Source organism: Acartia tonsa, chromosome 2 (genome assembly GCF_053477335.1).
Source record: "Acartia tonsa isolate MP-2025a chromosome 2, ASM5347733v1, whole genome shotgun sequence".
NCBI classification, from domain to species: domain Eukaryota; kingdom Metazoa; phylum Arthropoda; class Copepoda; order Calanoida; family Acartiidae; genus Acartia; species Acartia tonsa.
The window spans coordinates 58,915,751-58,987,839 of record NC_137261.1 but is presented as its reverse complement, the minus strand read 5'-3'; the positions used below and the strand labels follow the sequence as shown (position 1 = coordinate 58,987,839).

The 72,089-nt window shown below is 32.4% G+C and overlaps 1 protein-coding gene and 1 pseudogene across 5 annotated transcripts; one reads left to right on the top strand and one right to left on the bottom strand.

Moving 5' to 3' along the window:
* Nucleotides 1–32,625: 32,625 nt before the first annotated feature.
* On the bottom strand, nucleotides 32,626–33,980 carry LOC145312230 (protein gooseberry-neuro pseudogene; annotated as a pseudogene). The gene has a single exon (XR_013876962.1). The product of XR_013876962.1 is annotated as a protein gooseberry-neuro pseudogene (transcript).
* Nucleotides 33,981–45,615: 11,635 nt separating this feature from the next.
* On the top strand, nucleotides 45,616–62,259 carry LOC145312881 (uncharacterized). 4 transcript variants are annotated; one of them, XM_080152104.1, is made up of 5 exons: nucleotides 45,616–45,683; nucleotides 47,886–47,912; nucleotides 58,957–59,024; nucleotides 59,637–59,728; nucleotides 61,485–62,259. In XM_080152104.1, exons 1-5 carry the CDS (start codon nucleotides 45,617–45,619, stop codon nucleotides 61,549–61,551), a joined length of 321 nt encoding a protein of 106 aa, XP_080008230.1. In that variant the 5' UTR covers nucleotide 45,616; the 3' UTR covers nucleotides 61,552–62,259. The 4 variants fall into 4 exon arrangements, with proteins under 4 accessions (XP_080008230.1, XP_080008232.1, XP_080008229.1 ...); XM_080152103.1 differs by lacking the exons at nucleotides 45,616–45,683; nucleotides 47,886–47,912 and adding exons at nucleotides 52,699–52,768; nucleotides 54,359–54,385; XM_080152106.1 differs by lacking the exon at nucleotides 47,886–47,912.
* The last annotated feature ends 9,830 nt before the right edge of the window (nucleotides 62,260–72,089 follow it).

The following is a 72,089-nucleotide window of genomic DNA, read 5'->3' as shown; positions in this document are numbered from 1 at the left end:
ACTTTGGCATTTAAAGTAATACTGTTGAACATACATATATGTCTCATACTAAATTTGCTCTTTTGGTTAAGGCAACAGGTTTCAGATGTCAAGGATGGTGGTTCAAGACACACCACTGAAACAATATTATTTTCAATATTATATACTTTGGCATTTTAAGTAATACTGTTGAACATACATATATGATGGTGGTTCAAAACACACCACTGAAACAATATTTTTTCAATATTATATACTTTGGCATTTAAAATAAGACTATTGAACACTCACTTATGGCTTATGCTAAGTTAGCTCTTTTGGTTAAGGCAACAGGTTTCAGATGTCAAGGATGGTGGTTTAAGACACACCACTGAAACAATATTTTTTTCAATATTATATACTTTGGCATTTAAAAGAAGACTGTAAAACACATATAAATCTTTCATACTGAAATAGCTTCTTTGGTTAAGGCGTCAAATTTCAGTTGTCAAGGAGGGTGGTTTAAGACCCACCACTGAAACAATGTTTTTTCAATATTATATACTTTGGCATTTAAAGTAAGACTATTGAACACTAACATATGTCTCTCGCTAAATTAGCTCTTTTGGTTAAGGCAACAGGTTTCAGATGTCAAGGATGGTGGTTCAAGACAACCTCTGAAACAATATTTTTTCAATATTATATACTTTTGCATTTTTAATAAGACTGTTGAACACTCACATATGTCTCATGCTAAATTAGCTCTTTTGGTTAAGGCAACAGGTTTCAGATGTCAAGGAAGGTGGTTCAAGACACACCACTGAAACAATATTATTTTCAATATTATATACTTTGGCATTTAAAATAAGACTGTTGAACATTGACTTATGTCTCATGCTAAATTAGCTCTTTTGGTTAAGGCAACAGGTTTCAGATGTCAAGGATGGTGGTTCAAGACACACCACTGAAACAATATTATTTTCAATATTATATACTTTGGCATTTAAAATAAGACTGTAGAACACTCACATATGTCATATGTTATATACATTGGAATTTAAAAGAAGACTGTAAAACATATATTAATGTTTCATGCTGAGATAGCTCTTTTGCTTAAGGCGTCAGATTTCAGATGTCAAGGATGGTGGTTCAAGACACACCACTGAAACAATATTATTTTCAATATTATATACTTTGGCATTTAAAATAAGACTGTTGAACACAAACATATGTCTCATGCTTAATTAGCTTTTTTGGTTAAGGCAACAGGTTTCAGATGTCAAGGATGGTGGTTCAAGACACACCACTGAAACAATATTGTTTTCAATATTATATACTTTGGCATTTAAAGAAATACTGTTGAACATACATATATGTCTCATACTAAATTTGCTCTTTTGGTTAAGGCAACAGGTTTCAAATGTCAAGGATGGTGGTTCAAGACACACCATTGAAAAAAAATTTATTTCAATATTATATACTTTGGCATTTAAAAGAAGACTGTAAAACACTCACATATGTCTCATGCTGAATTAGCTCTTTTGGTTAAGGCAACAGGTTTCAGATGCCAAGGATGGTGGTTCAAGACACACCACTGAAACAATATTTTTTTCAATCTTTTATATTTTGGCATTTACAGTAAGACTAAAACAATAAATCTACAAAACACGCATACCCCTGCAGAGATTTGGAGGTTTGGTGAGAAAATAATTTGTTTTACCACTGATATTTGGTTTAATGGATGCAAGATTGAGTCTCACCAAAAACAAATTTAAAAAATATTTTAATATTTTAAGTGACTGTATAATGTATAATGTAAATGATTAAAAATATTTTAAAATTTGTGTATTACTTATTATCTCAGACAGTGAAAATTAAATTTGGTGTTTGGGTAGTTTTGAACTGAAAACTCTCTGAATGGAACCTCAACTCTACCCCTGAGCTATGATGATAGACATGGAAGAACTTGAAATTTTAAAGTATACTATAAGAAATAAGTTTTTGTATACATCGTCTATTTTCACAACTAATAATTGGACTCCAATATAGCTCATTTATAGAATGTTGGTTTCCTTATCCGTATGTTGCGGGTTCGAGGCTCTCCGAGAGGGGCAGGGATTTTGTTGTTGTTAAAAATTAGGAGTTTCTGTGTAGTAAAAGTTGTCTCAAATATAGGTATTAAATAATCGGTCTGTTCTTTTCTTTTTTTCTCTATTCAAAACAAAACTTTTTTCAGACCATCTATCTATAATGTCTGCCGGCTTGTAAGAGAATTCTAGGCTGGCACTATCAACTACACAGGTAGAGCAGCCTATTCTCAATAATAACAATACTGTATTTAACCCCTACAATTATTGGAGGGAAAACTATGGCAGGTAGCTAGGAAAACAGTTTAGGCTTCAGATGGTTTATCTATTGCTAATCTTACTCTTTATTAGCTATCTCATCAAGCCATTCTCACTCCCACCTAAAGTATCCATATTTCAGAGATAAATGCTCCAAGCCAGCCACAGCGGTGACCTCGAGACTGGAATCTGAGAGAACAGGAAAAGTGGAATTGATTAACACACTGCACATTGGGGCAGATCAAACAAAAAGGGGATTTAATTATTTAGAGCCCGATTTTCTTGTATAAAATGTCAAATTAGGGGTTTTTTAGGTCAGGGAATGCATTTTTAAACTTATCAGAGCAATATGAGAATTTTTTAGTAGCGCAGCTACCCTATAACTAGCTTTTTGGGCCCTTTAATGTGTATCTATGTCAATTGTAGTCCGATTTTAGTGTTCAAAGTGTCATATTAGGGGTTTTGGGGTCAGGGAATTCATTTATAAACTTATTAGAGCAATATGAGAATTCTTCATTAGCGCAGCTACCATATATTTAGCTTTTAGAGCCATTTAAAGTGCATCTTTGTCAATTATAGTCCGATTTTATTGTTCAAGGTGTCAAGTTAGAGGTTTTTTGGGTCTAGGAATTCATTGATAAACTTATTAGAGTATTAAAAGATTATTTCAGTAGAGCAGCTGCCATATATTTAGCTTTTGGGACCCTTCAAAGTGCATCTTTGTCAATAGTAGACCGATTTTAGTGTTCAAAGTGTAAAATTATTAGCCTTATGATATTTTTTTAGGATTGCAGCTAGTGTATATCATATTTTTGTATTAAACTTATGAAAATAAATGAATTATGATTCAATAAAGCCCATACATCAAATAATTTAACCATAGGCAATTTCAAGCAATTAAGCAAAAGTTTAATATTGTATTAACATGTTCAGGACGAAAAAAATATTAGCATTAGAACATCAAATTTTAGTTATAAGAGCACATCTTTTCTTTGAAATACTCCAAACACTTTTCAGAGTAAAAACGTTTACATCTATAAGAAGTGCAGTATAAAAGGATAAAATTATCACCCCTAGAGGTCTCTTGGGGCACTTGAGGAGGGGAGAGTTGAAACCCAAAACCATTTTTTAATTTAGATTCTAAGAAAAGAGTAATTCTGGGGGGTAATTTTTTATAGGGACGAATTCTCATGGGAGGGTGGTGGTACCCTCCCCTCAAATAGTTATAAACCTTCCCAGGACCTATGCAAAGCTACCCTGATAAGGAGAATCCAATCGGTTCAGTGGTTAGTTAAATCCTTTGGTACAAGCAAACAAAGACAGATAGACATCAATCTACTTTGTATTATAGATAAGTAAGCACAACGAGTAATGTTATTCGTTAAAGTTCAATTAGTCTCTGAATAATACAAAATTTTATTTATGCAAGTACAAAAAAAGATGGGATAACAAATAACAATTATTGCCATCCTTCAAGCAAGTTTTTCACCTCATCTGGAAGGTCAGTATCTGGCTTTTTAGATCTTTCATATATACACAGTTCTGGGTCTGAAGCATTTAGTAGCCTCCTCATAAGGTCAAAATTTCCGTCAATTTGTGAAGTACGACGTATATTAAATTTTCTAAACTTTTTCACAACTTTATTTCTGGATTCCTGGGCCTCTTCAGAGTACATGCCTAATGGAAGGTTTAATTCCCTAGCAACTTGGTTTGAATGGAATAATAAGGCATGTACTCCTTGAGGCACATCATACCATGGAAATTCCTTTCTTATTAACTCAAATGTCTCTATACAGAAGTTCTTAAAGAACCACGTACATCTTAATTTTGGAACATTTATTTTCTCTTTAAAGCATAGAATAGTTAATATTATAGGTTTTTTTAGTTTATTTTTTGTGTAGATTCAATATTTGAAGCCAGATTTAATAGAGGATTTGTAGTTTTTGAGATATTTGACCTATTAAGAAGCCTCTTAATAAAAAAATATAAATACCAAGAAAGCCCCTAAAAATAATACCAAGAATATAGGCTTGATGTAAAAATTATAAAGTTAATGGTATCAATTAAAGAAATAATAGTTATAATTTGGTTTACTTTACAATAAGCTTTAGCTACCTGATATTGGGTTTAAACATCCTCAATATCAGAATTACAGTAAAATATAAGTCTAATAACAGTTCATCAGTACAAAACTTTTTGAAAAACAGCATAAGCCACCCCTTTTTTCTATAATCTCAAATATTCCTATTGATCTCCTCTCTTTCTCCTTCTACACCATATTTGAAAAAATGGCATACCTTGCCTTTGTCTAAGTATGGAAAGGATGTTGAAGATTAAAGTCACCCCAAGTATAATTTGAGGCCTCTTTCCTTTAAGGGTTCTCAGTATTGTTCATATAAATTCAACTTTTTTTCTACACTAGACCTAACAATCTGCCTCAAATTGTAAAATAAGCTCCTATTTTGTGAGTTTACATGCCTCGTAGATGCAATACAGACTTGAGTTGTGCCACTTTTCTATGTATGATGCATTGAAAGTCCTCAACATCCTTTCTATACTGAGACATACAGGGTGCGCCACATAAATCCGGACTTTTTCTTATTTTTAAACAAATGAACATAAAATTGTCAATTTTAAAGATTTTATTGAATTTTAAAAACTGGGGAGTAAACTAGGTATATGACTATTAGATTATTAAATAAAATCGCCACAAGCCTCAATCAACGCCTCTACCCGCCCCCTGAACCGCCCCCCGATCCTGGTCACCATGTCCCTGTCAAAGCTGGCGAAGTTCTCCTTGATAGTTGCAATGAGGGAGGTCTTTGTGGTATGGGCGCGTCTATTGGTTGGTGCTTTAGTGGCGCTCCAGGCCCAAAAGTCAATTAGTTGAAGATCGGGGCTGCTGGGAGGCCATATCTCCTTAGGGACATGAGTAACTGCAGGATCCAAATTCACCCATCTTTCAAGCTACCCTTCAACACGGCGGCTCTCATTTAGGCCACAATTAAGCTAGAACAACGTTTAATACCTGTTTGGAAATGGCATAAAGATTAAGCTAGGGTTATAATCGCAACACATAGTCTAAAACGAGTTTTGAGGTTACAAATGGGCCTTTCTAGTCGAGAACGGAGAAATTTTCACGAATTTTCACGATTTTTGACGTTTTTGACATCTCAAAATCTGCCACGTTTCACTTTAATGGAGTACTACGGCCAAGCCATTTCAGATAGAAAGCTCTAGTCTTTTTGACTGTCTTACTTATGTATCTAACAGTATCCCCAGTAAGTTGCATAACTCTACCTCACCTACAGATGGGCTGAGGTCAGATTTAGTGGGCCCTAGTCGAAGATCCAGGGTAAACTATCAGCGCCATTCGATTCTGCCATGTTAAACATAAGCACTGCCAGCTCAGAGAACACGGCCTCCATCGTCCAAAAATTTTTATGGGCAAAAAGGTAATTACCTAAGCTTTTTATAGTGTGGTCAAACGTCATAATTGGTCAAGTAGTTTTGGTGCTATGGCCGTTTGTAAAAAGTCCGGATTTATGTGGCGCACCCTGTAGGCAAGGTATGCCATTTTTTTGTATATGGTGTAGAAGGAGAAAGAGAGGAGATCAATAGGAATATTGGAGATTCAAGAAAAAAGGGGTGACTTATGCCATTTCTCAAAAAGTTTTGTACTGATTAACTGTTATTAGACTTATATTTTAGGGGCTTCTTAATAGGTCAAATATCTCAAAAACTACAAATCCTCTATTTAATCTGGCTTCAAATATCGAATCTACACAAAAAATAAACTAAAAAATAACTATAATATTAACTATTCTATGCTTTTAAGAGAAAATAAATGTTCCAAAATTAAGATGTACGTGATTCTTTGTCACAGTTAAGGGGCTGCTGGCAAGATATGGCAACCATGACTATTCTCAGTCTATGTATTACCTCAGCAGGGAACTCAGGGTGAAGGATTTTAGCAACTTCGTCAGCATGCTTCAAAAACCTTCTCCCTGTGTTCCCTGCATTGCTGTTGCCAGCGCCCCCATGTTTTGGTGTGTCAACTAAAATACCAAGTTTGGCACAAAGTTCATTTCTTATATGCTTCTTGGTCTTCTCTATGTTGATTTTGTCCTAAGAAGTGTAGGAGCCGAACTTTTTAAAATATTTTTTAAAAAAATAAATATTTCTATGATTTCAATATCTATCTATGGATTTGTTATTACCTTACTCCCACAGTAAAAAACTGAACACAGCCTTGGGATGTTTCATCTGATATGAGTGTGAACATTTGACTTTGAGATATTTCTTTGATTATTTGATCCAAAATCTTTGTGCCAAAGATATTTATAATTTCGTTTAGTGTTTGGTTTGATTGCATAGTAATAACACGTTTGGAACTGGTTTGAACAGATTGATTTAGCTTTCTTATTTTTATGTCCTTTTCTGAAAGAGTATCAAATATACTTCTAAAGTTGCCAGGTCTTTGTTTTTCTGATTTTTTGAGGTCTTTGCCTCGAAGTGCAATGCCCATTGTTCCACACAGTCTTACAGTTGTAATTGAAGTAGTAAGCAGTTTCTTGTTAAATGCAAACATACGTTCTTCTTCTTTTGAAGCTAGGGTTTTAAGTTTGGATTTCTCCCCACTGTCATCAAAGCTATTAACAAAATCTTTTGATAGATTGTGGGCATTATTATGATAGCTGGTTTGAATGTGGAAATTTATTCCTTTTTTGTCACTGTTGGTGATCCTTCTCCAGTTATTATAACCAGTTATCCAGCATGTTGTTTCATGGTTGTTTTCTGTTAGAGATCCAAAAAATGCACAGTCTAAACAGATTAGCAGTTTACTTTTTTTACTATAGTGCATATTTTTTGCTATTCCACCTAATTTTGTCACAATGTAACTTGCAGCTTAGATTTTGTCTGTCTATAATATTCCTGTACCTATTGTCCTGAGCTTCCATCAAATCCTGCCTTATATTCAAGCACATGAGTATCTGTTGGCTGAATCTTTTCTTTTATATTATCCTCAACTAGATGATCAAAAATTTTATTTGCAGTTTGGTCAAACAAGTCTTGTGCGTCTGTTTCAGCGCTATCAACATCAACATCAACTTTAAATTTGCAAGAACATCTTTTTTTTGCCTCTATGGACAATCTTCAGCTGAAGTTCAAGCTCCTCAGTAAGAGATATAAGTTTTCCGGAATTTTAATGTAGGGAGTAGATTTGAAATCTGCATCAAATTTTAAGGATTTTTTATAAAATTCGTTTTTTGTAAAATTCTTTATCTAAAAGCAAAAATACATTTTAAGTTAATTAATTTTGACCAATAGGATAGGTGGATTTTAAACTACCTGCGCTCTAATTGGTTGAATGATGTACGACATCCAATCAGAGCGCAGATTTTTTAAATCCACCAATCACAGATGCCAAAATTAATTAACTTAATTTGTATTTCCGCTTTTAGATAAAGAATTATACAAAAAACGAATTAGAAAAAATCCAACTAGATACACAAAATTAAAAATGTTTTATTTTTTTCATTTTAGTCTTTTACTATTTATGTCATTATTGTATGTTTTTATCTTGTGACCCCCCTAATAAAAATCTATTTCACCTTTTTGAAGATTACTTAAAATGGACAACACAATTGGTACATTAGCTATTGAAATATTAAGCTCAAGACAAAAAAGCTTAGTACTTTATATAGTTGGAAAAACAATCCTTATTACAGTTAGTTAGTTGAATCCATTTTTATAGAAGCAGAAATATAATCTATGATTAAGGTTTTGGCCCTCTAAAAAGCGCAATCTATGATTCCACTTTCCCCTCTCTTGGTTATGATATCATTAATGCCGATAAGATTTTTTGTAATCTACCATTCCAATTTTGCCTCTCTTGGTAATGATAACTTCAATGCCAATACAATTTTTGAAATGTACCATTCCATTTTTATGAGAGGTGAAATTGGAATGGTGGTATTCTGGTATAGAGTAAAATTAGGCCTTTTGATTTCATCTAAATTAATTCATTAAAAAGTTAATTCTTTACAATATATCAATGAATTAACATTATCATGTTTGTTTTTTATCACTTATTTAAAACACATAAAAATCGGCTGTAAAGGGTTAAATAATTTAAGATGACAACAAATGTTAATGCAATACAACAAATTTATTTTTGTCACATATACAAATATGATATAATATAGGATTATTCAAACTTATTTTTTAAAAATATTTTTAAAAAGTATGTATCTTTTATGTGTATGGTTTTAAGTCTTTTCATTTTGATTAAATGAAAATTATTTAACTACACTGGAAATAAGTCACTTTGTGAAAACACTCTTTTTTGAAATGTAAAGAATTGAAATGAAAGAATACTTCTTATTGGTTCAGACTTTAGAATTATATGTTTTATTGTATATGTTAGATTTTTCAATGAAATTAATTGTTTTAGAAAAAAAAATATTTCCATTGAACAGAGTTATGTTTTTTTTTATTGTATCAATATAAAGTGAATTATATAAATTGTTCTAAAAGCAACAATAATACCCTGAGTAAAAAAGACCTTTGGCTCTAGTTAAAATGACCTGAGCAACATTAAATATTAATTATTAAATCCCCCAAAAAAAGTTTATTTGGGACTTAATTCAAATTTGGGCTCTGCAGTCTGATTCTATAGGTTTTCTAGTATATTTTTGACACCCCATTTCAAAATAGGTTAAAACAGTTTAAATAAGGAAATCAATGTTTTTGAATACGCTGATATGGAAACATAAATGTCGCAATCCAGTTTCGCCTCTATTGAAAGCGAAATGGAACATTTCAAAAATTGTATCGGCTTTGATGATATCATCACCAAGAGAGGGGAAAGTGAAATGGTAGATTGCTTTTTTTAGAGGGCCAAAACCGTAATCATATTTTATATTTCTGCTTCTATAACAATGAATTCAACTCCCTAACTGCATTACGTACATCACTTAGTTTTCATGCTTAGTTATTATGTTGAAAGCATAGCTTGTAGGATGCCAAAATCATGATAACAGTTAAAAATATAATTTCTACACCTCATATATTATAATATTCATTATTAGTAGCTCAGGGATACAAAAGGAAAAGACAATGAACGATATATTTATGTACATCCCAAATGATTATACACAAAATAATCCCTTCTGTAGATCACAATAAGTGGTTGTAACCTTCGGACATTCAACTTAATGAACCAACCAATCAAAAATTCAAATAAAGTCTCCAAAGTTGTAAAACCGATGAATAAGAAACGTTATTATAAAACTTTTGTTAACAGCCCAATGTCCCCTCCCTTCCCAATACTACAACAACCAAAGATAAAGTCTGATATTTATATTGGGATAGGAATCTATAAAATATGGCTAAAATAACGATAGACGAACAAACTGCAGAATAAATGAGGTTCTTACTAGCAAGGTAAATTGACGACAAATTTTCCCCTGGCAACATATCAATCAAATGCTATATTTATTTACAAAGGGTCAAAGTTAGAGTATAATTATTTGATTAAGCAATGCTAAAACAGAATCAAATTAGCAGAAATATTTAGACAAATTTCCCAGCAACCTTGGTGGTATTTTGTTAAATTTTTAAGGCTAATAGACTATGATCTGTTAGATGACAGATTACTCGAAAAACATTGTTAATTGGTTAACTTCCATTACAACTAAATGTTACAATAGCTAAATATAAACCCAGATGATTTCATACACCTCTAAATGAAAGGATACCAAGGATAAATGGCCGATAAATTGATGTACACCCATAAGGATGATACACCAAATAACCCTTTCTGTAGATTATCATTATTTGTTGAATCATTTTAACACTTAACTTATTGAACCAACCAATAAAAATCCAATAAAAGTCCCTAAAGTTATTAACCCAACAAATAATAAGAAAACGTTATTATAGAACTTTGGGGACCATGTCCCCTTCCTCTATGATAGAATACACTGATTAGGCCTGATTTTGGCCAAACGCTAACAGATAAACAACCCTTTTGTTTGTACGACCTTTGTTCACAAGTGTTTGTTAAAATCATAAATGGTGAACAAAATGAGAAGCTTTTTATACTTCCTATAAAAAATGACGTCACACAAGCCTACCATTGGTAAATTAAAATGTATACTGGCCTGCCATTGGTATTTTAATCTGTATATTGGCCTTTCATACATCATTTGTATGACTATAAAAAGCTTCCGAATTAGCTTTATTGTTGTTTTTTTCTTGCTAACTCTGTGTAATTCTGAATAAACACCTTTTAGAATTATTATAATAAAGGATTGAAGTATGAAAATGGATTGAAAGGAAGTCATATGTTATAATTTCACTGCCCATTGGCGGGGTCGGGTTTTAAACAACATTTAAACAATTTTCACTTGTGAAATGGTGATAACTTGGCCGATTAAGCACGATGTTATAGGTGTTGAATCTCCATATTTCGTCTCTATAAAGTTAATGTTTGTTGAGCTTTATCTTCATGGATGTTGTCATCCTTGTTAAATAAAATATTTTAAAACCTGACCCATCTTGTAACAAGTTTTATTAAAACGGAAACGTTTCAATCATATATTTGGATCAACTGAAAATTTATTACCCATTTCTTCCCTAAATTCTGAAGTTGTACAACAGATAACCCAACTATTGCAAAAGCTATTTTCAGCTACTCCGGACAAAGGGAAAAGCGATATAATGTATAAACGATTTATACATTATACATTCAATATTTTAATTTTTCAGATTTTAATTTTTTTTGGGGAAAATTGAAGCTTTTTTTTTAGATATTAGTAAATATTGAGATTGGATGAGGGACTTTGTACACAATCGGAAACTAAGATTCAGCTGAACTGTATTTGATAAAACTATTATGAGTTTTAAGTATTGAAGCTTTTCTATGATAAATGTTTGTCTGTAATACTGTCAGGGATCTAAAGGATTAAGGCAATTGCCAATAAATTTATTTTCATCCCCAATGATGATACACAAAATTACCCCTTTTCTGTAGATTACAAATAGTGTTTAAAAGGTTTGTAGTTCGATAATGCCCAAAAAAATGTTAAGACAAAGAATATAAAAACTTTTTATAAAACTGTGGGGACTGGTGTAATAAATAGCCCTACAATTTATCTACAGTTCTTTAATAAAATGAATAGCCAGTTAGTGCTGCGATACTTATGAACAAAATTATCCTTTTCTAATTATATTTATTGTATATTGTTATTTGGACATTTATTATCATTGATGATTTCCTAATTTATATAAATTGAGGATAAGGTTATATAAATATTTGACAATATGCTCATTTGGTGAGGTCTATATCAAAATACTAGCGGGTACGCCCCTAGAGGTCTCTAGGGGTACTTGAGGTGGTGGAGGGTTAAATTCGACCCAACACCCATTTTTATTTTAGTTTCATAATTAAAGAAAAAACTTATGGGGGGTAGTACCCTCCCAAAAAGAGTTATAAACCTTTCAAAGGCCTATGCTTAGCTACGTTAAAAAGAAGAGCCATATCGGTTCAGTGGTTAGCAAGATTTTTCGGTATAGAAAGACACATATAGATCCTGTTACTTTTATATAAGGATTTCATGATGTTATTAGTCAGACCACAAGGTTTGTAAGCCGCTGAAAGCCGTCTATGTCAATGATTCGCAGTTGTAACTAGCCGCCGCCGTTGAGATGTATCCCAAAGATGCACATCTAATTGTTCACAATTATAAAATGAATTCATACTCATAGCATCTGCTTATAAACACAACGGTCTAAAATTGGATAAAATAAGGTAGGGAGAGGACATTGGGTTGTTTATTACAATAGTCCCCAAAGTTTATTATTAGTCGTTGGTTTAACAACCTTTGGGAAATTTTTAAATTTTGACCGGTTGGTTCATTGTGCTGAGTGTCCAAACGTTTCAACCACTAATTGTAATCTACAGAAGATAGTAATTAGAAGCTATGCTACTTACAATAAATAGTCCACTTATTAGTTTTTTTTGGAATATTGTGGTTTTGAGACATATGTACAATGACATACATACATACATTCTTAAATGCTAGCTTTACATTGGGTTTTAGAGTTCATCTTACTAAGTTTTGCTCAGTATCTAACCCATTGATGCCCTAAAATACAGTGTGATACTGGTATTATGGAAAGACTTTTGGAATAGTCTAGTTAATAGTAAGTAGAACTAATTATGATGGGTGTATTGGTATTTATGTGTTCGATCCGAATGGGGGTCTAACCAAAGAGTGAGGGGACATTAGGCTGTTTTTTATACTAGTCTTCTAAGTTTTAAAACAACATTTTCTTATTTGTTGACTCAACAACTTTGTGGACTTTATTTAATTTTGAATGGTTGGTTCATTAAGTTGAGAATAAAAACGATTCAAACAATAATTGAAATCTACATAAGGGGTAATTTTGTGTACCATCATTGGAGATGTACATCCATTTATCGTCCAATGTCTTATCCTTTTAGATCCCTGTGTTCAACCAAGTTTGCGGAGTTTTAATAAATACAGTTATGTTTTTTTCTATCCTATACTATAACCTATTTATAATGTATAAGGATGTCTATCTGTAAGTTAATCCGCTAAAATCTCGTAAACGGCTAGACTGGTCAATGTTGTTGTTGTTGTTTTAAAATTTATTTCAATGAAACAAATTAAACACATTTAATATTTGGTATAATTATCATGTTATGATAATACAATATTGTAAATTATAATATCTAACTAATGCGAAATAAGTGGACATTATTTTTACTGAGCATCAAATAATCAATAAATTTATCAATTAAGTTACTATTAATTCCAGTGTTATTGAGAATTTTAGAAGCAAATTGAGCAATAAACATTGTCTGAGCAAAACAATTAAAATCGCTGAATTTCAATATTTGTTCATCCTTGCTTATTTTTAATGATCTGTCTTTTGCTATAAGTGTTAAAATACTAATTTGAATATATTCATCATTTTGATATACAGGAAAATGTATATTGAACAGATAAAAGTTTTCTTTCAAAAAAATAAAAACTGGTTTACCATCATTGTAGTAATTATCAAGAAATAATGCGAGACAATGCATAAAATAACTAGGGAAGTAGCATTCCATAATTGAATGATCAGTGTCTGCTTTTACGTTACATTTCAACAAAATTAACTCTTCTGTTGATTATGAGTAGTGGTTGAAACGTTTTGACACTTTATGAACAAACCATTAAAAATTTAGTTGTTAAACCAAAGAATAAGGAGACATTTGATAAACTTTGGGGACTAGTGTAAAAAAAACAGTCCAATGTCCCCTCCTTCCCTGGCCCTGTGTAGTGATTTATAGTCATACATATTCAAAAAAAATCTAAAGATATCTTAGATTATATCTATCTATCTATGTATGTATATATCTATGTATGTATATATCTATCTATGTATCTATCTATATATCTATCTATCTATCTATCTATCTATCTATCTATCTATCTATCTAAGTGTCCCAAGGATGATATAGGTATTTTTCAGTTCATTAAAGAATCTGATAAGAAAAAGATGATGCGAAAAGATATTAGATAAAAAATTATAGATACATAGTTTTGTTTTTCATTTATAGAGAGTTATAAAGACCCTTTTTCAAGCTAGAGTGTATTTTTAACAAACAGACCGACATCCAAACATTTTTTCCAAGCTATAAAGCAGCTCCAAATTTGAGTATCAATAATTTTGTAATGGTTATTTATCGATCGTATTATAGACAGTTTTCCGCGGATAGAGAAATAAAATTATATGATTAAAACCAGTTTTGTTAACCCCGAGGGACCTAAGGACCGGGCTATCAATACTGGTATTAATTTTATGATTTTTATTTTAATATTCATGAAAAATTGTCTGTGATACTATGCTAATACATGATTTTTCAGTATAACTGAGAACCGGTTATAATGAAGCGGACATTAGTCGGTTTCCGATGCCATGTTGGAAAATAATTTTTTTAGTGAAAAAAATGTCTATTCTAAAACGTCTATTTGTTGGGTTGCGGTTAAAAGGTGATTGTAGTATAAGAAACAAGGATGACAACATCCATTACTATTTCAATTAAACTTATTTACTATAGCTTTTCTATAGTTAAGGTCAGCCCGTACGTCCGTCCGTCTATCTGTCCGTCAGGAACGGATAGCTTTTTTCGTTAATCTAGGCATGTAATAATTATCCTATCGATTTTAAACTTTGTATGGTGATTCCTGTAGTAGTTAGGTACGATTTAGAAAGCGTAGCAACTCTATAATCATTATCAGAATGTCCGTACGTCCATTTTAATTATGTTGATTTTTAACTTTTTTAACAACTAATTTTTATGGGATAAAATTATCCCATCGATCTGATTTTTGAAATCAAGTCCTAAAAACGTAAGTAAGTCCTTAAACATTATCCTGTATTTATGCAGTTTTTCAACAAATCTAATTACAATATTGATTAGACATTTATACATTTATGTTCAAATATTAATGTTTGTCTGTCAGTCCTACCGTTTCAGAGCTTCGCTTTTATGGATGTTGTCATCCTTGATTTATATCATTCTAACTACTAAAACTGATTTCCTGCCTTTAACGCTTGGTTGGGTTGTGCAAACTAACAGTGTCAAAAGTTATCCACAAATTACTTCAATCAACATAAGAGGAACATTGATTTATAATCCATTGTCTTACCCCTTTAAGATTCCTGATAAAATTTGTCTGTAGTTACAAATTTAATCAATTAAAAGCATATGAAGTATGATTTACAAAAATATGTAAATGCCTTATGTTTGATACTTTTAGAGTGACCACGCTCTAAATATGAAAAATGGTGTACAAATGTGTTTTTGAGTCTATATTTCACCTTTTTGTGTCAACCATTTGTGTCGCGGTAGTTTTGATCATCAACTATTTAAAAAACTGGCTCCTAAGAATTAATAAAGTATTATTGTCACAGTACAAATAAATGTTGGTTGCTCAACTGTAAAAAATAATCTAGGTACCAATTGTATCAAAGACATTAAAAAACTAAAAGTAATTAGGTTATGCCTTGGCTTACAAACAGACATTTAACTAGCACGCAAAACTATACAATCCGACAAAAGTCTTGCCATCAAGTGGATTATTGAATAATTTTCATAAAACATCTTCATAACAGCGTCATGTTAAAGACGTTAAATTTATAATTTTAGGTTTTAACAAGGAGTGAGGGGATTCTGCAAATTTAATACACATGTTCTCCCATTTGTTGGCTTACAAGCACGAAAGCTTTTATTGAATATTAGAGTAAAACACTAAAGGGAGAAAGGGTAAAATAACTGTATCTCCCCATCGCAACCACCTTGTGCAACCTTTCTATTGGGTCATTGAAAATCAACCAATGGTGTCGCTTATATTAACATAGCCAGGTAGCAGAAAATAATTTAGAAGCAGACGAAAATTGTTTTTTGAAAAAGTAAGGGAGGTAGTTGTCTGAATATACATCTATACTATAGATCTGCTTATTGAATCTTACACAAGTTGTACAAACAAGCAGTGTCCAAAATATTTTGTCAATAATTTGATCTGCGTTAGGGCTAGTTTTATCTATCATAAACCTTAGAGAGGGAGGGGACATGGAGCTGTTTCTTAAAAATAATGTTTTCTTATTCGTTGGCTTAACAACTATGGGTTCATGGGTGATTGGTTGGTATAATAAGTTGAATATCCAAAAGTTTCGACCACTTATTACAATCTACGGTAGGGGTAATTTTGTTTATTATCATTGGGGATTCACATCCATTTATCAGCCATTGTCTTATACCTTTAGATCAATGGGAAAATATATATTTTGTGTATTTTCTTTAGATACCTGGGTTTTATAAGGAGTGGGGACAAAACACCTAATTTAAAAATGCCTAACTAAAAACACCTAAGTTTAAAAATACCTAATGTTAAAAACACCTACGTTAAAAACACCTAATTTAAAAACACCTAATTTATAAAAATGTGACACTACTCTAACACTGACACTAGGAACCACATTTAAAATCATTTAAAAAACACCTTTACACAAAAAATGAGGTTTGATTTATAATCTTATAGTTTTCATGTAAAACCACAAATTTTATTTATGGGTTGAGATCGTATTAGTCAAAATCAATAGTTACAAAGAGATAGACATCCAGTAGGAGTAGATAGGTTTGGGTAAAGAGAGAGTAGTGGGGATAAAGGGGATTCGTTATTTAAGCCAGCTTCGAGTTTCATTTTATTAGAGTACATGATAATCTGGTGTAAGATCCAAGTAATAATATATTACATTATGGGCGCAAACTGAAAAAAGTAACAATTTTCAGACAACAATACATTTGATTACACGACATTGATCGAAACTCATCTCACTAGACAGCATTAATAATTTGTTTTTCAGAACTTGCTGTTACATAAAATTTGCTGTGTTGAAAAAACGCCCAAAATTTAAAACCTATATTTTATGTTCTTTGATTGCAAATGTTCTTTTTTCTCATATAAAGAATATCGTGAGCTTTTAAAAATGATAAAAGGATAAATTGATAATAAAATTAGCTTTGTCCTTTTATTATATGCTAGCGGCTTCACCCCTGCCTCTAGAGGTGATCAAAAAAAAATTATGGCGAAATTCGTAAAAGGACCAAGGAAATCTTTAGAAAAAAAAGGACCAAGGAAATCTTAAAGAAAAAAAAGGTCCAAGGAAATCTTAAAAAAAAAATGGGGGTGGAGATTTTTTTGTTTTTGGGGGTGTCCCACCCCCAAGAAAATAGCATAAAACCACCACAGGACCAGTAGGTATATTCCCTGAAGAATAGAATCCGATCGGTTCAGTGGTTACTGAGATCTTAAGCTTCATACGGACGCTGATGGACAGACATCATTCTACTTTGTATTATAGATATAAAACTAGCCGAATGTATATAGAATGTGCGTAGATATATCGACAGGGGAAAATTTGTTTTCAATTTAGCTTGCTTATATGGACCTCATTTACTGGTCTGTTATTTCATCCAGTACGAGGGGAGAGGGTGGGCAAAGGGAATGTTTAGCCAGCCACTTTATCAGAGTACATAAAAATCTGGTGCAACATCCAAGTAATTATATATCGATTACGAGCCGCTGCGCCCCTGGCCTCTAGGAAGAAGAGAAGTATTATTTTCACATAATATTTCCTGCCTCCAAGAAAATAGCTTAGAACCACGATGGACTGGAACCAATTAATGTATAAAACTACCTGGAGATCCTTTTTGTCTGCAATAGCTTTCTATTCTGTAAAAGGGACTTGGTTGTGTTTATATTTCTAACGCTATTGGCTGCTTGGGACAGGGTCTTATTTATAAGTTTTGATTTAAGGGGGAGTGTTGCTTTTTACCTTGACATCCCCCTTGGCTGCATTAGGGGGTGTATCAAGGGGTGTCAAAGGGGTTTAGAGGGGAGTAAACACCTATGGAGGTGTATTCATCCCCCCTTAATTTTTACCAGAGGGGTGGGTACATGCCTGTAAAAAAAAGAGTAAAAAAAGTTGTTTTGTCCGGAAAGCCATATTGTATCATGAATTGATTTAAAGTAATTGAATAATTCTCTTCGCCTAGTTGGTTACTACATTCTTTATAACTACATATAGTGCCCCTAGCCCCTAGCTTCTAGGGGCACGGCTAAATTATAGGGTCGGGTGATAGGGATTTTACCCCTAGATTTTGAAACCTCAAACTCTTATACATGTATTTATTCTACCGATAGTCAATTTAATGGGTTTATGCCGACTTTATGAATTTGGTCGTGGCTGACATGATAACGAGATTCCATTTTTGAAGATATATTTATTTGAGAATATTTACTTTTAGTTTGCTACAATTCCTTATAATTATAGTGGCTTTGTGTCCAGCCTATCCAATACTTCATACCTCTCTTTCATAAGTACTAGGTTTTATCCGTTTACGAGATCATACTAAACACAGATGTCCATATACATAGAATTTACATAAATGCAAGAGTTAAGAACTATTCCTTAATAAAAATATGAAAAATCATTTTTTGTACTATTATAAAAATTCTGAAGAAATAAATTCAATAAAACTTTTAATTTCCTATTCAAATATCCGTCTGTTTAGAGAACAACAAGGATGACAACATAAGTTTATGTATTATTTAATAATTTATTCCTTTAAGAACAAACTATACAAACGGTTTTTTAATGCAAACATCTCGTAATCAATGAGTAAATGGCACTCAGAATTCGAATTTCCATTTGAAATTTGCATGAGAAATCCTTGGTAGGTCTATTTTCCCTAAATCGAGCAAAAAGTTGGAAAAGTAACGGCTAACGGCTGGAGGCTCAGCTTTAACATGTATTTTACATTTTTAAGATGATTCTTTAATATCTAAGTTCAAAGTAAAAAAAAACAAGGATGACAACATCCAGAAGTAGCTCTTGAATGTAAAAGCAACAAAGCTTATAAGGAAATGTAGTGCATAACCGACAGACAGACTTAGTTAGTAATGATTATAATCGTTTAGAAATTTTTCTCTGATAAGAAAAAGTATATTTTAGAGCATTACCGATAGACCTACGGACAATTATGATGTACAGAGTAGACGTGTATTGGTGATATTTCCCCTCTGACGTTTCTCACAGAAAGATGGACAGTAGGACGGACATTTCCGACTCATACATAGTAGCATGATAAAGTATAGTTAAAGCTATACGTTCTCAAGGAAGAATGACAAGACGTACGCTTATATATTTTATAGAAAAGCCATGCTGCATGCTATAATAGTTTTTGGTAATACTTATGACAAATGTCAAACACAAAAATTCTGAATAAAATTATGTTTAATATGATGTCATAGTTTTAAGAAAAAATATTCATTTTTGGGAATCAATATATCCATAAGTAGAGCAGCAATAATGTTACTTCAATGATTTTTGTTGACTTTATGGCTTTAAATACATGGTCATTGCTAACCTACATTTTCCAGGGACCTAAAGTGATAAGACAATGGCCGATAAATTGATGCACATCCCCAATAAAGATACACAAAATTAACCTTTTCTTTTTTAGATTACAATTAGTGTTTGAAACTAAATGAACCAACTAATCAAAACTAAATAAAAGTCCCTAAAGATGCTGGGCCAACGAAATAGATAACATTATTATCAGACTTTGGGGACTAGTGTTATAAACAGCCCAGTGTCCCCTTCATCCCTGCTTATCCTGTGTGTACCGCTGAACCGATCGGGTTCTCCTTAATAGGGTAGCTTCTCATAGGTCCCGGGAAGGTTTATAACTATTTTGGGGTCTCCAAAGAGAAATTGCCCCTAGAAATAAATTACCCCTCCCCCCCAAAATTTTTTTTTTTAACTAGAATTAAAAATAAGGGGGGGAGGGGGGCACCCCTTTTTCTTTTAAAATCTAAAATTAGAAATTGGGTTTTAAATTCGACTCCCCCCTCCTCAAGTGCAATTTGGTAGCAGACAAAAAAGGACCTCATCTCTGGAACCAAGTAGTTGTCTGGGTCATACATCTATTCTTATACATTTAATATTGAACATAGTTTATATATCTATAAATACTAGTGGCTGATTCTCAAGCATTTTAATAGCTAGGTATTAAAGCGAAGAAAAGGCCTAAAACTATACTGGGATAAATTAAAAGCTTCTCCAAAATGAAGAAATTATTCGGTTCAATCTTAAGCTACATTATCTCATTCATTGACTTAAATACTTTGGGTACTTTTATTAAATATCAATCAATTGGTACGAACCTTCAGTTACCAAACTTTTCTACCAATAATTTAAATCTACTGAAGGGTGAAGTTTATTTATTTTAATTGGTGATATAGATCAGTCTATCGTCCATTGTCTCATCCTTTAGATAATTGGGTTTCACCTAAGATACATAATATTCAATATTGATGCAAAGTTTGAATCCTATAGGAAGATTCTATCATGAATAATAAATAGTAAAGGATGTGAAACAAAAATGCGGGGACCTCCCAGGAATTTATATTGTAAAAACTACAATGGAATGGTCCTATACAAATGATGCTAGGCAATTATAATATGGTATATTAACCCGGAATAATACACCAAAAGTTACCGCCTGCCCTCGCCCCCCTACCCCCTCTAAACTATAGGAAATATAAAAATTTCTCCCAATTCGAGTGCTTTACTGAATAAACCATTGATTTTGACAAATGAAACTTTTCTATGCTTTTTCAAAACAGTGTAATACAAACTTTAGCAAAATTATAATATTTACCAGTATAATAGTAAAAATATTTTTAATTCAAGCTGAATGAAAGGAATAAATATCAATTTTACCCTCAAAATTTATAACTAGTTTTTGCATTTGGTAGCATTTTTAATTTAGTATTTTTAGTAAGAGTTTGCTAAAAAAAGAAAATCTGCCATTTTGAAAGACAACCAATATTTTGAACAAGAAGGGGGTTATTAAGAGGAGGAGGGGCGGGTAACTGGGGCGAGCAGGATATTCCAGGGGGTTTAGGGGATAAACCAATGGATGATAAACAGAATAACCATGTCTGTAGAATAAAAGTATCGGTTGAAAAGTTTGGGCACTAGTAGTTTGAACCCAACTAATCATGATTAAATAAAGTTCCCAAAATATTATAGTGTACTGATAGCGTGCTAATATAACTTTAGGTACCAGTTTGATTTAATTAGGTTCCCTTCCTCCCTGATGACAAAATGAGAGAAATATTTTTGTTGTGTGAAAACATGATTGCTTTATGATTCTAGGGATTAAGGGGTTGGGTGGGTGGTATAATAATTGGGTGGATGGTAATAATATTAAGATATTTTATTTTAATCTTATAAAAAAAAGTAACAGGCTGTCTATGTGTCTAGCAAAAATCTCGCTAGTCGCTGAACCGATTTGGTTCTCCTTTACAGGAAAGTTTTATGTATGTTTTGAGGGAGGATTCCGCAACCATCCCAAGATATATTGCCCCTAGAAAAAAAGGCAGCCAAAATTTTTTCATACTAACATTTAAAAACTAAAATTAAAAGTGGAGGGTCGATATCCCCCTCCACCAAAGTGCCCCTAGAGGCCGCTGATAAACTGCTTTTTAAAACAGAGAGGAAGGAGACATTGGACTTTAAATTACACTGGTACCATAAATAAAAATGTTATTTCATTATTTGACTTTTATATTTTGGGACTTTTAATTGATTCTTAATTGTTTGTTGCAAACTAGAAGTGTTTCAACTTTTCTATCAATAATTTTCATTTACTAATATATCGTCTATTGTTTTATCCCTTAGGACCCCTGTGAAAGTTGGATTAATTTGTATATTACATATGTAATACACAAAAATATGATTTTAATTCTATAATCCCATAATTTTACCAAATATTAAGGTATTTTCGCTGGATATTTTTCCATTTCATTTTAATCCTATATAAAAACAAGGTCGATTACGTATAATATTAGCGAAGCTATTTAAAATTATAGGCAAAATATATTACCTACTACTATTAAGAGTGTTATTAACAAGAATGACATGGAAGGACAAACAAACATTAACTCTTGTAGAGTGTCAGAACTGAATAAGCAGATTCTTAATGAATAAGGCTAAACAAAATTGTAGGTAGATTTGTTGCAAAACTGCTCGAATTCATACTAATGTTTAAGGACATACTTATATTTTAAGGACTTACATTGTACCTTGTTGTAACAGTAATCAGTATTCCGAAAATAAAATGAATAGAATAATTTTAACATTCAAAATGTGTTCAAAAAAGTAAAAAAAAAATCGGCATGTTTTCAATTGACGTACGGACTTTCTTGTAACGATTATAAAGTTGCTGCGCTTTGTGAGTCGTACCTTTTTGTTATAGTCATCATCATGAAAAGATAACCGTTACAGACGGGCAGACCGACCGTAATTATAGAAAAGCTTTGCTGAAAAAGTGAAAATATTGAGAGATAAAAAAAGGAGAAACATACAAAAAGACGGAAGGTAGAATAGCTACTATAGAGTAGCATCACTACTAAAAATCCTTTAATATATTTTTATCTGCTATCGGCTTCGCCCCTAGCCTCTAGGGGCTTTGCTCCAAGAGGTAATTTAAAAAAAAAATTAAGTACAACTGGAGCTGCCACAACTAATTTCAAATAATTAAAAAAAAATTGGGGGCGGGGGATTTTTTTTTAAGGGGGTTGGGGGTGTCTCACCCCCCCAAAAAATAGCATAAAATTACCACGGACGTACGGACGGACGGACGAACAGATATCATTCTACTTTGTATTAAAGATTTTAATATTTTCTCCTGATCGTGCCAACTAATGATAAACCACTGGGAAATCTTTTATTTGTCCCCAATCAAAGATCAATGTTAATGGTTTAAATATAGGTTAAAATCATGATTTGCTAGTTCTTTTTTTGTTGTAAATGATCATTTGATATCTTTTCCATGATCACAATATTTTTGTGTCATTATTTTGGTAACAGCAAAGAATCTAAAATAGATTGATATAATAAAGCGTAGATAGTTTTAAAAGAGAAGCTTTTCTATAATTAGGGTCGGTTTCGGTTTCGTAAATTGAAACAGGTTAGAATTGGCCTATCGATTTCAAACTTGGCATGTAATTGGTACGAATTAGAAAGCGTATCAAGCTACTCTATAATTGTCATCGTCCATTTAAAAACTTTGAAAAATTTTCAGTAATACGATGTAATTAATGATTTTCTTTATAAAAGAAAACTGGTTTAAATCCAGCGGATATTATTTAGTTTTAAAGTCATACTGGAAAGCTAGTTAAAGATTTCAAGCCACATCGAATTTAGTAAATTTGAAATTAAGTTATCCTTTATAGTAACAAGGATGACAACATACAAGTAGCGAAGCACAAAACAATTAAATGGATTAACAATTGGGAGACAATTATTATTGGTTACAAAATAAAAAAGATTTATAAAGGTCTATAAGAATGATAGGTAATCACTAAACCCTTTTGTAGCATGACCGATCATGGACCGATGTACGAATTCAGTATTTTAAGCACTTGAAACTCTGTTCATTATAAAGGAGTATCTCCACAAAAATTAGCAATCTATCTCATATAGCAGCTGAGTAAATAACATTTCCCACAGACGGACAGACAAAATTAATAATAGAGTAGATTCGCTAATATAAATTCCATATTATAATTATTATTTTATTGCGTTTCCTAAACAGATTTCAACAATAATGACTTAATTAGTAACGTCAAATAAAAATACTGGGGCCATAAAAAGACGTATAATAACAATAGATTTCTGATACAGATTGGATTAATACTTTGTTGTTATGCTACAGTATTGATAACTCTGGGAACCATCCGAAATAAGTTATCATTGAAAAAATTCACTGTATTATTGTTATTTTTCTCTTTTCGACCACCCTTTCTTTCGCACTATAAATTGATTTGGTGGTGTTTCAACCCCCATGGAAAATAGCTGAAAAAACAAGGTATAACTATAGTTAAATTCCCGGAGAAGTTGAGTTCATTTGTTTATGGGTTAAGCAATCTTCAGATAGACATACAGACGGACAGATAGTTGACTGAACAAATAGATGTATTGACAGACAGACAGACTGACATACAAACAGCCAGAGGGTAAATAGACTTACAGATTGTGGGACAGACAGACAGAAAGACGGACAGATAGTTGATGAGAAAATAAATGGACAGACAGACAGACTGCTAGATCTAGTTACTTCCTTTACTTTTGATTTTAGTTCAAAAAGAAAAATTTAATATTCTTTAGGGGGTTAATTATTTTCTAAGGGCGATTTACTTGGGGCGGTGGTGTTCCCTTCCCTCAATAAACCTTTCTATGCGACCTAGGACCTAAGAGAAGCCACAATGTAAAGGAGAACCGTATCTGTACAGCGGTTAGACAGACACAGATCCTGTTACTAAAGATCTCGGAAATTGCTAGTCCGAATAGTTTGTACTTTTTAGGGAAGCTTTATAAATGTTTTTGGGGTAGCCTCAGACTATTTTCCTAAACTTTACTGGAGGCTAAGAGCAAAGCAACTAATAATTTTCTAAAGAAGAAAAAATAAAGATATATGGTGTTACTCCACTTCCGCATATTGGGTAATCTAAAAAATGCGTGTTTTGAAAAGTGCTTTTCACATATATTTTTACATCTGCCTAGTGTCCATATTCGCAAAAATATCAGCGAATAAATAAAAGGACGTGTAATTATTTTCAGTTCAATGCCTATTTAGCTTGCTAATATGAACCTCAGTTTTTAGCCTTTTCGTTCATCTAGTAGGAGGGGAGGGAAGGGGATGAGAGAAAGGGGGTGAATGTGAAGTAATTTAGCCTTTTAAGATTATATGAAAATCTGGTGCAACATTCAAGTAATAATATATCGATTTGCAATACTGATAATAGATAATTTGATTAAAATGCGGAATTAATCGCACACCCTCCTAAGATATTGGTGAGAAATTACTATTAATTTAACAAGATATAGCCAAACTAAAAGGACGGTACGTCATATATTTTTATTGGCGTATTTTTAGTGCGCAGCTACTGTATAAGTATAATAAATTCGTAACACCTAAATCTAAAAATAGCATAAAACCAGCCCGGGGCCTATATGTATGAAGAGGTAGAACAATAGACGATAAAAAATGTGCACTCTAAATGATGATAAAATTACTCTTCTTTGAATTATGATTATTGGCCGAAAAGTTTTATACCCTTCTACTTTGAACCAACCAATCAAGCATTAATAAAGGTATCCAAAGGTTTAAGCCAACGAATGATAGAGCAATATTTGGTACTATAATGATATATCTAACCGTAGAAAAAACAAGGATGACAACATCAATAAAAGCGAAGCACTGAAACGGTAGGACAAACGAACATTAACACTTGTATAGTGTCAGAACTGAATAATCAGAATATAAATGTATAAGAGACGAAGCAAAAGTATAAGTAAATTTTTTTAAAAACTGCTTGATATAGGATAAAGTTTATGGATATACTTACATTTTTAGGACTTGATTATAGAGTTGCTTCGCTTATAACATTACACTTTGTCGTCCCAGGAATCAATTTACCAAATATCAGATCAATCCGATGACATAAATATTTGTTCTTAAAAAAGTAAAAAAATCAACATGTTTAAAATGGACGTACGGACATTCTGGCAATGACTATAGAGTTGATACGCTTTCCGAAATCGTACCTAACTACTAAAGGAATCACCGTGCAAAGTTTGAAATCGATAGGACAATTCTAACATGCATAAATTAACGGAAAAAACCATCCGTGTGTGACGGACGGACGGACTGACCCTAATTATAGAAAATCTTCGCTTTTAATAAAACAATCTTCGTAAAGTCCTTTAATAACATCATAGGGCTAAATTATATTTTTAGCGCCCAAGGGGGATATTAAGGATTTTTTTATTGGGCTAAATTAAAGGGGGCAAGGGTCATACATTTTTGTTCGAAGGGGGGAGGTGAAAATGGGAGAAAAAATTAATTTAAAAGTAACTTTTTAGAAAAGCCTGTCTATGGATTTATTATTAATTGGATCTTTCGCCAGATTATTATGAACTCTAATAAAGTGAAATTTGTAGCTGGCTAAAATAACGACCCTAGAACTAACATTGAACGTAGAGTGTTGAATCGACCCCCCCTCTGATGACTTAAACTAATAAAACAATAAAAATGTCTTTTAGATCGTAAATACCAGACCACACAAATTAAACTCATTGCCATGAAATATCTTAATTTTAATAATATGCATGTTTTAAAGTGCGAAAGAAATTTATTTCAACATTTTACTATAAAGTAATAAAGATATCTTAATAAATATTTATACTATTTGACCACCTAAATTTTACAAAATTATTAGCATGAAATTTATAATTTTGATAATATTTTACTGTCAATTTCAGCTCAACCCAAAATAATTATAAACCTTCCCAGAACCGATGAGAACCTTTAATGAGAATGAGAACCCTATCAGTTCAGCGGTTAGCAAGTTCCTGAGAGATCATGTTACTTTATTATATGAATTTTTTAAATTATACCTTCAATTAAAGATTATGAAATCTAATTTAAACTACTAGCTTTAAACCATCCCAAGTCGTAAATCTAAGAATAAAATAGCCTAAAACTATCTCAGAACCTATATGAAGCATCCCTTAAAAGGAGAACTCAATTGGTTCAACAGTTAATAAAATCTTAAGCTTCAGACAAAAGATTCGTACTACTTTATATAATAGGACTAGCGGCTTCGCCCCTAGCCTCTAGGAGCTTTGCCCCAAGATTTTTGATCACCCTATTTTTGACTTATTTAGATTTAAAAAGAAAAAAAGGAAATTTTGGATCATGTTACTTTAGATGCAGCGCTTATCACATGTTACTTGTAGGTGCAGCAAACTCATACATGTTACTTGTAGGTGCAGCAATATCCCCCCTCCATTCCCTATAGGGATACTAATATGATTATAAATAGAAACAATTAACCCTTACAGATCGGGCCCCTATTCCCACCTTAATAGATCGGGGGGGGGGGGGGGTCATATTGACTCCCCCCTCTATCTCGGCTTCTGTTACAGATAAAGACGTAAAATTTTTTTCTGGTGGTTCATGTGTATTTTTAGAGAAAATTACTTTTTCTAGTCATAGCGTTCAGGCCGCTCCTTAGCCGCTTTTTAGCGGCCAGCCGCTAAATTTTAAAACAGCTGTAGATTTAAATTTTGCAGCTAGGATGACCAAATTTTAGGACGAACTTTTATTTTTCATAACAAAAAAATTACTTTTTCTGATCATCGCCAAAAAACGAAAAATAACAGAAACCGCCATTTTCGGCGGTTACGGCGGTAAAACGGCGGTTGGCGGCGCCAATTAATATTTTTATCTGTTTATTATTGCTCAAGGATTTACCAAAAAAATTTATAGGTCTCTAGCTGTAATAGAAGCCACGATATTCATGATATATGTCTGTAGTAAAAGCCGGACAAAAATCGGTCATAAAGTCGGTCAGGGTGCGGTCAAACGGTCATAACACCACTTTTCTCATAAGGTCATTGATATTCACCAAAAAAATTTTAGGTTTCTACCTTATACACAAAAGTCATAATGTAGAAATTAAGATTTATTTAGAATTTTTTAAAATTTTGGTGCTACCCAACCGACTTTGACCGGACACCACGACCGACACAGACCAGATATCCTAATAAAATCAACTCTTGCCGACGTGTAATTACTAAACTTAAAAAGTCATGAAGTCACAACTCTCTATCTTACCTACAAAAAAAATGACATTGAAAAAATAGAGGGGGGGGGGGCGTCAATATGACCCCCCCCCCCCCCCCCAATCTGTAAGGGTTAAGATTAATTCGTTAGCTGAACAATTATTAGTAATGGTATTGAATATATGCAAAAATATTATTAAATAATTACACATGATATTGAATAGCAATCTGGTTGCACAAATTGTAAAATTCATTATTATTATAGCGATCCCTCCACATGTATTTTTTTGGGGTGGGGGTATTTTTTCATTTTTTTTTCGGGGGGTTGGTATTGTCCCACCCCCCGAGAAAATAGGCTAAAACAATCAAAGGACCAGTAGGTATATTCCATGAAGAGGAGAGCCCAATAGGTTCAGTGGTTATTGAGATCTTAAGCTTCAGATAGACAGATAGACAGACAGACAGACGGACAGACAGACAGACATCGTACTACTTTGTATTATCTATAATACAAAGTAGAACGATGTCTTTCCGTCTGTCTGTCCGTCTGTCTGTCCGTCTGTCTGTCTGTCTCTTGGGGCAAAGCCCCTAGAGGCAAGGGGCGAAGCTGCTAGTCCTTATACTAAAGTAACAGGATGTTTCTTTGTGTGTCTGTGTATCTGTGTGTCTGTGTGTCTGTACCGAAGGATCTCGCTAACCGCTGAACCGATCGGATTCACCTTAACAGGGTAGCTTCTCATAGGTCCCGGGAAGGTTTATAACTAACCAACCCCCCCAAAAATGAAAAATCCCCCCCCAAAAAATTTTTTTTTTATTTATTTCTTTTAACTAAAATTAAAAATGAGGGGGGGTACCCCCCCCCCCCAAAAAAAAAATTTCACCCTCCCAAATTTTTTTTTACTTTTTCTTTTAGAATTTAAAATAAGAAATTGGGTTATCAAATTTGACTCTCTCCTCCTCAAGTGCCCCTAGAGGCCTCTAGGGGCGTAGCCGCTAGTAGATTATATAATAGAATAGCATTAATAACTACCAACTAAACTACGTATGATATTTCCTAATGAATGACCAAGGAAATCTTTCGAAATCATTAGACATTTGATTATAGACCGACGAACTTGTTTTTAGTTTAGATTAGCATCGCTACCAGTAATAAAGATATCACAATAAATATGTCTTTTAGGTTATTAAATCTATTAAATCTTAGTGACCACACGCATACATAATAAATATAATTTTATTGCTATAAAAATTAATAAATAACAAAAATATTATTATTTATAATTTCTTAATTAATTTGATTGCCCATTCGATAGGTAACGCTGTTAAGGATATGGCAGAAAAATAGCTTAAAACCATCCAAAATCTAAAAAATAGCCTAAAACCTTTACAGAACACATAACCAGTTAAGTAGTTATTAAAATCTTAAGCTTCAGAAAAAAAACCCTATTACTTTAAATGAAAGAATATTTGAAGGGATACTTTACCTAAAGAAAAATAATTTTGCCGGAACTTTTTGACAATTAAAATGAGATACAATGCATAACCTTGTATTAAAGACAATTTCCGCGGATATTAAAATAATATCATAAAATTTATACTAGTTTTGTTAGTCCGTGCCTTCAATTCCTAGGGGAAGGCAAAACTGGTTTAATTTGAAAAGTTTTCTTTTTAATATCCGCGGAAAGCTGACTATAATACAATGCGATAAACAACTATTATTACTATGATACTTTAAAGTTGGAGGAAAAATTCGTTTTTGACGAATGAATTAAAAGTTGTCTTCAAGTAATTGTTTTCTCGTTTGTGATAATTACAACAAATCTATTGATACTTTGGCGAGAATGGATATATGATATGCGTGGATATATTGTAGAAAAAAAATATGGGCATCGTTTATTGGTCAATTCATTCATCCCATAGGAGGAGATGGGGCAAAGGGGGTAGATAGGGCCCAGTAGAAACGTTATTCAAGCCAGCTACACGCATCACTTTATCAGAGTACATGCAATTCTGGTGCAACATCCAAGTAGAAATATATCCATTGCTTCCTCATTTGTACTAATTACAACAAATCCATTCACACTTTGGGCGGGTTTTAGAGTATCTTCATATTCTAATATCACAGCTAGATATCAGTCTTATTAGGGTTGTTGATGTACTGTGATTTTGATAAAATGAAATCTTTCTTGGTACACTTATTTTGAAATAATTACATTTAAAACTCCGCCCATTTTAGAAAAGACCCCACATTGAACTACTATTTTGAAAAAATATATTTTTAGCTCCTTAGGTAGGATCTAAAGGGATAAGAGAATGGACGGTAAATTGCTGAACAAAATTACTCCATCTATAGATTTTAAGTTATTGATTGAAAAGTTTTGACTCTACCAATATTAAACGAACCCCAAAAAATATCCCAAAGTTTTAGAGCTAACACACTAGATAAGTTTGGGTACTTGTGTAATTTCTATTCCAATATTCGCTCCACCTACTTTAACCCCCTCATATTGGATGAACGAATTGACCAATAAATGAGGTCCATATTAGTAAGCTAAATTGTCGATATTCCCCCCCCCCTGAATTTTTTCATATTTACAGCAAAGTTAATTAATAACTATTTGCTCTTATTTGGGTATGAAACCTAACACCCACAAACCGACAAACTAATAAAATTTATAAAGTTGTTTTTATAAATCAACGAAAATTATTTATAGAAATTTAAAAATTTTTGTACCAAATTGTACTTTTGGAGAGGGACATTTCTATTGGGAGACTCAAAATAGTCAAAAACCTTCCATGAACCTATATAAACTTCACTCCGCGGAGAGTAAAATGAAAAGTTATAAGATTAAAACTGGTTCCAATTTTATGATTTTTTTAATATTCGTAGAAAATTGTCTGTAATACAATGCTATACATGGTTTTACAGTATGGCTGAGGACCGGTTCTAATCCAGCGGATATGAATCTGTTTATATTGAAAAAAAATCCTGTTATTTTGTAAGAACATCCCCTAAAGCCACCTGTGAACCACTGAACCACCTAGTTTGTAGTTTTCATCACAGCTTTGTTCATTCATTTATTTATTATTATTATCTATTACTATTTAGCATCCTTTAATTTAAAGTCGGGTTTTAAAAGTTTTTTTATTATATTTTTCAGAAGCGAAGCTTTAGTACATTTTAAAAGTTGGGTATATTGGAGTCATATAATATGGTTTCCAGTATGGCTTTGAAACCGATTAATATCTGATTACAGAATCGTATTACAGACAATTTTCTATAATTATTACCAGTATTGTACTTAAGCCCCTCAGGTCTAACAAAACTGATTTTAATCTCATCATTTTTCATTTTAATATCTGCGGAAAACTGTTTTAATGCGATGCAATTAATAACTATTCTTAAAAATTATTTTGGTAGGGTTGTTAGGTATTTTGGCATAATAAGTGATTCCTAGTTCAATTCGACACAATGTCAAACAATATAGTGGATAATAATTAATATAAACGCCCTTTAAAAGAATCCTGTATCATAAAAGCATATTATTTTGTTTGTTTGTTAATTGCCACAAAAACTTAATACATTTAGACAAAGGTTCTTGTAATCAAAGAGTTTTAAATAATTAAAATTAAATATATTTAAAAACTAAACCTAGGTGTTAAATTTAGCCATTTTATGGGTAGGATGATTACATTGTAATAGCGCATTCCATTGCCAATAAAATTGGGTGGGGGGGGGGGGGTTAAAATAGCCCCCATTACAATAAGCTCCGGATGTAATCAGTAATAGGATGTCTTTGTGTGTGTTGTAATGAATGCAATAATAATCACCCACAAAACAAGTCAACTTGTTAAATCAGAATGTGGGAGGTCCTGTACACAGGGAGGGAGGGGGAGGGGACTTTGCTCTTTAAATTACACTAGTCCCCAAAGTTTTATAACTCTGTTATCTTAATTATTGGCCTAAAAAATGTTGGCACTTTTACTGAATTTTGATTGGTTGGTTCAAAACTTGTAGTGTTAAAACTTTGAAACCAATAGTTTTCTGATTAACAAGGATAACAACATTAATAACAGCAAATCTTAGTATTTCAAATATTTGATTCTTTTTTGAAAAGTAAGTACTTAAAAAAAACTTTACATATCTCTATCTTTTTCATTTCTTTTATATAAATTATCGGCTACGTGAAAGAATAGCTTAAATCCATTCAAAATCTGAAAATAAAATAGCCTAAAACCAACACATGGCCTATAAAAGAGAGACCTATAAAAGAGAACCTAATCGGTTTAGTATTTGAGATCTTAAGCTTTAGACAAAAACCCTACTACTTTAAATAATGGATATTGGAATAATCTAATCTTCATTTCAATAATTTCTATAAAATGCAAAAATTATTATTTGCAATACAGAGCTTTGTACTGTCAATTACAAATTAACGCAATAACATAAAAATTACAAGGATGACAACATCCATAAAAGCGAAGCTCAACAAATTAGAAGGACAATTTTATTATTGAAGATTAGTTATATATATTAAAATTAATAACTGTTTTGTTAGACTTGAGGGGCCTAATCTTATGATTTTTTTTATTAATACCAGCGAAATGATGCTATACATGATTTTTTTAGCATGGCTGAGAGCCGGTTCTAATACTGCGGATATTAATCGGTTTCGAAGCTATACTGGAAAAAATATTACTGCGTTATCTGAACAATCCAGGTTTAACTATGTGCTTAGATAGACGTGCTTTTTAGGCTTAATTATAGAGATAGTTCACTAATTGCTTAATGCTTTATCGTACACGGAATCACCATTTTAAAATTCAATGTAATAGTGAATAAGCAAATCATGCAAAATACATATAATGTAAAAATTTCGTTACAAAATCATCTTTTTTTTTTAAATGGAGATTTTTTTTACTGACAGACTGATCATGATTGTAGAAAAGCAACGCTTTTGATTTCATAAGGTAAAGGTTTGGTGATTTTTTGGTTATTTTTTCTTAACATTTTCTTAAAATAAATAATACAATATTTTTCTTTTTTACATATAAAGTTTATTTATAATCAAGTACATATTTTTATAATAATGAATAGAGACAGAATGAATAGAAAAATTATTAATAAAACACAATTTATTAAAAATTAAACGCCAAAATAAGAAAGTTGATTAAAGCTGGCAGCCAAAGAATTTCTATAATGAGCCATTTCTTTATCAGAATATTTGGGACTGTATGATGATTGGTTGGTGGAATAGTCAAATTTGGTTTCATCCGCAGTGGTTTTGGTTAAATTTTGTTGTTGTTGAATTAGATTATTATATTGTTGGCTGTAGTCGGGATACATGTTCATCAGATGGTTGTAGTTGTAATTATAATAATATGGAGATACATGAGTGTTGTCCTGCTGGTATCCAGGTATAGATCCAGCTCCACCAGAATTAGCTGGCAGTACCCCTGGCAGACCCAGTCCTCCTCCTGGTGAGACATTGTTATGATGTCCAGGTACAACAGCTGTCATACCAGCTGAGCTGCTACCTACTCCTGCTCCACCCTGTAACTGTTTCCTAAACCTGGCCCTACGGTTGGAGAACCATACCTGGATTCTGGTTTCTGACATGCCAGTCTTGTGACCTATCTCCTCCCTGGTGTACACATCTGGATACTGAGACCTCTGGAAATACTGCTCCAACATCTCCAGCTGACCATTACTGAAGGTTGTCCTGGCCTTCCGTTCCTTTCTCTGGATTTTTAGTCCAGGTTCTGTAATTATATCTTCATCATCTGAAGTGCCCAGAATGCCATGGATGCTATGGGTAGGAGTAGAATGAATACTTGTATTAATGTTATGCTCCTGTGTTGTGTCCTGTTCTTGTTTTAACATTCTAGAAATAGAGGAAACACTGGGAGCATTATCAGGGCTACACACCCCCTCCTCTACTAATTTATCTCTGATTTCCCAGCTAAATATTCCTGGATTCTCTGCTCTGTACTCCTCAATTCTTTTGTCTATAGTCTCATCTTGTGAACACTTATCCACAGCTTTGTTGTTATTATTCTTCCCACCACTACCTCCTATGATTCCGGGCTTTATACTTCCAGTCTCCTGGTATCTATTCAATATCTTAGACACACACCCGTGGCTCACACGCAGCTGCCGGCTGATCACACACGGCCGCACTCCAGCCGCAGCCAGCTCTATAATCTTCAATCGTATATGATTAGGCAGCGGCCGGCCGTTTATGAAGACTCCGCCCAACTGGTTGACACGGCCTTGGCCGTGATAATTAGCAAAAGTTTGTAGCAATGTCATTTTTAAGATTATAATTTGTAAGCAAAACTGTGACTAATTTTAACTAAATTAGGTGTTAATGGTCTGAAAGTCAAAATGTAACTGACCACCTTGGAAAGGTGAAGTTCTCCTTATCTCCTTCATTTCCCATTCAATTCTCCTTTCATCACCCCACTACCCCCCCTCCCTTTACCCTTTCAACCACCTGTATAATCCCCCTCCCCCCTCCAACACTCCCCCCACCTTTCAGGAGTCAAAAGAAGATTGACCATAAAAGAAATGAACCAATTCTGTGATTTTAGAGTTAGAGTTTTTTAAATATTTTCTACATGTTTTTCCATTAACCTTTTTAACGAAACAACTCTATAACTCTCAAAATCTATTCGTTCTATAGTACAAAAGAGTGGGAGCGCCCTTAGCATCTAGTGGCGCTGTATTCGAAGATCGAAAATCTATCCTAAGACCAACCCATTACCCAAATCTTTGAATAACATAGCCCAAAACCATCCTAGGATCTATGTGAAGCTTCTATGAAATGGAGAACTAAATCAGTTGAGTAGTTATATAAATCTTAAGCTACAGACAAAAAACATTACTACTTTATACAATGGGTTTATTTACAATATGATATTGTACAATAAGTTGCTGAAAAAAAAAACGATTAAATTTGTCATAAGTATTTTGTTTTAAGACTAAAATAGTTATTAATCACATCGTCGTTTTATAGACAGCTGTCCGTGGATATTACAATATGAAATTATAAGATTGAAACCAGTTTTGTAAGCCCCGAGAGCCTGAAGGCCGTGCTTTTTATTTCTATTTTGTTATTCGCGGCAAATTGTCTGTAATAAGATGCTATACTTTTATATACTAAATCATATTCTAGTCTCATAATAAAATTCTACCTTTAGTGGCTTGAATATTAAGGGGCATAAGCTATATGTAATATGCCTTTTAAATCAGCTAAAAGCGTCGGAAATGTAATCATCACTGAGTCGCTGAATTATAATTTACTTAATTTTATAATTTTCTTAATTCAATTGCTTCATGTGATCGATTTTTATCTATGTTTTTATTTATTTTAATGATAATCTATTTAACAATGAATTAATATTGCATCCTTTAAAAACCCAATAATTTATAGAATAATAAAGGAACTAAAGCAGGCGAAAAGGGTCTTCACCACTTTGGCCAGTTAGTTGTATAAATTATACTTTTATACTTATACATTTATTGCTTGAATATGGTAGGTAGAAAGTCAGAGCTATAGATAAATTTTCACCAATATTGTCCTTTCCCTCCCCTCAATGTAAGATTGGAAAAGAAGAATCATAGGCTTTGGACAGGGTTGGGTTGGACATTGGGATGTTTATTACACTAGTCCCCAAAGTTTTATAATAACGTTTTCTCATTCGTTGGCTCAACAAATTTGGTTGAATTATTGAAATTTGAGTGGTTGGTTCATTAAGTTAAGTGCCTGACGTTTTAATCCCTAGTTGTAGTCTACAGAAGGGGTTATTTTGTGTATCATTATTAAGGATGTACCCTTCTGTATGATACAATAAGTGGTTGGACACTTAACTTGATGAACCAACCAATCAAAAGTCCATAAAATTGCTAAGCAACGAATTAGAAAACGTTATTTCAATAATCTTTGAGAATAGTCTAATAAACAGCCAAATGTCCCCTCTCTCCCCGATTATAGTGGGGTTATTTGCCTATATACTTTTAAAAACAAGTGTACATTCTCCTACTCCTGGGTGACTTTGACCATCGGATAAAGAATAAGAATAATTGAGCGCGGCGTCTTTCTATAGTTGTCAACACTCTCTGTACATCCAACAATACCCCTCCCCCCTCCCTCAACCCTCTTTAATAACCTTATTTTAACTTTACTCTATTTATTATTTGGACCACCACTTTCTTCTTACCCCCCCCCCCCTGACTTTTAGAAAAGGGACACACTGTGAGCTACAATTGAATCAAGACAAAAGTAAGTGCCGAGCCCTGGGACCTATGTAGGGTGAAAATAGACATAAATCCTTGATGATTCCAGGTGGAGACAAAATATTTCAGCGGGGTCTTTTGTTTTTTTTTCAATTTTAAGTTCTGAAAAAAAAAAAAAAAAATATGAAAATCTTTAATAAAAAACAAACAAAAAATAATTTTCAATATTTTTTTTTATTAAAAGATACAAACAACTTATATAAATACTATAAGCTTTAAAAAAATCACAATTTTTAAATTTAGACTTTCAATATAAAGATTTTTAGAAAAAACCTAACAACAAATTCTAACATACTTCTGATCAACATAGCAATAAAACGTCTTTTGCAAAATTTTTATCATCAAAAATAAATAGCACTTACTAAAGTTTTTTTTTCATTTAAACTTATACTTATCACATTAATTAACTTTAAAGATTGACTTTTTTTAAAAGAAAGGTTGTGTGATTTTTTTCTTCATAATTAATTGCCTAATTTTAAGATTCAGACAAAAAACCTTACTACTTTATATTAAGGGATAATCTACTAGTAGCGGCTATGCCTCTAGAGGCGTATGAGGCCCTTGGGTTGGGGGGGAAGTCGAACCCCCCCCTTACAATTACAGTTTTTTTTAATGAAAAAGTTAAAAACATTTATTTTGGAGAGTTAATTCTCTTGGGATAGTGGTGGTACCCTTCCCAAAATAGTTATAAACCTTACCAGGACATATGAGAAGCTACCATGTAAAGGAGAACCATATCGTTTCAGTGGTTAGTGAGATCCCTTGGTGCACAAAGACTCACATAGAACCTGTTACTTTATTATAAAGATACATATATACACAGAAAAACATTTATTTTGGAGAGTTAATTCTCTTGGGATAGTGGTGGTACCCTTCCCAAAATAGTTATAAACCTTACCAGGACATATGAGAAGCTACCATGTAAAGGAGAACCATATCGTTTCAGTGGTTAGTGAGATCCCTTGGTGCACAAAGACTCACATAGAATCTGTTACTTTATTATAAAGATACATACATATATACACAGAAGCTCTACAATCAGAGTATGTCTGTTTGTTCATCCGTCTGTATAAAAACAATACAGAATATATTTATTTGGTACTAGCAGCTACGCCCATAGAGGCCTTTAGGGGCACTTAAGATGGGAAGAAGGGGTTGAATTCAACAACTATATTTTTATTTTAGGCTTAAAAAGAAAAAGTTTTTTTTTATGTGTTGTGGGGTCCTTTTTTAAGGGGCGATTTCTCTTAGGGAGGTAGAGGTACCATCCCAAAAGAAGTTATAAACCTTCCAAGGACCAATGAGAAGCTACATAGTAAAGTAAAAAAAGAACCATATCAGTTCTTAAGCGTCAGAAAGATGGACAAAAAGACATCAATATATTTTGTATCATAAATAGTGCTTTAAAGCAGGGAAAGAAATATCATCTAAAAAAATGTTTTGCTATTGTTTAAAAGTTATATCTCTGTATAAAAAAGATAGGATGTCCATGTGTTTTTTTCTGTCTGTGCCTAAAGTTCTTGCTAACCGCTGGACCAATTTGGTTCTTCTTTATTGACCTATCTTTTAGACTGATAAAAGGATCAACATATAAAGGAGTAGTTTAGTGTCTATTAATCCTTATATAAAAATAACAGTTTCTGTGTCTGTCTGTTTGTGTGGATATGTGTGTGGGTGTCTGTCGGTACCTAAGATTCTTTATAACCGCTTAACTTTTAGTTCCAGCTTTTCATGGTCCTGAGAAGTTTTGAGTTTAGAAAAAAAATGAGTTCCTAACCACCATTTAAAAAAAACTTTTTCTTTTACATACTACAACTGAAAGTAGGGGAGGGGTCAACTTCCCCCCACTTATCAAGGGCCCCTAGATGCCTCTAGGGGCAAAACCGCTAGTGATAAAATAATTTTTATCTTGAATTATGATTAAAGTGTTCTTTTTCCATTTTATAAAACATAATTGTAATTATCAACCTCAAAAGAATACAAATAAAGAAAATAGCAAGTTTAACATACAGATGCAAAGATATATTAATCAGAGCAAGATGGGACAATGGGCTGTTTATAAGACTAGTTCCCATAGTTTAATATAGCAATTTGTTATTCGTTGGCTTAACTACTTAGGGGACTTGTTGCGTTTTTTGTTTGGTTGGTTCATTAAATTAAGTGCCCAACATTTCAACCATTAACTGAAAAGAAGGGATATCCATGTATCATATTTCGGAATGTAAATCAATTTAGCGGTCATTGTCTTATCCCTTTAGATCCCTGAATAGTATGTAACAATGATCAATAGTTCTTTTTTTCTATGTAGCTTCTCATTGGTCCTTGGAAGGTTTATAACTTTTTTAGGAGGATACCTCCACCATCCTAGGAGAAATCACCCCCTAAAAAAGGACCCCATTACACACACAAAAATAACTTTTTCTTTTTAAGCCCAAAATAAAAATCTAATTGTAGAATTCAACCACTTCTTCCCCTCTCAAGTGCCCCTAAAGGCCTCTAGGGGCGTAGCCACTAGTACCAAATAAATATATTGTTTTTATACAGACTGATGTACAAACAGACATACTCTGATTGTAGAGCTTCTGTGTATATATATATCTTAATAATAAAGTAACATGTTCTATGTGAGTCTTTGTGCACCAAGGGATCTCACTAACCACTGAAACGATATGGTTCTCCTTTACATGGTAGCTTCTCATATGTCCTGGTAAGGTTTATAACTATTTTAGGGAAGGTTACCATCACCATCCCAAGAAAATTAACTCTCCAAAATAAATATTTTCAACTTTTTCTATAAAAAAAAAATTAAAAATTGTGAGGGAGGTTCGACTTCCCTCCCAACCCTAGGGCCCCTATATGCCTCTAGAGGCATAGCCGCTGCTAGTAGAGTATCACCTGATATAAAGCAATAAGGTTTTTTGTCTGAATCTCAAAATTGGGCAATGAATTATGAATAAAAAATCACGCAACCTTTTTTTAAAAAAAAATCAATCTTTATAGTTGATTAATGCAAAAAGTATAAGTTTAAATGAAAAAAAGTCTTTAGTAAGTGCTATTTATTTTTGATGATAAAAATTTTGCAAAAGACGTTTTATTGCTATGTTGATCAGAAGTATGTTAGAATTTGTTGTTAGGTTTTTTCTAAAAATCTTTATATTGAAGGTCTAAATTTGAAAATTATGAATTTTTTAAGGCTTATAGTATGTATATAAGTTGTTTGTATCTTTTAATAAAAAAAAATATTAAAAATTATTTTTTGTTTGTTTTTTATTAAAGATTTTCATATTTTTTTCAATTTTTTTTCAGAACTTAAAATTGAAAAAAAACCAAAAGACCCCGCTGAAATATTTTGTCTCCACCTGGAATCATCAAGGATTTATGTCTATTTTCACCCTACATAGGTCCCAGGGCTCGGCACTTACTTTTGTCTTGATTTAATTGTAGCTCACAGTGGACAACAAAATTAACGGTGTTTCTAAAATGTCCAAGAAAATTAAAATTAGCCTTGTCATGAGTTGTGATTTTATAATTGTAATCTTTAATAAAAAGTAGAACGATGTCTGTCTCTCTGAAGCTTATAGTCTCAGTAACCGCTGAACCTATTGGGCTCTACTCTTCATGGAATATACCTACTGATCCTGTTGTGGTTTTAGGCTACGTTCTTAAGGAGTGGGACACCACCAACCCAAAAAAAGCACCCCCCCCCCAAATTTTAAAAGCTAAAACAAATAAGCAGATTTCAATCTGCTCTCTTGGGGCGAAGACAACGTAAAAAAGCACCCTTCCCAAAAAATTTTCCCTCGACTTTCTAAATTGATGAAGTAGGCAAAAAAATTAATTTTTGCAAAAACGACGTCTTTTTGTCGCTGTTTCGGCAGAACGTCAAAATTGACCACCCAACATTTGGTTATTATTATTATACTTTTGTCACTTAAAACTCACAAAACATTGGGGCCAAGGACCTTCAACTATCCGCTATCACATGACATTAACAGTTCAACCTGTACTGATATAGAACTGTGATTAAACTGTATTTACAATGTTGGGAAATGTTTTTAGAACTTGTAAACTCACATATATTAGAATTTCCTTGTGTTAATACCCTTTTCAAAATCCCGCCGAGGTTGACTTTAAATAGATTAACATTAGAATAATTTTTTTCTTTGCACTTTTCTGGTATTTAAAAGATAGAAAAACTTTTTTGCCTCCATTATGTATAACAATGGATTTATTTTTTTTTATGGATTTTACATCAGATTATCATGTACTCTAATAAAAAGAAACTTGTAGGCAGCTGGCTAAAGTAACAAACCCTAATCCACCCCCTATACCCCATCCCCTTCTCTCCCACTGGATAAACAAACTGACCAATTATTGATGTCCAAGTTAGCAACCTAAATTGACGAAAATTTATTCCTGGTCATTATATCAATGCATATTCCATAAGATTTTTAAAATTATATCTTTACAATGTGGAAAAGTTTGACCACTTATGGCTTGTTTTTAAGCCAAAAAATGCGGGAACATGTTCCCTTTCCCCTCTGTATATTCCTGTGTGAGACCCACTAAATTAATGGGTCTATTGCTGACTACTTTTAGATGCTTAACATCGTTGTAAGCTTGGTTCCAAAGTTGTAAGCAAACTCATAAATATTAGCTCATTGGATATATTATTACTTGGATGTTGCACCAGATTTTCATGTACCCCCTGATAATGTGATGCTCGCAGCTGCCTAAAATAAAGATATACTCCCCATCCACTCCCTTTACCCATCCCCTCTTTTCCTATTGGATTAACGATCTGACCAATAAATGAGGTCCATTTTAGCAAACTAAGTTCCTGTCATAATATCCACCTATACTCTACTAAATCCATTGTAAAGTAGACCCTTCGAAAAATATGTCGAAAGGTTTCGTGATTTTTTATTAAGCATAAATTCGTTGTTAATTGGCAAATCTAATTATAATTTTCAAGCATAGTTTAGGCAATCATTATGCTTCTGTCATTAAATTTTACTATCTTAATTAAATGTTATACAACAAAATAACATTTTATCGTTAATTTAGGCATGTTATAATTGTCCTATTGAATTCAAACTTTGCATGTTAAATCTGCAGCAGTTAGGTACGATTTAGAAAGCGTAGCAACTCTATAATTGTTACAAGAATGTCCGTACGTCCATTTTAACATATTGATTTTTAACTTATTAAAACTTTTTGATGTGATATAATTACCCGAGTGATCTGATTTTTGGAGTACTGATTCCTAGGACAACAAAGTACAATGTTATTATCGATTCATCTTTATAATCAAGTCCTAAAAATGTAAGTATGTCCTTAAACATTATCCTGTATTTATGCAGTGTTAATGTTTGTTTATCCTACCGTATTAGAGCTTCGATTTTATGGATGTTGCCATCCTTGTTTATCAATATTTCAAAAAGGTTTGGTGATTTCTAAGTATTATTGCACATTTATCAACTGAACATCTTCGCTTTCATTCATTTTGTATGTTTTTGTGCTTCGCTACTTATGGATGTTGCCATCTTTTTTTTTATTCTTTCTTTTATTCTTCCGGAAATAAAAACCTAAATTAAATGAATCATTAATTAATTAACGTCATTAGGAACCGCAGGGAAGGGAGGGGAGTTTGTGATGTTTTTTACTTTAGTCCCAAAAGTTTTATAATAAAGTTCGTTATATATATATAATAATATATTCGTGGGGTATCCAAACTTTTCGACCACTAATTATAATCTACAGAAAGTGTAATCATGTGTATCACAATTGGGGATGTACATCAATTTATTGGCCATTGTCTAATCCCTTTAGATCCCTGAAGAAACGGAAGGAAATGAAATATGAGACAATTATTAATTCCTTTTAAACAAGGATGACAACATTTATCAAAGCGAAGCTCTAAAATTAGTCAGTACGACAAACGAATATAAACACTTGTAGTAAAGTGTCAGATCTAAATAAGTAGAATATTAAGTTCATTTAAGCTAGTCTTCGCAAAATTATAAATGTAAATATGCAAATGTGATAAAATTACTAATTAAAAAGTAAAAAAGATGGACTTACGGACTTTGTAGTAACGATTCCAGAGTTGTAACGCTTTCTAATGATAACCTATTTGTTACAGGAATCACCATGCAAAGATTAAAGTCGATAGAACAGCGGTACAGAAATAAAATAGACATTTAGATTTATTATAAAGAACACAATAAAAAACTTATACCTAACAACATTAAGAATTTAATTACATATTTATGTTAACTAATCACATTATATATGCATAAATAGAAATTTTAACACAGTAAAAGTTATATTTTTCTCTCTCTCTTGGTATTTCTCTAATGCATATTTCATATCCTAAGTATCTTCGATGATTACCTATGGATACAATATCACAATTTTCACAATATAGTCACATACCTAATTAAGTCAGCTATAAAGTCATTCATCACAAAAATTTGATATGAAATGTTTAAAGTATTGGAAACAAAATTTGATAAGTCTTTTTTATAGATGATATTTTATAGATTATCATTAAAATTTTCTGATGTTTGAATTGTAGTAACCTACAACTTACTTATTAACTTACTAATTCTAAAGTTCTTGATGATATGCCATGCATCTGTGAAGAAATCATAGATTCCAAGCATTGACAAACCTAGCCAGAGTCCCAATGAACTACCAACATCAATGATGTACTGAAAGAGACTGTAGTTGTACACTGCTTCTGTTACTTCAACTTTTTGGATAAACTTTATGAGAGCTTTTCCATAAGTAAGTTTGGTAAACATGTTTGAAGGAATTTTTCTGGTTTCAATTTTGAAAAGTGTGGTAACAGTGCCCATACAGTCTTCTTCTATTTTAGTGTTCTCTAATGATACTAGTTTCTCTACATATTCTTTTCTAAAATCTGTAGCATTATCCAAGAAATCATTTTCATATGTCCCATTGCAGCGATTATATTTTGATAACCATGGTGGATTGCAGCCAACTTTGTTTGTAACATGGAACTGAATTGCTTGATCTACACAATTTTCATATTTCTTACTTTTTGCAACATTGAAGTCTTGTGTATAGGGTTCAGATGATATTATCTTTACTTGAACATTGATGTAATGGTGCTCTTCAAGACCAACATTGATGATACTTCCTGTGTGGGATGAAAAAGCAGGGGAAAAGTAACTTCTGTAATCTTTGTTGGTGATGAATATTCTCATCCTTGTTGACTTATCAGTAGGTTTAAATGTAAACATTAGTTCTTTTGTATGGTCAAAGTCAGTGTATTCTTTGCAAAATCCAAAACCAGGTAGAAACACAATTCTGGTAGATATTTTACTATCCTCCCAGAGTTTGATTTTGTCAAATTTATTCACTTTATAAACTTCTTCTAAAATTTGATCAAATGTCATGTTAACATGATTTCCCCATGATCTTTTTGTCATAGAGTTTGAGTTCTTTCCCTTATAGAAATCATGCAAATCCTTGTATCCCAACTCAGAAAGCTTGTCAAAATTGGTTTTATTTGTCAGACAAACAGTTATAAGAGGCAATCTGATTTCTGTTATATCTATTTTCCTACTTGAGTCAACTGTAGGAGGTGAGATTAGGTTCATTGTTGCTATTTTCAGCTGGATACAGAACATAACTGTGGAAAGTACAATCACAAAGATCCTGAATTTATGCATTTTTGTTTGTGTCCTGTTATTATTCGTTATGAAATTTTTACCAGTTCTTATGTTACTGTGGAAATTTCGAGCTTTCTGCTAACAAACCTGATATAGAATAAGTGGCAAACTATTATTGGACTATGGTAGTTTTATGTTGCTTAGGTATACTATGGTTGTGACAAAATTTGAAAATATTTACTAACAATGTAAATTATTTATTGGAGAGGTTACTATCTATGACACTGAAGCCAATGATAGATTGGTAAAAAGCGCAAAGCTCACAGAATAATTACAGGTAAACAAATAATGTCTTCAGAACCCCACCCTCACGGAGAACCTAAAATTTTGGCAATTAGAGATTATTGTGAAATGATTTGCAAACAGTTTCTCTTGTCAAACCTTATTTCATCCTAATCATAAACTCACTAACTTCCAAACCCCTCCCACTAAGAAAATCAAACCTTCTATACTAAAATACAGGCCTAACTTTATTGGCATTTATCATCAAAGACTTCCCAGAGCAACCAGATCCCTGCTCTCTCCATACTCTGAAGAATTATATTTATAAAATTAATGTATCATAATATGAAAAAGGCCAAACTGTAAAACACAAAACTACCATAAAAATTGTACCAACCTAACTGACTTATCCTTATGGACTCAGTTTATCCAGATAACAAATTTCCTCAACCTTGAACAGAAACAAAACTGTGATGCCATTTTTTTGCGAGAGGCTTATTCATTTTTCTTCTTGTTTGTGGGCCAAGGTATTCCCCTTACTCTTACAATGAATGTTGCTTGATTGATGCAATATCCAGACTTGAACCTGATTTATAAAGTTGTAGATATTAATTCCTAAATAATCACTATTATAAATATTCGACATATCCATAATACTAATAAAACTTATAGGTTTTAGGTTTTTCCAATAACTAACTAAAGTGGAATATTTTGAATGCATGTAAAATTATTGGTTATTTTCAAGCGATAACCCATAATTATTAGTTATAATGATTTTTTTTATATTTCTCTAATTAAATTTTTAGTTAACCTTCATAAAGATTACACATTCCAGGGAGGAATTGGTTTCAAACTATCAGTGTCCAATATTTTCAACCAACAATTGTAGCATTGAGAAGTACGTCAATTTATTTATATTGTCTTATCCCTTACATCCCTGGCTTGTTCATGACAAAAAATAGTCTAATGCTATATTTATCTATCTGTTTGAGAGAGAAGATAGAAGAGAAATCGAGCGAGAAATATATAGAGAGCTAGAGCGAGGACAAAAAGTCCGTAGATCAAATATTGTAGAGGCTATATAAGAATAGAAAATCTCCATATTTCTTCAGAAACTTATAAACACTCACTTACATTACAAAACATTGAAAAGCGAAAATATCAACATTTATATAATGTAGCGGGACAAAGGATCTAAAAAACCAGCCATGTGACGTCATAAAAATGATTTAGATAAGAGGAGAAGTGAGAAAGAAAACAACTAAAAAAGATATGGATAATCCCTCATTTTTGTGACGTCACATGGCTGATTTTTGAGACATTTTGTCCCGCTACCATATAATATAATCAAACTCATACGAATTCGACCCTGTCCTATATTCATTTATAGGTTATTCAGCGTAGCGTATTCGGGAACACAGTAATAGTGTCTGACTGATTATGACGTAACAAAAAAAATTAGCCAATGAGAGGCCGTTATTGACCAATGGTAAAATTTATAGTGGCGTCTCATTGGCTAATTTTTTTTGTTACGTCATAATCACTCAGACACTATTACTGTGTTCCGTATTCGGTAAATTATTCGAAATGAAAAAAAAAGAGTAACATTTTTTGAAATAGTTCGCAACCTTAAATGCAATTTATATAATTTGCTAGAATTAAATAAATTTAATGTATTGCATATTTTTTTGCTAATTTAAATTTAATTGTATTTTTTCATTTTATGACAAGACTTTATAAAAACGACTGGTTCGGAATACAATAAACAACTTACTAATTATTTTTTTTTAATTTCAGAAAAAATGAAGTTGGCTGCATTTTCCCTGGTTGTCCTATCCCTCGTGGTATGCTCTCAGGCCTTTATGGCAGGTAAAGTTTTGATAAAAAACTATTCAGTTAGAAATCTTTCTCAACCCAATTTAAAAGGAAAACGTCTACTTTATCATTCCGAAATATATTTCAAGTAAAAGTTTGATAATGGAGATATTATTACTTGTATGGTTCATGTTCTCTAACAAAGGGTAACTTGCAGCGGGCTAAAATAACCAACTGACCAATAAATGAGTTACATGTTAACAACCTAAATTTAGCAACTGATATTTCATTCTTATTCATAAGATATACTACTCTTCTTACTTAACCTAACCTAACTTAAACAAATAAAAAAGTTTGTTGTGGTTCATATGCAGTTTAACTTACTGGTCTTGGATAGGATTTAATCCATTTAATCTTGGATTTAATCCATTTTTATCGTAGGTATTGTCATTCTTGCACAGAGTAATGACCTCTAGGAACAATATTTAGGAAAATCATTTACCAGTCTGGCCTCGAATCCGGTGGATAAGAACCGGTTCTCATCTATACGAAAAAACTATGTATAGCATCATATTATATCCAGCTTTCTACGAATATAAAAAATGTACAATCATAAGATTAAAGCCAGTTTTTTAGTCCGTGCCTTTGGCACCTCGGGGCTAAAAAAACTGGTTGTACATTCCAATTCGCGGAAAGCTGTTTATAAAACGATGCGAGAAATAACTATTACCAGTATGGCTTCGAATCCGATTTATTTCCGCTGGATTATAATCGGTTCTAAATCATTATGTTTCGTATTGCATTATAGAAAGTTTTCCACGAAAAATAAAATACAAATCATAGATCCCCTACTATATAAGCATGGACCTTCGGTCTTTTTCTAAGCCAACATTACTGAGCTAAAACAATCACATTTTTAATTTTACTATCCGTTGATAGCTGTCTATAATACGATAAGTTTCCTGGAGCGTATGTAACCTGAGTTCTGTTCCAATTAATGCTAATCATAGCATTATAGAATACACAAATCTTGTTATATATGGATTAGTTTCCGTTACTCAATTATCTTTTTGCCTGTATTCCTATAGAATTATTTTTCCGGTAAGGCTTTGAAACCGATTAATATCCGCTGGATTCGAACCTGTTAACAGTCATAATGAAAAACCATGCACATCATCATGACAATTTTCACAAATATTTGAAAAATCAAGAATATAAATAATTCAGTTTTGAGGGCCGGAACTCGGCCCTTCGAGGTTAACAAAACAGGTTTTAATCTTATAAATATTCATTTAAATATCCGCAGAAAGCTGTATATAATACGATGCGATAAATAATTATTCTCGTATCCAATCGAATCCGGTGGATAGGAACCGGTTCTCATCCATACGAAAAAACTATGTCTAGCATCATATTATATCCAGCTCTCTACGAATATAAAAATGTACAATCATAATATTAAAACCAGTTTTTTAGTCCATGCCTTCGGCACCTCGGGACTAAAAAACTGGTTTTCATCTTATAATTGTACATTTTTTATCTGCGGAAAGCTGTTTATAATACGATGCGATAAATAACTATTACCAGTATGGCTTCGAATCCGATTAATTTCCGCTGGATTATAACCGGTTCTAAATCATCATGTTTCTTATTGCAATATAGAAAGTTTTCCACGAAAAATAAAATACAAATCATAGATCCCCTACTTTATTGGTCTTTTTATAAGCCAACAATACTGAATTAAAACATTCACATTTTTTAATTTTACTATCCGTTGATAGCTGTCTATAATACGATACATTTATAAGATCGTATGTAACCTGATTTCTGTTCTAATTGATGGCTAATCATAGCATAATAAAATACACAAATCTTGTTATATAAGGATTAGTTTCCGTTACTCAATTATGATTTCGTCTGTATTTCTATAGAATTAGTTTTCCGATAAGGCTTTGAAACCGATAAATATCCGCTGGATTTGAACCTGTTCTTAGTCATAATGAAAAACCATGCACATCATCATGACAATTTTCACAAATATTTGAAAAATCAAGAATATAAATAATTCAGTTTTGAGGGCCGGAACTCGGCCCTTCGAGGTTAACAAAACATGTTTTAATCTTATAATTTTTCCTTTAAATATCCGCGGAAATCTGTATATAATACGATGCGATAAATAATTATTATGATTTTTACATTTTTTCCTGAACGCCTTTTCGCTTTTGTAGTTTTTAATTAATTTCTTTTATGATTTAGAGAAAAATTTTCAGTTTCCGAGAAGAGGTAAAAAGAGTGTTTGAAATTTCCTTTTCCTATTTAGTTTTTTTAGAGTAGTTTTCTGAAAAGAAAAAAAAACTAAAAAGAATAGAACAAAATTTTCCAGTGTGACTTCAAAACTGATTAATATCCGCTGAAAAATCATGTAAAGCACCGTATTGCAGATAATTTTCCACGAATATTAAAATAAAATAAATAAATAAATACAAGTATTGTTAGCCCCGTGTAGCCGAATGCCTGTGCTAACAAAACTATTTTAATTTTTCAATTTAATATCCGCAGAAAAATGTCTATAATACGATGCGATATATAACTATTCTGATTTGCTAGTTTAGTTTGTAGAACAGTTTTTTTGATATTTTATATTGCTCATGATTTTAACGATTTTTCTTTGCTAGCAACATGAGGCCCAAATGAGGCCTCTAGGGGCATTCTAATGAGTAAAGAAACCTTCCACCCTTACCCAAAATAGTTTCCAAAAACCTTTAATATAAAATCTTTGCTGTAAAGGAGACACACAGAAATATAGACAAACACACATCCTACTTCTTCAGGAAGGGAGGACATGGGGCTGTTTGTCACAATAGTCCCCAAAGTTTTATAATAACGTTTTTTTATCCATTGGCTTAACACTTTTGAGGATTTTTATTGAACTTTCATTTGTTTGTGGTCATTGAGTCAAGTGTCCAAATTTTTTAACCAATAATTGTAATCTACAGAGGGGGTAATCGTGTGCATCATTACTGGGAATGTACATCAATTGCACGGTCTTTGTCTTTTAAAACCCACCTACGCGGTTTTTAAAAGGGAAGCTTTTCTATAATTAAGGTCGGTCCGTCCGTCCGTCCGGAACGGATAGCTTTTCCCGTTAATTTAGGCATGTTAGAATTGTCTTATTGATTTCAAACTTTAAATGTTGATTCCTGTAGTAGAAAGGTACGGTCTATAAATCGTAGCAACTCTATAATCATTACCAGAATGTCCGTACGTCCATTTTAAACATGTTGATTTTTTAAAATTTTTTAACAACAAATTTTTATATGATCTAATTATCCGATTGATCTAATTTTTTATATACTGATTCCTGGGACAACAAAATATAATATTAAAAGCGAAGCAACTCTATAATCAAGTCTTAAAAATGTAAGTATGTTCATAAACATTATCCTGTATCAGGCAGTTTTTCAACAAATTTACTTACAATTTTGCTACGACTCTTATATATTTACATTCTGATTTTTCAGTCCTGACACTAAACAAGTGTGTTAATGTCCGTTTGTCCTACTGTTTCAGAGCTTCGCTTTTGTGGATGTTGTCAACCTTGTTAACCCTAGTTATCAAGTAGCTGTTCTTTTAAAATGGAAACAATGTTTTTTTTATTTAGTTTTCTTTTTGTTTTTGTAAACAAATAAAAATGTTGTTTTTTTCTCCAGAATTGTTTATAGAGATTTTTTTTAGTTTTAGCGATTATTTACATTCAAAAGACATTATTTTCAATTTTATGTAAAAGGAAATGTAAGTAACATCATAGATAAACAATGGACAAGATTTTGCTAGGTGATGGAATTATAAGCTAGATTTTGTTAGGTAAAGGGTGTATACTTATAGTCCCTTTCGTGGTAACGTCCTTTAAGGGGCGTGTTCTTCCTATTTTCACAGTAGCTTTTCTTCTATTTCTAGCCCCTGAGGGGGGGGCTCTAACCCTGCGGGGCCGATTGCCTAACCAAATATAACCTTTCAAAAGCCATTTCAAAATACGACGAATCGCCCCTGAAGGAGAGTTGCCACGAAAGGGACTATATCCGATAAAGGACATTAGTAGTCTTCCTTGTGTAAGAATTTGTCAGACAAAGGACATAAGTCACCTCTCTTAAGTTGGATTTTGTTAGATGAAGGACATAAATAGCCTTCCTTAGACCAATTTAAAGTGACTTCTGTCCTAATTAGAAATGACTTCGTTTCCTTCCATGATACATGACAGCATATATAACAATAAGGATGAAAACATCCATAAAAGCGAAGCTCTGAAACGTTAGGACAAACGAATATTAACACTTGTAAAGTGTCAGAACTGATTAATCAGAATATAAATTATATCTTTATTATATGTGGACAAATATTACCAAATTTCTGGTGGAAAAGTTTTTAAGCCAACCAATGCGGAAACATGTTCCCTTTCACCCTGTAATATTCCTATGTAAGACCTACTAAACTAATGGGTCTATTGCTGACTACTTTAAGATGCTTAACATCGTTGTAAGCTTGGTTCTAAAGTTGTAAGCAAACTCATAAATATTTGCTCATTGGATATATCATTACTTGGATGTTGCACCAGATTTTCATGAACTCTGATAATGTGATGCTCGCAGCTGCCTAAAATAAAGATACTCCCCATCCCCTCCCTTTACCCATCCCCTCCCCTCCTACTGAATGAACGATCTGACCAACAAATCAGGTCCATTTTAGCAAACTAAGTTCCTGTCATAATATCCACCTATACTCTACTAAATCCATTGTAAAGTAGACCCTTCGAAAAATAAGTCGAAAGGTTTCGTGATTTTTTTATTAGGCATAAATTCGTTGTTAATTGGCAAATCTAATTATAATTTTCAAGCATAGTTTAAGCAATCATTATGCTTCTGTCATTAAATTTTACTATCTTAATTAAATGTTATACAACAAAATAACATTTTTCGATAATTTAGGCATGTTATAATTGTCCTAAGGAATTCAAACTTTGCATGGTAAATCTGCAGTAGTTAGGTACGATTTAGAAAGCGTAGCAACTTTATAATCGTTACAAGAATGTCCGTACGTCCATTTTTAACAAAACTTTTTGATGTGATATAATTACCCGAGTGATCTGATTTTTGGAGTACTGATTCCTAGGACAACAAAGTACAATGTTATAATCGAATCATCTTTATAATCAAGCCCTAAAAATGTAAGTATGTCCTTAAACATTATTCTGTATTTATGCAGTGTTAATGTTTGTTTATCCTACCGTATTAGAGCTTCGATTTTATGGATGCTGCCATCCTTGTTTATCAATATTTCAAAAAGGTTTCGTGATTTCTAAGTATTATTGCACATTTATCAACTGAACATCTTCGCTTTTATTCATTTTGTATGTTTTAGTGCTTCGCTACTTATGGATGTTATTATCCTTGTTTTTATCATTTCTTTCATTCTTCCGAAAATAAAAACCTAAATTAAATGAATCATTAATTAATTAACGTCATTAGGAAACGCAGGGAAGGAAGGAGACTTTGGGACGTTTATTACACTAGTCCCTAAAGTTTTATAATAAAGTTTTCTTATTCATTTGCTTATCAACTTCGGGGGCATAAAATAAATTTTGATTGGTTGGTTTATTAAGACGGGTATCTAAACATTTCAACCACTAATTATAATCTACAGAAAGTGTAATCATGTTTATTACAATTGGGGATGTACATCAATTTATCGGCCATTGTCTTATCCCTTTAGATCCCTGAAGAAACGGAAGGGAAATCAAATGTGAGACTATTATTAATTCTTTTCAAACAAGGATGACAACATTGAGCGAAGCTCTAAAATTAGAGAGTACGACAAACGAACATAAACACTTGTAGTAAAGTGTCAGATCTAAATAAGTAGAATATTAAGTTCATTTAAGCTAGTCTTCGCAAAGTTATAAATGTAAATATGCAAATGTGATAAAATTACTAATTAAAAAGTAAAACAGCATGGACGTACGGACTAGTAGCGATTCCAGAGTTGTTACGCTTTCTAATGAGAACCTATTTGTTACAGGAATCATCATGCAAAGATTGAAGTCGATAGAACAGCGGCACTGACAGACATACGGACAGACCCTAATTATAGATAAGCTTCTCTTTAAAAAAGATTAAGAATTTGAAAGTGAGAAATATTATGTTTAGTTTTGAAACATTTGTTTTGCTATCATCCTAGAGGTCAAAGGATGCCAGAAAATTTTAGTAGGTCATCCATGTAAAAAACCCGAATATTTTGATAGACATAAAGATGACGTAATAGACTAGATATAAGAGAGAGAGAGAGAGAGAGAGAGAGAGAGAGAGAGAGAGAGAGAGAGAGAGAGAGAGAGAGAGAGAGAGAGAGAGAGAGAGAGAGAGAAGAGAGAAGAGAAATCGAGCGAGAAATAGACAGAGAGCTAGAGCGAGGACAAAAGTCCGTCGATCAGATATTGTAGAGGCTATATAAGAATAAAAAATCTCCATATTTCTTCAGAAACTTATAAACACTCACTAACATTACAAAACATTGAAAAGCGAAAATATCAACATTCACATAATGTAGAGGGACACAGTATCTCAAAAATCAGTCATGTGACGTCATAAAAATGATGTAGATGAGAGGAGAAGTGAGAAAGAAAACAACTAAAAAAGAGATGGATAATCCCTCATTTTTGTGACGTCACTTGGCTGATTTTTGAGACACTTTGTCCCGCTACCATATATTTATTAAACTTTTACGAATTCGACCCTGTCCTATATTCATTTAAATGTTATTCAGCGTATTCGGTAAATTATTGGAAATGAAAAAAAGAGCCACATTTTTTGCAATAGTTCGCAATCAGACAATCTTAAATGCAATTTATTTAATTTGCTGAAAATTGAATAAATTTAATGTATTGCATATTTTTTGCTAATTTAAATTTAATTGATTTTTTTTTCATTTTAGGACAAGACTTCAAATTTAAAATAAAACCGACTGGTTAAAAATACAATAAACTACTGCATGACTAAATAATTTTTTTAAATTTCAGAAAAAAATGAAATTAGCTGCATTTTCTCTGGTTGTCCTTTCCTTCGTTGTATGCTCTCAGGCCTTTATGGCAGGTAAAGTTTTGATAAAAAACTATTCAGTTAGAAATCTAATTCTCAACCCAATTTAAAAGGAAAAAGTCTACTTCATCATTCCGAAATATATTTCAAATAAAAGTTTGCTAATGGAGATATTATTACTTGGATGTTTCATGTTTTCTAACAAAGTGAAACTTGCACCGGGCTAAAATTACCAACTGACCAAATAAATGATTCCCATGTTAACAACCTAAATTTAGCAACTGATATTTCATTCATACCTATAAATGGAACAACGATTCCTAACTCGCAAGGTTTTATTATTGCTAAGATATACTGACCCTGTGAGAGGGTGGGTCGATTTTGGAATTTCATATTAGTAGACATTGGCAAGAGTTACTGGGCCAATATAAAACCTTGTGAAACTTGAAAGGTTTTGGGCGGGCACATTTTAAACATTACAAAAAACCTTTCAAGTTTCACATGGTTTTATATTGGCCCAGTAACCCTTGCCAATGTCTACTAATGTGAAAATTCCAAAAAGCTTGCAAATCGACCCGCCCTCTAACCCTATCTTAACCTAACCTAACATAAACTAATCAAAAAGTTTGTTTTTGGTACATATGCATTAAATTTAATCCATTTAATCTTGGATTTTATTCATTTTGTTTCCGTAGGTATTGTCATTCTTGCACAGAGTAATGACCTCTAAGAACAATATTTAGGAAAATCATTTACCAGTCTGGCCTCGAATCCGCCGGATAAGAACCGGTTCTCATCCATACGAAAAAACTATGTCTATCATCATATTATATCCAGCTTTCTACGAATATAGAAATGTACAATCATAATATTAAAGCCAGTTTTTTGCCTATGCCTTCGTCACCTTGGGGCTAAAAAAAAACTGGTTTTAATCTTATAATTGTACATTCTATATCCGCGGAAAGCTGTTTACAATACGATGCGAAGAATAACTATTACCAGTATGGCTTCGAATCCGATTAATTTTCGCTGGATTATAACCGGTTCTAAATCATCCTGTTCCGTATCGCATTATAGAAAGTTTTCCACGAAAAATAAAATACAAATCATAGATCCCCTACTTTATTGGTCTTTTTATTAGCCAACGTTACTGTATGAAACTGTATTTTTAATTTTACTATCCGTGGATAGCTGTCTATAATACGATACATTTCCTAGATCGTATGTAACATGATTTCTGTTCTAATTGATGGTTAATCATAGTATTATAAAATACACAAAGCTTGTTATATTAAATTATTTTTCTTTACTCAATTATCTTTTTGCCTGTATTCCTATAGAATTATTTTTCCGGTAAGGCTTTAAAACCGTTATCAGTCATAATGAAAAACCATGCACAACATCAAGACAATATTCACGAATATTTGAAAAATCAAGAATATAAATAATTTAGTTTTAAGGGCCGGAACCTGGCCCTTCGAGGTTAACAAAACAGGGTTTAATCTTAAAAAATATTCATTTAAAAATCCACGGAAAGTTGTATATAATACGATGCGATAAATAATTATTATGATTTTTACATTTTTTCCTGAACGCCTTTTTGCTTTTGTAGTTATAATTTAATTAATTTCTTTTATGATTTAGAGAAAAATTTTCAGTTTCCGAGAAGAGGTAAAGAGATTGTTTGAAATTTCCTTTTCCTATTTAGTTTTTTTAGAGTAGTTTTCTGAATAGAAAAAAATAGAATAGAACAGAACAAAATTTTCCAGTGTGACTTCAAAACCGGTTAATATCCGCTGAATGAGAACAGATTTGGAGCCATACTGAAAAATCATGTAAAGCACAGTATTGCAGATAATTTTCCACGAATATTAAAATAAAATAAATAAATACAAATATTGTTAGCCCCATGTAGCCGAATGCCCGTGCTAACAAAACTATTTAAATTTTTCAATATAATATCCACAGAAAACTGTCTATAATACGATGCGATAAATAACTATTCTGATGCTAGTTTAGTTTGTAGAACAGGTTTTCTTGATTAAAAAATATAATAGAATATAATTAGTTCTTAAATTTTTTAATACCCAAACAAGGATGACAACATCCATAAAAGCGAAGCTCTGAAATGGAAGGACAAACCAATATTAACACTTTTAGAGTGTCAGAACTAAATAAACTGATTATTAATGAATGAGTTTATATGTACAAAATTGTAAGTAAATTTGTTGCAAAACTAATTAAATACATGATACTGTTTAAGGACATACTGACGTTCTTAGGACTTGATTATAGAGATGCTTCGCTTATCACACTGTACCTTGTTGTTATAGGAATCAGTATTCAAAGAATCAGATAAAAAGGATAATTTTAACATAAAAAAGTTTGTTGTCAAAAAAGTAAAAAAATCAACTTGTTTTAAATTGATGCACGGACTTTCTGGTTGCAATTATAGAGTTGCTGCGCTTTCTAAGTCGTACCTAACTTTTACAGGAATCAGCATACAAAGTTTTAAATCGATAGGACAATTCTAACCTGTTTAAATTAACGAAAAGAGCTAACTTTAACGGACGGACGGACTTACGGACCTACCATAATCAAAGAAAAGCTCATTTTAAAAAGAAAACTACTTAATGATTCGATATTAAATTTTCCTTATTGCACATGATTTTTAACAGGGGCGTCCAAGCTTTTTATTTTGGGGGGGGTAAAATTTTTTTAAGGGGGGGGTAATTTGGTTTTGGGGGGGGTAAAATGGCGCGCGAAGCGCGCCGCAAATTTTTTTTACCCCCCCCAAGATTTTTACCCCGGGGGTAAAATTTGCTTGGGGGGGGTAATTACCCCCCCTGAAATCTGTTGGCAGGGGTAAAATTTGTTTACCCCCCCCAAAATTTACCCCCGGGGTAAAATTTTTGGGGGGGGTAATTTAAATTTTATAAAAAATTTAGTATTAAAAATGCGCGCGAAGCGCGCAAAAATTTTTTTTGTTAAAGATTTTCTATTTTGAGGGGAGTATTTACCCCCCCAAAATGGTTTGGGGGGGGTAAATACCCCCCCCAAAATCGTTGGGGGTGCCTACGGCACCCCCAAGGTAGGGGTAATTTTTTTTTGGGGGGGTATTGTTCACAAAATTTTGGGGGTGCCTACGGCACCCCCAAAATCGTTTGGGGGAGCCAAATGGCCCATTACCCCCCCCCTTGGACGCCTATGATTTTTAAGATTTTACTTTGCAAGAAACATAAGGCCCTATGAGGCCTCTAGGGGCACTTTAAAGAGTAAAGAAACAACCTTCCACCCTTACCCAAAATAGTTTCCAATAACCATTAAAATCTTTGCTGTAAAGGAGACACACAGAAGTATAGAAACACACATCCTACTCCTTCAGGAAGGGAGGACATTGGGCTGTTTGTCACAATAGTCCCCAAAGTTTTATAATAACGTTTTTTTATCCATTGGCTTAACACTTTTGAGGATTTTTATTGAACTTTCATTTGTTTGTGGTCATTGAGTCAAGTGTCCAAATTTTTTAACCAATAATTGTAATCTACAGAGGGGGTAATCGTGTGCATCATTACTGGGAATGTACATCAATTGCACGGACTTTGTCTTTTAAAACCCACCTACGCAGTTTTTAAAAGCGAAGCTTTTCTATAATTAAGGTCGGTCCATCCGGAACGGATAGGTACGATTTAGAAATCGTAGCAACTCTATAATCATTACCAGAATGTCCGTACGTCCATTTTAAACATATTGATTTTTTTACTTTTTTAACAACAAATTTTTATATGATCTAGTTTTCCAATTGGTCTGATTTTTGGTATACTGATTCCTTGGACAACAAAATATAATATTTAAAGCGAAGCAACTCTATAATCAAGTCTTAAAAATGTAAGTATGTTCATAAACATTATCCTGTATCAAGCAGTTTTTCAACAAATTTACTTACAATTTTGCTTTGACTCTAATACATTTGCATTCTGATTATTCAGTTCTGACAATATACAAGTGTGTTAATGTCTGTTTGTCCTACTGTTTCAGAGCTTCGCTTTTATGGATGTTGTCATCCTTGTTTTATTAGGTCCAAGGAAGTTATTTTTTTGACTATTTTGAGTCTCCAAATAGAAATGTCCCAGTCCAAAAGTACAATCACAATTTGGTACCAAAATTATGTCATCCTTGATAACCCTAGTTCATAGTTATCAAGTAGCTGTTGTTTTAAAAGGGAAACAATGTGTTTTTTTTATTTAGTTTTCTTTTTGTTTTTGTAAACAAATAAAAATGTTGTTTTTTCTCTAGAATTCTGTATAGAATTATTTTTAGTTTTAATATTTACATTCAAAAGACATTATTTTCAATTTTATGTAAAAGGAAATGTAAGTAACAGCATATATAAAAAAATGGACAGGATTTTGCTAGGTGATGGACTGATAAGCTAGATTTTACTAGGTGATGGACTGATAAGCTAGATTTTGTTAGGTAAAGGGTGTACAGTGGTCACGCCCTTTAAGATGCATTTCTTCCTATTTGCACATTAGCTTTTCTACTATTTCTAGCCTCTGATGGGGGGGGGGGGGGGCTCTAACCCTGCGGGGCCGATTGCCTAACCAAATATAACCTAACCTAACCTAAAATAACATATCAAAAGCCATTTTCAAAATACGACAAATCGTCCCTTAAGAGGAGTTGCCACGAAAGGGACGATATCCGATAAAGGACATTAGTAGTCTTCCTTATGTAAGAATTTGTCAGACAAAGGACATAAGTCACCTCTCTTAAGTTGGATTTTGTTAGATGAAGGACATAAAAAGCCTTCCGTAGACCAATTTACAGTGACGTCTGTCCTAATGGCTTCGTTTCCTTTCCATGATAGAAGGAACTATAGAAGGCATCGAAAGTAACAGCATATATAATAATAAGGATGACAACATCCAAAAAGCGAAGCTCTGAAACGTTAGGACAAACGAATATTAACACTTGTAAAGTGTCAGAACTGAATAATCAGAATATAAATTATAAATGTATAAAAGTCGAACGAATCAAAATTGTAAGTAAATCTGCTGAAAAACTGGCTTAAATACATGGACATACTTACATTTTTAGGACTTGATTATAGAGATGCTTCGCTTAAAACAATGTACTTTGTTGTTCTAGGAATCAGTATTTAAAAAATCAGACCAATCGGATAATTACATCCCATAAAAAATTGTTGTTAAAATAGTTAAAAATATTAAAAATGGACGTACGGACATTCTGGTAGCAATTAAAAAGTTGCTGCGCTTTCTAAGTCGTACCTGGAATCAGCATACAAAGTTTGAAATCGATTGGACAATTTTAACCTGTTTAAATTAACGAAGAGAGCTAACTTTAACGGACGGACGTACGGACCTATCCTAATTATAGAAAAGCCTCGCTTTTAAAAAATGAACCTTGCAGGTTATAGAGAAGCTGCACCACAAGAATATATTGTTAAAATGTACAATCCTAATAATATCCCCTCTTAAGATAAATTATATTATTTTAAATTGATTCTTAATAAAAAGTTTGTATTGTTGTGTTATTAGTTTTTATATTCATTATATATATTTTTTTTCTATTTTTCTATTTTTTAGGTAGGTAAACTTTAAAATGGCAAACATATCAATTTAGGAATTATAGCAAAAAAAGGATAACAACATTCATAATTAAGCGAGGCTCTAAAATTAGATAGATTAGTCATGGTAGTAGATTACATTTTAAATCACAAATGTAAGATCCTAATATTTGTTATTTTATAAAATTTTTTGTAGACAGGTAAAATTATTGTGTTTTGATGGTGTAGGGTAAATCCAAATGTACTCTTCATCTTACCTCCTTCTTTTATGTCTCAATGACATAAATCACAGATAGGGGGGGGGGGTATACATTGGACTGTAAATTACAAATGTACTTAAAGTTTTTTATTTTCTTCGAATGCTTAAAAAGTTTGGGGACTTCTTGGTTCAAGACCAGTGGTGACCAAACTTTTCAACCGATAATTTACAGAAAAGGGTGAATTTGTTTATTATCATTGGAGATGTACATAAATCTATTTCCCATTGTCTTATCTCTTAAGAATCCTGCACAAATTTATATTTAGTTAGTATAATAAATTACAATTTATATTACAAATAATTTTAATTTTCATAATAGGTATTTAGATAAGCTGCTTTTATTTTTAGAAAAAAATTGTTAGGTCATTTCTATATTTTTTTTCTTGTTTTTAGTGAGAAACATGAATTATCTGGGCAACATGGCACGACCAAGATATCTTCCTTCTACGGTTATTGAAAAGGTTATTGTTATACAAATTCACCCTTGTTTATAAAGTAGTAAGTTTTTGTCTGTAGCTTAAGATTTTGATGACTCCTGAACCAATTAAATTCTTCATTTTATGGAAGCTTCTTATAGGTACCTGGATAGAATAAACTATTTCATTACTCCTTGAATCAAGAACAACTAGATGCTAGGAGCGCAGCTACAAGTATTAAAAAAAGCGAAATGCAAACAAGGCAAGGCTGAAACTTATACTCTTCTTTATATAGACATATGTCTGCGGATATCAAAAATTATATGATTAAAACCAGTTTTGCAAACCCCGAGTTTCTGAAACATATATATTATTTTCTAGGTGGACTACGACATTTAAAGAATGCTTCCTGCAATGTTTTCTTGAGAATGGATATATTATTATTTGGATCTTACACCAGATTATCATGCACTCTAATGAAGTGAGCCTTGTAGTGGGCTAAAATAACGATCTCTTCATCCCCCTTTAACCACTCCTTACAATATGAGCAAACTGAGCAATAAGTGTTGTCCATGTTAGCAACCAAAATTGTCATAATATCCATGTATATTCTACATTAATTCTTTCTTGAGTGTATCAGATAACCCCAATTTTTAGATACCAAAAGTACCAGAATTGAATGAGCCAGTTTGGGGCAAAGCTGCTCGGAGTAATACAAGACTTGCCATCGGCAGATATGCCACTTCAAGGTTCATAGATAGATAGATAGATAGATAGATAGATAGATATATAGATAGATAGATAGATAGATAGATAGATAGATAGATAGATAGATAGATAGATAGATAGATAGATAGATAGATAGATAGATAGATAGATAGATAGATATATAGATAGATAGATAGATAGATAGATAGATAGTAGGGTCAATCAGGGATCTTAAGGGATAAGACAATCAATAATAAATTTTTGTTAAGTATGAACCCCCAATAATGATAATCAAAACTTAAAAAAAATTATTGATGGAAATGATACTGATAGTTTGAACATCCCAATCAAGATTTATTTAAACTCTCCAAAATTCTTTAGCCAACAAAAAATAGAACATATTTATAACACTTTGGGGACCATCATAATTTATAGTAAAATGTTCACTCCCAGTTTACAGAAAATATACTAAGACAGAAAGGAAGACATCCTTTTATACAAGTAACAGGATCTGTAAGTGTCTGTCTGTCTGATGGGTTTATGCTAATTTATTTATGGTTTTGAGTCTTTGGATGTGTTTAGGCTATTTTTCTGACCATCTCAACATTATTGTATGTAGATCCTATAGATTTTGGGGATACATTCCAAGGAGTAAGGGAGGGGACAATGGATCAAATATTCAATCTTTAGTATTCTCATACTTAGGTACTGGCTTAAAGGGAATGTGCAAGAATTTAACAGGTTCTGACTTTGGGTACTAGCGCATCTTTGCCGCTAACTCGCTGAGTTAGTTTTGAATATAGCAGACAGAAAAATTTGTTATGAGATGGCTGGTTTTAACAATTTTTTTGTTCCAAAAAATATCATTTCATAGTTAAAATCTTTGTTGTGATATTTGTGTAATAAACAATCTAAGAACCCTTAAATTTAATTCTTGTATATAGTGGCATTTCAAAATTTTTAATATGGGGTGAACGAGTTCCAGCGACAATACTAATAATTAATTACAGAATGGTTACGTCAGTCTGATGTACTAGTAATCTAATTTTCAAATGAATGCTTTTTTTTCTTATTTTATAGTTTTCTAAATTTGATTAACACACCCTATACAATTTTCTTCAAATTATCTGGATAAATCTAGATTTCATGGCCTTTTAGCAAAAACTCTTAAATTGAATTAATTCCCATTGTCCCCTCACTTACTCCCTGGAAGCATCCGCTATTAATAGATAGGCTTCGTCCCTAGATGCCTTTAGGGGATCTTAATGTAGATGGGGTAAGGTCTACCCCCTATTTTTAATTTGAGTTTCAAAAAGAAAAAGTAAAAAAATATTTGTTTAGGGTGGAGGGATCATTTTTTATTGGAAGGGTAAATAATCAAAAACCATCACTGTATATGAGAACCATACCGGTTAGCAAGATCCTTTGGTAAAAACAGACACACACACACAGACACAGATCCTGTAACTTATATGCCAGGATAGATAATTTATAGTTTGATCAGAAAAAGAAAACACATTGATAGATAGATGAATAGTAAGATGGCTTTGAAATACTCTGGATAAGAACCGGTTCTCAGCCATACCAAAAAATTATGTATAGCATTGTTTCATAGCCAATTTTCCACAAATATCAAAATAAATTTTATAAGATTAATTAAAGAGTTTTTTTGGTCAGGGCCTTCGGCCCCTCGGGGCAACCAAACTGATTTTAATCTTACGATTTTTCATTTTAATTTCCGCGGAAAACTGTCTATAAAACGATATATAATCATAATCTTATTTGCTATTGTTTTAGATATGGAAATGATGAGAATGAAGAAGATGATATTGAATATATTCCTGCTATTTACATTGGCCGTTAAATTTTAATAAAAAAATACAAAATCGAATGAATGGACATTGGACACATACAAATTCAATATTATAATACAAAAAAATATTATTTATAGTCTAAAAGAATAATAGCTTATTTAAATTTTATAAATCTTTACTTAACAAGCAGTCAGATTTTAACGTAGTAATTTTCAATAGAAACGACGACTTTTAAAATATTCCTAGATTTAAGACGACATTTGTAACCATATTTTGTAACTTTATTATATTTATATTAACTCTTACAATTGTGTAAAAGAAAAGTTGTTTTATTGTATAACTCAAAAATAGTTATATTAACTCAATAATATTTGAATTTTTATCTATTATTAATGTAAGGGAATCAATATTTAAGAATATGTTTAGAATAGTTATTTATTGCCTCGTATAATAGACAGCTTTCCGCTGAAAGTAATATGAAAATATATATGATTAATTGAGTTTTGTTCGCCCAAAACAACAAAACTGATTTTTATTGTAACAGCCCTAGAAAATTGTCTGTTATACTATACAATACATGATTTTTTAGAATGGTTCAGAACCGGTTCTAAACCAACGGATATTAATCAGTTTTGAAGCCATACTAGAAAAATGATAATAAGAAAAACCCTTATTTTAGAATTCCTTGTGTTTATATTTGTGTCAACATGTAAAAATATCAAATATATTTAGATATCAATAAAAAAAAGTTTGATTATTCAAGATTAGAGTAAAAAACTAGAGGGAGAAAGGGTTAAATACCTCCATCTCCCCATCGCAATCACCTTGTGCACCCTTTCTATTGGGTCATTGAAAATCAACCAATGGTGTCACTTATATTAACACCGCAAAGTAGCAGAAAATAATTTAGAAGCAGACAAAAGATGTCTTTGAAAAAGGAAGGGAGGTAGTTGTCTGTATATAAATCTATAGATCTGTTTATCCAACAAGGATGACAACATCCAGCGAAGCACAAAAAATCATGGATAATAATACGGACAAGAAGATTTAAAGAACATTTGTTGAATAATAAATTTGTAGAGAAAAAATCTCATGTATTTTTATATTCTTTGATAATAATATTTTGTATGATGACTGACAGGTCAAAATAAATTACAAAATGGTTGCTCAGAACAACGGAAAATTTAATTTTGAAAATCAAACCAAAAACACCAAAGATATGGGGGAAATATGTAAATAATAGAAAAGTAGCTGAAAACCTGCCTGCTGCCCGACCGCCATGGATATTTCATACTTAATTATGCATTATAATGATGAGAATGTCGAAAAGATGTTTCAGTCAACACGTTTCAGACATTCCGAATTATAGAGTAGCTTCGCTACTAAAAAAAGTCCTCCTTATATAAAGAAAAAAATAGAAGAGCAATAATACTAATTAAGAGCCAAAAAGTAAAATCAATTATAAGAACTCATACTGACGTAGATGATGTTAATTAATGGCTATTGTTTTTAGCAAATTAACTGAACAGACGGACGTCCTATTGTTTTTATATAAGGTTTATACAACACCCAAAATAGTTATAAACCTTCACTGGAAGCTTCATTGTTGAACGTTCCAGCAGCCATCGAGATATTAAGCTACATACATCCTGTAACTTTACTATATGGGACGGGACAAAGTGTCAATCAGTCATGTGACGTCATAAGAATGAAAGATTATCTTTCTTTTTTTAGTTGTTTTGTTTCCCACTTCTCAGCTCATCTCTCGCATTTTTATGACGTCACATGACTGATTTTGAGACACTTTGTCCCATTTCTTACTATAATGTAAAAGGATTCTCATTTTATTCTTGACTTATGAATATCATTGTCCTTGTATATTTGTATAATATCTCTAACCAACTAATTAACCAACATATTTCCCTTTTTTCTCAATTATTAGCAATCAATTGGCTAATTAAAAACTAATTAAAGATGTTTTGATTGCAATAAGGATAAAAGAGATCGAACAAAACTAAAAAAATATATTTTAATGTGAAGCTTTTTGATTTAGGAGGGGGGGGGGGTGGAATTGAAACTAAAAATTCATTTGAGGTGGGTAATCTTTAAAAGATAAATGTAAGGAAGAGGAGAGGAGAGGGGAGGAACTATTTTTAAAATTCATTTGGGGGGGGGGGGGTTATCACCCCTTAACCCCCCTGGACAGACATTAAACGGATTAGCTACGCTCTCTTGGAAAGCCTAGGTTATTGTATTGATAATTCATGTTTAGTTCTGATAAAAACTTATGATAAAGTAACAAGGTGCTGTACCAAAGGGTCACGCTAACCGCTGAACCGATCGGGTTCTCCCTAACAGGGTAGCTTCACACAGGTCCCAGGAAACCCTCCCAAGAGAAATAAAAAATCTAAATTTTTTTACGTAGAGACTTGAACGCAACATAGAATTTTGTCTTCTCAAATTAGATATTTGAAATAAAAACAAAAACATTAAAAGTGCCCCTAGAAGCCTCTAGGGGCTTAGCCGCTAGTTGTAGATAGAGGCCTCCCCAAAAACATACCTAAGGTGAAGGTATATCCTATATATATTGAACCTGCCAAATTTGGATAGGGAATTTATTCAGTATAGTGCTTACTTTTAGAAAAATACTTGTATACATTTAAATCATTGTTGTTTTTAAAAGCGAAGCTTTTCTATAATTAGGGTCGGTCCGTCCGTACGTCCGTCCGTCCGTCCGTCCGTCCGTCCGTCCGTCCGTACGTCCGTCCGTAACGGATAGCTTTTTTCGTTAATTTAGGCATGTTAGAATTGTCCTATCGATTTCAAATTTTGCATGGTGATTCCTGTAATAGTTAGGTACGATTTAGAAAGCGTAGCAACTCTATAATCATTACCAGAATGTCCGTACGTCCATTTTAAACATGTTGATTTTTTTTACATTTTTAACAACAAATTTGTATGTGACCTAATTTTCCGATTTGTCTGATTTTTGGTATACTGATTCCTGGGACAACAAAGTACAATATTATAAGCGAAGCAACTCTATAATCAAGTCCTAAAAATGTAAGTATGTCCATAGACATTATCCTGTATCAAGCAGTTTTTCAACAAATTTACTTACAATTTTGCTTTAACTCTTATACATTCGCATTCTGATTATTCAGTTCTGACACTATACAAGTGATAATGTCCGTTTGTCCTACCGTTTCAGAGCTTCGCTTTTATGGATGTTGTCATCCTTGTTTATTTAAGAGTGAAATATCTCTATACTTTGTACTTCGTTGCGCCGTATTTATCCGCTGGGCTAGATCTTTAAATCATTTACATTTACAACTTTAACGTATAACATAGATTCACATACGACAATCACGTCATAAGAAACAATAAACTGATAGGTAATATTTTCTGTTTTAAAGGAACACCAATTAAACGGATCTTTTCTTACTAATTTATTTATTGAAATGAATGTTAAGTTCCTTTAATTGCTATTGTTATTCGTTTTGCCCCTACCCTCTAGGGCCTTTGGCATTAGATTAGCTATAACATAAATAGATAAAAAATAAGATTTTCTCTGGGGCAAAATCTCTTTTTAGTAAATAAATAAATATTTTAGGTCAGTTTATTTTTGAATTCAAATCTTGGGTTGGTTCTAGGTTATTTCTCTATCCTTCCCTACCTCAAACAATACAGAGTAGCATATATAGTCTGAAGCCAGCTCATACCAATAACGAAATTAATTCGGTAAAAAAATCACGAAACCTATACATGTTTTTCAGCTGTCATTGGGGGGCAACACATCGTGAAATTGACGACCTCTCTATTTGCCCCCCAAATATTATTTTAGATTTAATTCGCTTGTTGGTTATACCTTATTCCTGGTCTGAAGCTAAAGGCCTCGGATAATACTTGTCATTGCTTATACTTTACAGAGATGTTTTATTATTATCTTGGGATGGTTTTAGGCTATTTCTCTACCCTTCCCTACCCTAAACAATACAGAGTAGCATATATAGTCTGAAGCTAAAGATCTCAGAAAATATTTGTCCCAATGTTTATACTTTACAGGGATGTTTTATTATTATCTTAGGGTGGTTTTAGGCTATTTTACGGACTTCCTTCAACCTCCACTAGAGGCTAGGGGCGTTACCCAGAGAGAGAGAGAGAGAGAGATAGAGAGAGGGAACAATAAACTGTTTATTTCACTGGTCCCCAAAGTCTTATATTGATGTTTTCTTATTCGTAGGCTCAACAACTTTGGGGGACTTTTATTAAATTAATCTTTGGGGATGTTAATCAATTTATCAGCCATTGTATTATCCCTTTAGATCCCTTGGCGTTACTGCTAATCACTTACACAGGAAGTTAATTTATCTTCCTTTAATCTCTCCCTATATATCTAACCCAAAATTTTATTATAAAAGTAACAGCATATTTGTCTGTATGTCTGTCTGTCTGTGTGTGTGAAGATCTCCCTAACCAATGGACCTATATGGTTCTCCTATTTAGTGAAGCTTTTATATAGGGAACATTAGTAACTATTTGGGAAGAGTATTTCCATATCCACACTCCACAAAAAAAATTTTTTTTTACTTAAAAAAAAAATAAAATTAAAATATTTAATTGATTAATCTTATTGCCAATTTAGCTTATCAGAAATAATTCTAAATAAATTACTTTTGTTCCATTTTCAGAAGGCTTAATGCTATTATTTGAAAATATTGCATTCATTTTCCAATTTTAAAATATAATTTGATTTCAGACAAGGATGATTTTCTCCCACTTCTTTTCCTAAATTAATCTTAAAGGTCTTGAAACTTTTAAGCTGCATAAATGGATATAGGATATATTAACGGTGGATATATTAACAGGGGAAAATTTGCCGACAATTCAGCTTGCTAACATGGACTTTATTGATTGGTCAGTTTGTTCATCCAGTGCGGGGGGAAATGGCATGGAGTAAAGGGGGCGGGATTAGGGTAAAGTCATTTTAGCCAGCTGTGAGTATTATTGAATCAGAGTACATGAAAATCTGGTGCAACATCCAAATAATAATATATCAAGTGGTTTCGCTACTGTAATCTTATTCTATAATTAGATTTTAAATAATCTCTGTTTGTTGTTTTGTAAACGTACAAAACACAATTTTTCAAAATATAATGTATAATGTTATTCATGAAAATATTTTGGAAAAATAATATTCATTTAAATTATACTTTGATGTAAAATAGCGAAATTTTCAATAATAAAATACATACTTTTTAGTAGCGAGCTACTCTATAATTTGAAATGTCCGTCTGTCCGTCTGTCCGTATGTCCGTATGTCTTAGTTTGGGGGAAACGTGATTTTCTCGGCTCCTATAAAAGATAAAAGGCTGAAATTTTTTGACAACATTCCCATCATTAAGGAGCACAATTAACTATCAAACATCAATGGCGGTGGGACCGCTTTTTAGCAGGTTTTAGGCTATTTTTGTATTTTTCACATTTTTCTCCATATCTTTGGTGTTTATGGTCCGATTTCCAAAATTTTTTCAGTTATAGTATCAAAATTAAATTTCCTGTCGTTTCAAGAAAACAACTATGACGGTCAGACTGCCTTTAAGCAGGTTTTAGGCTATTTTTGTATTTTTCACATTTTTCTCCATACCTTTGGTGTTTATGGCCCGAATTTCGAAGTTTTTCAGTTATAGATATCAAAATTAAATTTCCTGTCGTTTCAAGAAAACATTAATAGCGATCAGACTGCCTTTTTGCAGGTTTTTTGGCTTTTTTTTATATTTTTCACATTTTTCCTCCTATCTTTGGTGTATATGGTCCGTTTTTTAAAATGTTTGTAGTTAAAAATATCAAAATTAAATTTCCCGTTGTTTTAAGCATCCAGTATGTAATTTACTTTGACTGTCAGTCTGTTAGTTATAGTACTGAAATATAAATATTAAGAAATTAAAAACAAATGTTGAAAAGGTTTCGTGATTTTTTCCTAATATACATGCTTTAAACAACTAATATCTAAATTCTTATTTATTTGTTTGTGCTTCGCTACTTATGGATGTTGTCATCCTTGTTAGAATACGTTTAAAAAAAACAAGTTTATTAATTTTTAAGATATTTAGATAGTTTTACATCCTTTTTATAGTATTGTGTTCTCCAAGACCATGGTTTGGAAAAAGGGGGCTTCCAATGACAATTAGGCAACTTATCACGCGAAACATATCTACATATATTCAGTCTTAACGTTAGTACGTCGGTGTCATATATATAATAATATATTTGGGCTATATAATGATATTTCTCGTATTTATTCGAATCTGGTGGATAGGAACCGGTTCTCATCCATACGAAAAAAACTATGTCTAGCATCGTATTATAACCAGCTTTCTTCGAATATAAAAATGTACAATCATAACATTAAAATCAGTTTTTTAGCCGTGCCTTCGGCACCTCTGGTCTAAAAAAACTAGGTTTAATCTTATAATTGTACATTCAATATCCGCGGAAAGCCGTTTATAATACGATGCGAGAAATAACTATTTCAGCATTTTTGTATCAAATTTCGATGGAATAATGTTTTTTTGTTATGTGCAGTGCAGTCTCTCTATGTTTGTCAATGTTCGTTTGTTCATCTGAGCTTGATCTTTAAACCGTTTAGTGGTGCGCTAAATCGGGGCGATCCAGTTCGGCGCACCTAGATTTTATTAGATTTCAATCTTTAAATCAAAATGGAATGGGCGAACCAGCGCGCCCAGTGGCGCGGTACTGGCGCGGCAATGGCACTCAACAAGCGCCAAACTGGGGTGAACTGGATTGCCACGATTTAGCGCACCACTAAACGATTTAAAGATCCAGCTTTGCTTTTATATATCTTGCAATCCTTGTTAAATAAATGGATTTATTACTTCTTGGATCTTACACTCTATTATTATGTACTTTAATAAAGTGAAACTTGTAGCTGGCTAAATTAACGACCCCCCCCCCATCCCATCCTATTTACCACATCCCCTCTCCTCCTACTAGATGAACAAACTGACCATATCCATGTTATCAACCTACATTTATCCCTGTCATAATATCCACGTATAATCTTTATCCATTGTTAAATGTCACTTTGATTTGATTTTCTCCCTCTTATTGCAAACATTTTAACCACTAATTAAAATAAATAAGTTGCATATTCATCATTCTAATACAGCAGGGGTGGAGGGGACATTGGACTGTAAATTGGTACCTAAAGTTTTATAACCACGTTTGTTAAAAAGCTTTGGGTACTTTTATAACCACGATTGCTAAAAAACTTTGGGTACCTTTGAATTTTGATTGGTTGGTTCATTGAGTTGAGTGTCCAAACGCTTCAACTTAAAGTATTAATCTACAGAAGGGTAATATCAGCATTTGGGTCGTATATCAATTCATCGTTCATTGTCTTATCCCTAAATATGAATGTAAATAGAGTATTCGAACAATAAGGTTGACAATATTAAAAAAGGCAAAGCATAATATTAGATGTACAAATTGACTTGATTATAGCGATGCTTTGCCTGTTGAATTTTGCCTAATCGTTCAAGGAAACACTACTACAGAAAATGAAGTTAATATGATAAGAAATGAGGTCCAAAAACTTTTTAAAAAACTAAGGAAGAACCATCAGCTGTTTATGACACTATTCATAAAGATTTTTATAATAACGTTTTCTTATATGTCGGTTTAACAACTTTGGGGACTTTTATTGAATTTTGATTGGTTGGTTTATGAATTCAAATATACATAAAGGGTATTTTTGTGTGACATCATTGGGGATGTACATCAATTCATCGGCAATAAGTTAATCCCTTTATATCCCTGTAAAAAAAGCTGATAATTAAATTTTTTTGTGGAAAATTATATCATAACTGCGGTGTGAATTAGTGATTGACAGAAAAACTAAAAAACCTAATTTATAGAGTAGCTGCGCTACTCTAAATATACCTCTTAGTTAGATAAACATAAACAAAGTAATCTAGTCAGGGATCTAAAGGGATAAGACAATGGCCGATAAATTGATGTACATCCCCAATTATGATACACAAAGTTACCCTTTCTGTCGATTACAATTAGTTGTTGAAACACTCAACTTAATGAACCAACCAATAAAAATTTAATTAAAGTCCCCAAAGTTGTTGAGCCAATGAATAAGAAAACGTTATGATAAAACTTTTGGGACTAGTGTAATAAACAGTACAATGTAATATTCCTCTCTGAATTTAGCTCATATATTTTGTTAGTTTCATTAAACACCCTTCGTTAAATATTACTTAAATTTGCAAAAAGAATTAAGTTTTATTTCACATTATAGTTGTAATTAAGTAAATAAAAACTACACTTATCATTAGTGAAAATTTAATTTTTAAGGGGGAAACCGTTTTAACAAGGACATAAGAGTTACAAATTTTTAAATTTCTTTGAGACAACCAACACCTACGTTTGTTTTTTAATTAGTTATTTTAACTAACTTATCATTGACGACAAACCCCAAATTGTGTTAAAATTGTGTCAAAAATGATCCATATGACGTAATAATAATGAGGGATTATCCATCTCTTTATTAGAGGTTTTCTTTCCCACATCTCCCTCATTTTTTTACAACACGTGGATCATTTTGACACACAATTTGGGCTTTGTCATCATTGACAGAAAATAATAATCAATATCTTATTTTCTTCATTGACTTGGGACATTTTGTACAAGAATTTTTTTTTGCAGTTTTATAAAGGGGAAGGGTAATTGATATTTGTTTTATGCTTAACCCTTCAGTGGGCCCTAACCTTAATGAGCCTTTACCTGCGGTGCTCTAATCCATCAGGCTACCCAGTACCCATAAACCTAACCTGACCTAATCAAAATTAATATATATTCTATAGAGTATCTGCGCTCCCATTGAAATAATTATGGTCTAGAGGAATTGTTTATGTATGGTTAAACTTGACATTTAATGGCCAGGAAATCAGAAAATATTCCAGATGGGTGTTAATGTTCGTTTGTCCTACCATTTCAGATCTCGCTTTTATGGATGTTGTCATTATTATTGAAGATTTTTTACAGTAAATAATCTATTTTTAGAATCTAATATTATATTTACTACTTGTTGTTTCGCCTATAGACTCTCGGTATTGTTTGGGAGGTCAGGAAAATAGCTTAAACCCAACCCAAGATATTTTTAAATCTTGCAGCATGGTTTCCAAGATTTCCATAGCTATAGGAAAAACACATATAACTTATATTAAGGGTTGTTTGATGTATGTAAGATATTTATAGTAAATCATGCATAGTGCAATTGCTGTCTGTTATTTCAATAAGTGGTCCTTTTGATAAATAGTATAGATATATAAGCAAGATTATTACCTGGATCCATTGTTGGGGACCATTTTTCTACTATATAATTACTTTCTGTTTTTTGTAGCGACTTGGCTGTATCAATATTTCCGATTCTATGGGCTAATATCTAAAGACCCAATTAATAGTCAACATAGGGTACATTCCCTCCTCTATTGTTTTAGTTTCAGGTCTTTTTACCATATTTCTTCTCCTTTATTCCCTGACTATGATAAAGAAATTTGTTTGCATAACACATAATAATAACTCCTTTAACATAATTTCTTTTTCAGTGTTCATACAAAATAGAATAAGTTTTATAAAAGCCAATAAATCTATCTAGCAAATATTTATGTATCAGATATCAATCGACAATGTTGTCAAAACAATGGATTTAGATATAAGGTATACGTTGATATATTGGCAGGGAAAAATTTGTCGTCAATTTAGCTTTCCTATATGGATTTTATTTATTGGTCAGTTCTTTCATCCAATAGTGGGGGAGGGGATGGGGTAAAGGGAGTTGATGGAGGGTATCATTATTTTTACCATTACTATCAGAGTACATGAAAGGCTGGTGTAACATCCAAGTAGTAATATATCGAATAGATTCGACGAACCCCAAACTGTCCAAGTTTTGAGCAAGACGATTCCAGTTACGTCATATACGCTTCGGGAAAGAAAAAGGGAAGGGGGGAAGAAAATCTCTTCAAAAGATATTTGAGAAAAGGGAAGATATTTTCTTCCCCCCTTCCCTTTTTAGATGACGTCACAGGAATCGTCTTGCTCAAAACTGGGACAGTTTAGGGTTCGTCATAGGATTTCCTATACCAATTATGTACTTTACTTTGTCCGTTAGTCAGTCAGTCACGTTACAAAACAAAGAATTGTTTCTTGATTTTATAAAAGGTTTCGTGATTCTTGATTTTAACAATGCTCGTCCGTATTCTTATCCATGATTTTTTATGCTTCGCTACTTATGGATGTTGTCATCCTTGTCATAAAATCCACAGACTACGTAATTCATATTTATGTATATAATTAAGAATATTAAAAAATCCGTTAATATCAGGGAACAAGGGCACATTTATATTATTTTAACTTTGGGAACTTTTTTATTAATTTTTGGGTACAATATAGCTGTATCCAAACTTTTTACCATTAATTTTAATCTAAAAAAAGGTAATTTTAGGGGGATCTTGGACAAAGTATCTTCGGACAAAGTAGCTTCGGACAAAGTAGC

Bases quoted from the DNA above. Each gene is read 5' to 3' on its own strand.
- LOC145312881 (XM_080152104.1), top strand. From the start codon at position 45,617: ATGAAGTTGGCTGCATTTTCCCTGGTTGTCCTATCCCTCGTGGTATGC. The intron at 45,684-47,885 runs GTAAAGTTTTGA...TTTATGATTTAG, and splicing joins CTCTCAGGCCTTTATGGCAG to AGAAAAATTTTCAGTTTCCG. The intron at 47,913-58,956 runs GTAAAAAGAGTG...TCTTGTTTTTAG, and splicing joins TTTTCAGTTTCCGAGAAGAG to TGAGAAACATGAATTATCTG.